This window comes from Rattus norvegicus, chromosome 1 (assembly GCF_021556685.1).
Source record: "Rattus norvegicus strain SHRSP/BbbUtx chromosome 1, alternate assembly SHRSP_T2T, whole genome shotgun sequence".
Classification (NCBI taxonomy): domain Eukaryota; kingdom Metazoa; phylum Chordata; class Mammalia; order Rodentia; family Muridae; genus Rattus; species Rattus norvegicus.
Window position 1 is genome coordinate 247,258,504 of NC_141534.1, and position 62,029 is coordinate 247,320,532.

The following is a 62,029-nucleotide window of genomic DNA, read 5'->3' on the forward strand; positions in this document are numbered from 1 at the left end:
CCACCACTAGATGGCGCTGGCTTCCACTGCGCCCCACATGGAAGGCCAGGATAGCCTCCGCCATTACAAGATGGCGCTGGCCTCCGCCGCACCAGCCGACTTCCTTTCAGGAAGTTAACTGTGTGCGCATGTGCAAGAGTGCCTTCGTGCCAGGTCTTTGCCCATTCCAGGGCATGCCTTATGAGATCATGGGTAAGCGACCAATCAGGTGTGGATGCGCCGCGCTAGGGTGTATATAGCCGCGCCATGCGGGCGTGCGGGGGCTTCTCCTTAAGATATTAATAAAGTGGGGTTGGGGATTTAGCTCAGTGGTAGAGTGCTTGCCTAGGAAGCGTAAGGCCCTGGGTTCAGTCCCCAGCTCCGAAAAAAAGAACCAAAAAAAAAAAAAAAAAAAAGATATTAATGAAGTTTGGTCGCAGCTAGGATTCCTATGTCCCCGCGTGTTTTCTTGCTGGTGAGGTCGCGCGAGGGACAATACATGTGGTTAGCGAAGAATCCTTCACCACGTGTCCTTTCACGTGCTTGCTTTAGCAGAACGTCCTTTCACCTGTCTGCTTCAGGAAAACACTCCTTCACAGTGTTTGTCACAGCAAAACACCATCCCACACAACTGACTTTTCAAAGAACACTTAAGTCTCCTCTTCAGTGTCCTCTAGAGTCATAGAGCTTATGGAATGAATAAGATAGACAGACGGACAGACGGACAGACAGACAGGCAGGCAGACAGACAGACAGACAGACAGACAGACAGACAGACAGACAGAAGGGGCTATAGTCCAACTAATTCAACAATGGCCAGCCATGAACGGGAAATAAATTATCTTGTTCTTATGTTGTCAAGTAATACCTCTACGACACAGATTCTCCAGGTAGGGCTGACATGGCTTAGCAGGCAAGAGCAAAGGACCCAGATTCAGCTTCCAGCACCCACACAGCAGCTCGCAACCATCTATAACTCTAATTCTTTGGGATTCAACACCGTCTTCTGGCCTTGGCAAGTTATGCACAAGCATACGTTCAGACAAAAACATCCATACACATAAAATAAAAGTAAGAAGAAAAACCTTTAAGATTCTACAGACACTCAAACTGGTTGACTAGTACTTCCTGATTGTGGGGAGTTGGAATGTTGTAGATCCTCAGCCAGTATTACCTTTAGTCCCCCTCAGCACCATTTATCATCTACCCTAGTATCTGCTTTAATATCCATCCACTTGACTGTTAGCTATAAATATATAAAGATGGACACTCACTGGGATTTCTAGATTCTTATGTCCCTGAACAAATGTGAGGACAGAGATGTAGATGGCAACATGGGCATGAGATGACAAAGAGAGTTTATTGACATTCATTGGAAAAGAGAAAAGCCAAATCCCAGAGAGAGAGAGATGACACCATTAAGAGGAAGCAGGACCATGAAAGTCAAGAAAATACTTTATCTTATGGGCCATTTGCTCAAAGATTCATATCTAGATAGATAGGCAGGTATCTCACTATCTCATTAAGTAGTAAATAGTATACTACATGTCTTTTTGACACTAGCCATGTAGTCAGGGTGCCACAGGTCCTCGGTAGCTATGCTCCAGATGCTTGTATACAGTAAGTCATGACCTAGTTGATAAAGTGTGGAAATTTTGTTTTCATTCCTGATCTGTCTCTACAAAAACATTCCACTAGTCAAGACAAGTCATGTGGCAAAGCCAGCATCAATGGATCAGGAATACACCATCTCTCATAATGTCAACAAGGCCACATGACAGAATATTGGAGATATAACATAATTGGTAGCCAATCAGGACACGGGGAGGAAATCAGGACCAGCCAAGCTAACCAGATGTAGCACTTCACAGCTTGAATGTGTCACTCAAACCTGTTGATTCTGCTCACATGACGTGTCAGAATCCCAGACAGTACGTAAGTCTAATTTTTACTAATCCCAGACTATGGCTCCATTTCCACAAAATGGACAGGTCATTTCTGTCTAGAAAGGTCTAGAAATATAAAGAAATCAAAACCCCCTATTTTATCTGACCTCTTCCTCAGAGACAGAATATCTTTACTCTAGTCATTTCCTGTTGCCTCCCTTAGAAAAACAATTGCTACTGGTTATTGTGACAAGTGTTTTAAAAATTGAATTGTGTTCATCTGGTTTAAGATTTGACTAATGAGTTTGGAATCTCACTTTGAGCTAACATTGTCCAGGCACTTTAAAAAGTCACCTAGATAACAGATTGCCTAACATAAAGAGCTGTGTTTGGTTTCAAGGTAATTCTAGTTCATCTGGTGGTTTATTAGCTGTGATCAAATCTGGCTGAAAGTGTCCAGAAGGACAGAGAAAGGGCGGAAAATCAAAGGCCTCACCTTGCCTACATCTACACAGCCAAGGCGAGATTTCTATGCTGGTATTTAACATAGTGCTTGCTCCTGCTAAAAATAAGAATGTGTGTTTCTGGAGGGATGGGAAGGAATCTAAAGCAGAGTATTGTGACCCGTTTCCTGATGGGTACATCTCACAGACTTAAGAACTTTGAACTTTTGGTTAGCATGCGCTTGGGCTGTCAACCAAGAGCTAGATTAAGTCCCTGTGGTTTTAAGCCCTTTTTTTTTTTTTTTTTTTTTTTTTGCAGAGTCACCATGTGCATTAGTAGAAGCTCCAGCTGTTAGAGGACACAATTTCATTCTTCTTTTACAAAATTGTACAGAGCTGTGAAATTTCTCAACAGTCTGGTCCTTCCATTCATAATGATACTTACCTTTGCCTGATCCAAAGGATGACAAAAAGCCCTGTCTAAACTAAGAGATCAGAGGGGGTTCTCACAGGGATTCCAGGGAGGAAGAAAAAGAAAATCACCAGCCCCACTCACCTTCTGCGCACTCATACACATGCTCTATTGCTAAGGATTACATCACACTATAGATCTTCTCCAATATGGGACAGTGACCTCTAAAAAGTCATCGTGACCCTTTTCTGTTTTTCTGAGACCTTAGAACACAGCACACTTCTATCCAATGAATTTCTTTTCCCACCTGCTCTTAGAAATCAACCAAGAAAGTACCCTTTATCCTTACAGACTGCCACAAAACAAGAGACAGAGTCTGCATTAAAGCAGACACAAGATATAGACATAAGTTGCCTGTTCTGCACCCATGGAACTTCCTGGACGTCCATTCGCTTTCTGACCTTTCCTGCCCATGCTTCAGACGGAGCAACCCATTCTTCATGGCCTTCCAGGGTTTGTGATTTATATAATGGCTTATCTTCTTGCTTGACCATTAATGTCAGGGCACAACAATCACACATGCAATTGATGAATAAATGTGTGAGACAAATGATCTATTGTTATCCTCCATGACGTTTTCATCTAGCCACGGGGAGGCGGGGGAACAAATGACAAGACTGTAAACGATGGACTCCTCTTAGAGTTCCCAAGAAGAAATGAGCAGTAAGTGACAAAGCGTAAATGCCCTATTTGTCACCACACCTTGGAGCATTTAATATAAGGGACAATTATCTCATGTATCCATGTTTTAATGAGACTAATTACACTAATCACGGAAACTCCAAAGTCCTTCAAATATTCCAGGCCTTCCCCACACACACCCACTCCCCCCACACCCACCCCCTTTCTATCTTTCTATCATGTCTCCTATGATATCATTTGACCCAGCAGTTAGAGGAACAGCCTAGCCTATTTACCAAGTCCATCTTTAATTTCTCCACTTCCACTATGTCCTTACTCCTCAGAATTTTTTCATTGCTTTTGTTCATTGCTTCCTAGCAATTCCAGAGAATTTAAGATTAAGTTGAAAACAAAGAGCTTAAAAACGTCCTGTGAGGGGTTGGGGATTTAGCTCAGTGGTAGAGCGCTTGCCTAGCAAGCGCAAGGCCCTGGGTTCGGTCCCCAGCTCTGAAAAAAAAAAAAAGTCCTGTGACTCTCTAGAATAAAGTGACTACGTAAAAACCGTGTGTACAAAGCTATCCTAGTGAGCTGCCATTAACCACTGTTTTCAATATAACATTTGGTCAAGAAGGCCGTAGTTTGTGAATGGCTCTGGTTTCTATCCTCACGCCGTTCAAGTGACATAGCATTGGGCTATCCCAATCTAAAGTCAAACCGTAGGTCAGTACAGCTCCTTGTTTTTCCCTTGGCATTATTTTCACTGTTTTCTTTGTTTGGACAAAGATTTCAACTGCTCTTTGCTTTTTGTTTGCAAGTAGCTGTCACGTCTGTTGTTCGCCGTCCGTGGACACCAAAGTGGAGAGCTGGCTCTCCTTGAAACAGCTTGAGAAAAATTCCAATGTGGCTCCCGGTTCTGACCTCCCGAGGACTTTCGGACAGAGCAAATACATCTCTGCAAAGTCAGATGTTTAAGGCGAAGGCTAAAACGAAGTCCGAGCTTTTACTTTAGACTTTGCCCGTCAGCCTGCCGTCTTCCCAGGCTTACTTCCCGCCTCCCCTCTGTCTTAACCAGATCACACCAGGCTCTCTCGGTTCCTGCTGCTTTCCCGAATCCTCATCCCTGAAGTCTCAGCGCACCTGTCCTGTCACCTCCATGAAACTCCTGCATCACCCTGTTTGGACGTAATCTGAGCTCGCTGGGCTCTTCCTACCTCACGGGGCTTTTCTTCTGCTCTTGTGATGGTCCGTGTGTGAAGCAAGACCCATACGAAAAGGATCCTGTGTAGGAGGCTTGGCCGTGGTTGAGGGCGCCGTTGAAGATGATTGAATGTTAAGTGTGTTAACCTCTCCTGGCTTTTAGATGAGGCCTATAGGTTGCCGGGAGCATCAATTTGGAAGGTATCTTTTTTTTTCTTTTAACTTTTTATTGATTTTTTTATGAGTTTTACATTATGCACCCCAGTTCTTCTCAGCCCCCTGTCCCTTCATATCCACCCTTCGTCCTTGCAACCCCCCCCAAAAAATAAAAAATGCACAAATAAGCAAACAACAACAACAAAAAATAAGCAAAAAAAACCCAAAGCACAGAAAGCCTCTCATCACGGAAGCTGGAGGGTGTCCCAGAATATATATCCCTCTGTTCGTTGCGCTGAGTCATTGTTCTGGTTAGAGATCTCTGGCTTCTGTGACACCATCAATATTGGATCCTCACCGGGCCTCCTCCCAGTTATCCTGTGTTGGCCTGTGTCATAGAGATCTGGCAGCTTTGGATCAGCAGTCCTGGCCTTTGCATGTGTCCCAACCATCCATAGATAACGGATTTTTGGGTGAGTCAACTCAGAGCTTTGGATCTGGGCCTGGGTGGTAGCTAAGCTGGTCAGAGCCCCCACTCTCCCTTATCAGCACCACCAGGGCGAGTTCTCCAGCACTGTCCCAGCTAGGACACCCAGTACCACCCATGCAGGGTCAGCTCTCACGCCCTCCAGGCCAACTCACCTGCACCCCTGCCTCCAGAGTCGGCTTCGCTGTGCTGCCCAGTCAAGGTGTGAGGCCCACTCTCCCTAGTGCTTCACCCAGTGAGAGAAAGAGCCAACTCACCCTTCCTCATGATCCCAGCCCATGCCACCTCATGGCAGACGAGGGCCAGCTCTCCTTCACTTTTTCCCAGCTCACCTGAGCCACCTCCACTAGGGTGAGCTCTACTGTGCTGCACAGGTGAGGTGTAGGGCCAGCTCACCCACTCTCATGACCCCAGGGTCAGCTCTCCTATACTCATGGGGAGGGGTATTGACTCACACCTCCATCACCAGGGTCAGCTGTGTTGTCTGGGTGAGGTGCAGGGCCCAGTGCCACCTGTGACAGGTAGGCCCAACTCTCCAGAGCACAACAGCCAGTGAGAAGCAGGGCCAGCTCTGCATGGGTCCACCTGGACGTCCACCTGGGCCACAGCAGCTGCCCCAACCGGGGATGTCCCTATGTTCCCTAGTGGTAATATGAACCACGGACATCAACACCAACTTCTGCTTCTGTGTAGCCCCAGACCCAGACATGGCCCTCAGTGGCAACTCAGGCTGGGGCCTCATCATGACCCCAGGTGGTAGGACTGGCCACTTACAACGGGCTGCTCCTCTCTCCCCTCGAGTCTCCATTTTCCTTCCTCTTCCACCTGTCCACCACATATTGCACATTGTGGTGGCTCCCACTGCAGGCTGACCACAAAGCTGACTCCCTGTGGTGAGCCCCCGGGTGACATCCTCTGGCAAGCAGGTATCTACAGCTCTCTGTGCCATGTACTGGAGGGTAGGTCTGTGGGTGGCATGGCCGTCAGCAGGTCTCTGTCTGTCTTCCTCCTCCCATGCTGCACTGCCTGGATTTGACTTGATATTTTTTATATGTCCTAGGCATAAAACAGCTTTGGCCACCTTCCTTGAAATCAAACTATACTAAACAAAGAACTGCCATCCACTCTGCCCCTAACAACACTACTGACAAGGTATCTCTTTGCCCATTTCCAGGGTGATGGAGGGTATCTTGTTTTGAGACTTTTCTGCTTTCTCTGCTTCCTGGTTACCAGGGCATAAGCAATTTCGCTGTACCGGGTCCTTCTATCACCACAGTGTTCTGCCTCGCTCCGGTCCCACCACGATGGAGTCAGCCTTCAATAAACAAAAACCTTCAAGTCATGGGCCCAAATACATCTCTCCCCCACCCCACGACGGCATCCATCTCAGATGCTTTCAGGAGTGATGTAAAGTGACCAACTCGCTGTCTTATTCTACAGGCTCTCATAAAACCCGTCTCCCGGACCGACAATAAATTATCTGTAGTAAGACCTCGCTCCCTGTATCCTCCGCTTCTTATTACACAGTGTTTGGCTGATTAAGTACATATGGTTTCACACTTGCGAGCTACCTGTTACACATTTAGAATTCAACACATGCTGTGAATATCTAGTCTCTATTTTGGATGCCAAGGCAATGGGATAGATAGAAAAATAGTTCATGAGCTAGATCAGGACATAAGAAATTTGGTTTTGTTGTTGTTGTTTTGTTTTATATACATTGGAGAGCTCACCATTTACCTCAGATTTATGACAGGAATATTAATTCTACCCTGAGTCGAGTGATAAACCAAGGTCACAATAGACAGCATCAGCACCTCCTACTGGGAGAAACTGGAAATGCAGGCATTGGTGCACTGAGACATCAATTCCAAAAGGTCAGAGCCACAAACTTCCACTTTGTATTGGTTCGGGTGACTCAATTCACATATACTTGTGAGTTCAGAGCACAGTGACTGAGTGTCCCCATAACAAAATATATGGCTTCGATGCCTGGCTAAGCCTGAAAAAACATTACCCAAGATAGTTCATGACTGTATAACCAAACTTGAGAGCTACAAACACACTCGGGAGAGTATTCTGCACTGGGACTGGGAGAGCCAGGAGCATTCAGGGAACTGGGGTTCGAGACAATAGGAAATGAACAACAACAGAATGGTGACCTTGGGAGCCATAAGCAAACAGAGCAAGGTACAGGTCTGGAAAGATAAGTACTTAAAGAAAGTGAGATCCTCACTCAGGATGATTTTTCTCAAGATCTGTCCACTTCCCTGTAAAATTCATGATGTCCTTGTTTTTTTTTTTTTTTCTTTTTTTTTTTTTATTAACTTGAGTATTTCTTATATACATTTCGAGTGTTATTCCCTTTCCCGGTTTCCGGGCAAACATCCCCCTCCCCCCTCCCCTTCCTTATGGGTGTTCCCCTCCCAACCCTCCCCCCATTGCCGCCCTCCCCCCATACACTAGTTCACTGGGGGTTCAGTCTTAGCAGGACCCAGGGCTTCCCCTTCCACTGGTGCTCTTACTAGGATATTCATTGCTACCTATGGGGTCAGAGTCCAGGGTCAGTCCATGTATAGTCTTTAGGTAGTGGCTTAGTCCCTGGAAGCTCTGGTTGCTTGGCATTGTTGTACATATGGAGTCTCGAGCCCCTTCAAGCTCTTCCAGTTCTTTCTCTGATTCCTTCAACGGGGGTCCTATTCTCAGTTCAGTGGTTTGCTGCTGGCATTCGCCTCTGTATTTGCTGTATTCTGGCTGTGTCTCTCAGGAGCGATCTACATCCGGCTCCTGTCGGTCTGCACTTCTTTGCTTCATCCATCTTGTCTAATTGGGTGGCTGTATATGTATGGGCCACATGTGGGGCAGGCTCTGAATGGGTGTTCCTTCAGTCTCTGTTTTAATCTTTGCCTCTCCCTTCCGTGCCAAGGGTATTCTTTTTCCTCATTTAAAGAAGGAGTGAAGCATTCACATTTTGATCATCCGTCTTGAGTTTCGTTTGTTCTAGGGATCTAGGGTAATTCAAGCATTTGGGCTAATAGCCACTTATCAATGAGTGCATACCATGTATGTCTTTCTGTGATTGGGTTAGCTCACTCAGGATGATATTTTCCAGTTCCAACCATTTGCCTACGAATTTCATAAACTCGTTGTTTTTGATAGCTGAGTAATATTCCATTGTGTAGATGTACCACATTTTCTGTATCCATTCCTCTGTTGAAGGGCATCTGGGTTCTTTCCATTTTCTGGCTATTATAAATAAGGCTGCGATGAACATAGTGGAGCACGTGTCTCTTTTATATGTTGAGGCATCTTTTGGGTATATGCCCAAGAGAGGTATAGCTGGATCCTCAGGCAGTTCAATGTCCAATTTTCTGAGGAACCTCCAGACTGATTTCCAGAATGGTTTTACCAGTCTGCAACCCCACCAACAATGGAGGGGTGTTCCTCTTTCTCCACATCCTCGCCAGCATCTGCTGTCACCTGAGTTTTTGATCTTAGCCAATCGCACTGGTGTGAGGTGAAATCTCAGGGTTGTTTTGATTTGCATTTCCCTTATGACTAAAGATGTTGAACATTTCTTTAGGTGTTTCTCAGCCATTCGGCATTCCTCAGCTGTGAATTCTTTGTTTAGCTCTGAACCCCATTTTTTAATAGGGTTATTTGTTTCCCTGCGGTCTAACTTCTTGAGTTCTTTGTATATTTTGGATATAAGGCCTCTATCTGTTGTAGGATTGGTAAAGATCTTTTCCCAATCTGTTGGTTGCCGTTTTGTCCTAACCACAGTGTCCTTTGCCTTACAGAAGCTTTGCAGTTTTATGAGATCCCATTTGTCAATTCTTGATCTTAGAGCATAAGCCATTGGTGTTTTGTTCAGGAAATTTTTTCCAGTGCCCATGTGTTCCAGATGCTTCCCTAGTTTTTCTTCTATTAGTTTGTGTGTCTGGTTTGATGTGGAGGTCCTTGATCCACTTGGACTTAAGCTTTGTACAGGGTGATAAGCATGGATCGATCTGCATTCTTCTACATGTTGCCCTCCAGTTGAACCAGCACCATTTGCTGAAAATGCTATCTTTTTTCCATTGGATGGTTTTGGCTCCTTTGTCAAAAATCAAGTGACCATAGGTGTGTGGGTTCATTTCTGGGTCTTCAATTCTATTCCATTGGTCTATCTGTCTGTCTCTGTACCAATACCATGCAGTTTTTATCACTATTGCTCTGTAATACTGCTTGAGTTCAGGGATAGTGATTCCCCCTGAAGTCCTTTTATTGTTGAGGATAGCTTTAGCTATCCTGGGTTTTTTGTTATTCCAGATGAATTTGCAAATTGTTCTGTCTAACTCTTTGAAGAATTGGATTGGTATTTTGATGGGGATTGCATTGAATCTGTAGATTGCTTTTGGTAAAATGGCCATTTTTACTATATTAATCCTGCCAATCCATGAGCATGGGAGATCTTTCCATCTTCTGAGGTCTTCTTCAATTTCTTTCCTCAGTGTCTTGAAGTTCTTATTGTACAGATCTTTTACTTGCTTGGTTAAAGTCACACCGAGGTACTTTATATTATTTGGGTCTATTATGAAGGGTGTCGTTTCCCTAATTTCTTTCTCGGCTTGTTTCTCTTTTGTATAGAGGAAGGCAACTGATTTATTTGAGTTAATTTTATACCCAGCCACTTTGCTGAAGTTGTTTATCAGCTTTAGTAGTTCTCTGGTGGAACTTTTGGGATCACTTAAATATACTATCATGTCATCTGCAAATAGTGATATTTTGACCTCTTCTTTTCCGATCTGTATCCCTTTGATCTCCTTTTGTTGTCTGATTGCTCTGGCTAGAACTTCAAGAACTATATTGAATAAGTAGGGAGAGAGTGGGCAGCCTTGTCTAGTCCCTGATTTTAGTGGGATTGCTTCAAGTTTCTCTCCATTTAGTTTAATGTTAGCAACTGGTTTGCTGTATATGGCTTTTACTATGTTTAGGTATGGGCCTTGAATTCCTATTCTTTCCAGGACTTTTATCATGAAGGGGTGTTGAATTTTGTCAAATGCTTTCTCAGCATCTAATGAAATGATCATGTGGTTCTGTTCTTTCAGTTTGTTTATATAATGGATCACGTTGATGGTTTTCCGTATATTAAACCATCCCTGCATGCCTGGGATGAAGCCTACTTGATCATGGTGGATGATTGTTTTGATGTGCTCTTGAATTCGGTTTGCCAGAATTTTATTGAGTATTTTTGCGTCGATATTCATAAGGGAAATTGGTCTGAAGTTCTCTTTCTTTGTTGTGTCTTTGTGTGGTTTAGGTATAAGAGTAATTGTGGCTTCGTAGAAGGAATTCGGTAGTGATCCATCTGTTTCAATTTTGTGGAATAGTTTGGATAATATTGGTATGAGGTCTTCTATGAAGGTTTGATAGAATTCTGCACTAAACCCGTCTGGACCTGGGCTCTTTTTGGTTGGGAGACCTTTAATGACTGCTTCTATTTCCTTAGGAGTTATGGGGTTGTTTAACTGGTTTATCTGTTCCTGATTTAACTTCGATACCTGGTATCTGTCTAGGAAATTGTCCATTTCCTGGAGATTTTCAAATTTTGTTGAATATAGGTTTTTATAGTAAGATCTGATGATTATTTGAATTTCCTCCGAATCTGTAGTTATGTCTCCCTTTTCATTTCTGATTTTGTTAATTTGGACGCACTCTCTGTGTCCTCTCGTTAGTCTGGCTAAGGGTTTATCTATCTTGTTGATTTTCTCAAAGAACCAACTTTTGGTTCTGTTGATTCTTTCTATGGTCCTTTTTGTTTCTACTTGGTTGATTTCAGCTCTGAGTTTGATTATTTCCTGCCTTCTACTCCTCCTGGGTGTATTTGCTTCTTTTTGTTCTAGAGCTTTTAGGTGTGCTGTCAAGCTGCTGACATATGCTCTTTCCTGTTTCTTTCTGCAGGCACTCAGCGCTATGAGTTTTCCTCTTAGCACAGCTTTCATTGTGTCCCATAAGTTTGAGTATGTTGTATCTTCATTTTCATTAAATTCTAAAAAGTTTTTAATTTCTTTCTTTATTTCTTCCTTGACCAGGTTATCATTGAGTAGAGCATTGTTCAATTTCCACGTATATGTGGGCATTCTTCCCTTATTGTTATTGAAGACCAGTTTTAGGCCGTGGTGGTCCGATAGCACGCATGGGATTATTTCTATCTTTCTGTACCTGTTGAGGCCCGTTTTTTGACCAATTATATGGTCAATTTTGGAGAAAGTACCATGAGGAGCTGAGAAGAAGGTATATCCTTTTGCTTTAGGATAGAATGTTCTATAAATATCCGTTAAGTCCATTTGGCTCATGACTTCTCTTAGTCTGTCGACATCACTGTTTAATTTCTGTTTCCATGATCTGTCCATTGATGAGAGTGGGGTGTTGAAATCTCCCACTATTATTGTGTGAGGTGCAATGTGTGTTTTGAGCTTTAGTAAGGTTTCTTTTCCGTATGTAGGTGCCCTTGTATTTGGGGCATAGATATTTAGGATTGAGAGTTCATCTTGGTTGATTTTTCCTTTGATGAATATGAAGTGTCCTTCCTTATCTTTTTTGATGACTTTTAATTGAAAATTGATTTTATTTGATATTAGAATGGCTACTCCAGCTTGCTTCTTCTGACCATTTGCTTGGAAAGTTGTTTTCCAGCCTTTCACTCTGAGGTAGTGTCTGTCTTTGTCTCTGAGGTGTGTTTCCTGTAGGCAGCAGAATGCAGGGTCCTCGTTGCGTATCCAGTTTGTTAATCTATGTCTTTTTATTGGGGAGTTGAGGCCATTGATATTGAGAGATATTAAGGAATAGTGATTATTGCTTCCCGTTATATTCATATTTGGATGTGAGGTTATGTTTGTGTGCTTTCATTCTCTTTGTTTTGTTGCCAAGACGATTAGTTTCTTGCTTCTTCTAGGGTATAGCTTGCCTCCTTATGTTGGGCTTTACCATTTATTATCCTTTGTAGTGCTGGATTTGTAGAAAGATATTGTGTAAATTTGGTTTTGTCATGGAATATCTTGGTTTCTCCATCAATGTTAATTGAGAGTTTTGCTGGATACAGTAACCTGGGCTGGCATTTGTGTTCTCTTAGGGTCTGTATAACATCAGTCCAGGATCTTCTGGCCTTCATAGTTTCTGGCGAGAAGTCTGGTGTGATTCTGATAGGTCTCCCTTTATATGTTACTTGACCTTTTTCCCTTACTGCTTTTAATATTCTTTCTTTATTTTGTGCGTTTGGTGTTTTGACAATTATGTGACGGGAGGTGTTTCTTTTCTGGTCCAATCTATTTGGAGTTCTGTAGGCTTCTTGTATGTCTATGGGTATCTCTTTTTTTAGGTTAGGGAAGTTTTCTTCTATGATTTTGTTGAAGATATTTACTGGTCCTTTGAGCTGGGAGTCTTCACTCTCTTCTATACCTATTATCCTTAGGTTTGATCTTCTCATTGAGTCCTGGATTTCCTGTATGTTTTGGACCAGTAGCTTTTTCTGCTTTACATTATCTTTGACAGTTGAGTCAATGATTTCTATGGAATCTTCTGCTCCTGAGATTCTCTCTTCCATCTCTTGTATTCTGTTGGTGAAGCTTGTATCTACAGCTCCTTGTCTTTTCTTTTGATTTTCTCTGTCCAGGGTTGTTTCCATGTGTTCTTTCTTGATTGCTTCTATTTCCATTTTTAATTCCTTCAACTGTTTGATTGTGTTTTCCTGGAATTCTTTCAGGGATTTTTGTGTCTCCTCTCTATGGGTTTCTACTTGTTTATTTATGTTTTCCTGGAATTCTTTCAGGCATTTTTGCGATTCCTCTCTGTAGGCTTCTACTTGTTCTCTAAGGGAGTTCTCCACGTCTTTCTTGAAGTCCTCCAGCATCATGATCAAATACAATTTTGAAACTAGATCTTGCTTTTCTGGTGTGTTTGGATATTCCATGTTTATTTTGGTGGGAGAATTGGGCTCCGATGATGCCATGTAGTCTTGGTTTCTATTGCTTGGGTTCCTGCGCTTGCCTCTCGCCATCAGATTATCTCTAGTGTTACTTTGTTCTGCTATTTCTGACCGTGGCTAGACTGTCCTATAAGCCTGTGTGTCAGGAGTGCTGTAGACCTGTTTTCCTGTTTTCTTTCAGCCAGTTATGGGGACAGAGTGTTCTGCTTTCGGGCATGTAGTTTTTCCTCTCTACATGTCTTCAGCTGTTCCTGTGGGCCTGTGTCTTGAGTTCACCAGGCAGCTTTCTTGCAGCAGAAAATTTGGTCTTACCTGTGGTCCCGAGGCTCAGGTTCGCTCGTGGGGTGCTGCCCAGGGGCTCTCTGCAGCGGCAGCAACCAGGAAGACCTGTGCCGCCCCTTCCGGGAGCTTCAGTGCACCAGGGTTCCAGATGGTCTTTGGCTTTTTCCTCTGGCGTCCGAGATGTGTGTGCAGGGAGCAGTCTCTTCTGGTTTCCCAGGCTTGTCTGCCTCTCTGAAGGTTTAGCTCTCCCTCCCACGGGATTTGGGTGCAGAGAACTGTTTATCTGGTCTGTTTCCTTCAGGGTCCGGCGGTGTCTCTGGCAGGGGTCCTGCCGCTCCTGGGCCCTCCCCCACGGGAGCCCAGAGGCCTTATACAGTTTCCTCTTGGGCCAGGGATGTGGGCAGGGGTGAGCAGTGTTGGTGGTCTCTTCCGCTCTGCAGCCTCAGGAGTGCCCACCTGACCAGGCGGTTGGGTCTCTCTCTCACCGGGTCTGGGAGCAGAGAGCTGCTGCGGGCCGGGATCCACGGGTCGATGTCCTTGTTTTTAATAGCTGGATAGTATTCCATTGTGCAGATGTACCACATTTTCTTTATCCATTCGCCAGTTGAGGGACATGTAGGTTGTTTCCAGTTTCCGGCTATCATGAAAAAAGCTGCTATGAATATGGTGGAGCATGTGTCCTTGTGGTATGCTGGAGCATCTTTTGGGTATATACCCAGGAGTGGTATAGCTAGGTTTTGAAGTAGAACAATTTCCAATTTTCTAAGAAACCTCCAGATTGATTTCCAAAGCAGTTATACAAATTCACACTCCCACCAGCAATGGAGGAGTGTTCCCCATTGCTCAACATCCTCCCCAGCCTGTGCTGTCACTTGGGTTTTTGATCTTAGCCATTCTGACAGCGGAAGATGGAATCATGTTAGCATGGTTCAGCCACAAGAATTATCACAGCTCAATTAAACAGCCAAAATATGTCCTTATATAAGTTATATACCAATATCTATTTTAACATATTAAAAAGAAATTGGGTCAAATAAATAGGAAGAAATTTTTATTTAATTTTATTTAGAAATATAATAACATTTTATACATATTAAGCCATTTTTAGTGTTATTCTTTTTTTTTTCTTTTTTCCCGGAGCTGGGGACCGAACCCAGGGCCTTGCGCTTGCCTCCCACTGAGCCAAATCCCCAACCCCTTTTAGTGTTATTCTTAAACACATAATAGATTATCTGTTCATGAATTAAGATTCATTACACGGGGGTTGGGGATTTAGCTCAGCGGAAGAGCGCTTGCCTAGCGAGCGCAAGGCCCTGGGTTCGGTCCCCAGCTCCGAAAAAAAGAAAAAAGAAAAAGAAAAAAAAAAAAAGATTCATTACACGGAGCTGGAAAAGTGGATCAGCAATTAAAAACATTTGCTGCTCTTCCAGAGGACCTGAGTTTAGTTCCAAATGCCCATAGTGAATGGCTCATAATCACCTCAACATCAGGCGGTCTGATACTCTCTCCTGGAATTTATAGGCTCCTGTACTCACAAGTTCACAGGTCCACACATGACACACACAGATACACATAATTTAAACCAAAGATAAATCTAAAACTAACTAATAAATACAGGACAACCAAAAAACTATTTGGGTAAAAGTTGACTTAGAATCTTAATTTATGAACAGATAATCTATTATGTATTTAAGAATAACACCAAAAGCGGCTTAATATGTATAAAATGTTATTATATTTCTAGATGGAAGATGGTTTATATAATTTATATAACTAAAACAATAAATGCAAATAAATTATTTACATTTCTATACTTCAAAATCACATCGTTAAAAGAGCTGAGTTAACAAACTGGAAAAATATTTGCAACAATATTCTTAATATACAAAAGCCTAAAAGAAAAGTGTAAAAAAAAGTAAATATAAAAGTCAATATAGGAAGATACAAGTTACAAACAAGCGTGAGAAATATTTAACCCCACTGATAATGAGAGGTAGAATCAAAATATTTGCCAACAGTAAAACCATAGCATTGTTGTAACAGGCATGAGGTAGGTCCTGGAGCTCACAGATAAACACTAGGGAAATCAGGAACATTAAACACGCAGCCTTGTCTTTCAAGGGAAGAGATGTATACCCGTTTCTGCCCAGAAAGCTGGGGATATTCGTAGTTTACAGCCTGATAATCTGTGCTATCTGCAGGGCCAGGACAAACCCAAATACCTCAGACTATTATTATTACGTTTATCTCAGGTTCTTCTTCCCTGAGCCTTTTTATCCTGAGCACTGCTTCTCAGTCAATAAAATTCATCCTTAGGGGAGATGTCACATGACCAGATCCTCCCCAGGCACTGAAGCTGTAAAACCCTTTTTTTTTCTGAGTTCCTGTAAAAGCCATTGTGGTGGTTTGACTAGGAACGGACTCTACTGACCGTTTGAATGCATGGCCCATAGAGAGTGGCACTATTAGAAGGTATGGCCTCTTGGAGTAGGTATGGTCTCGTTGGAGGAAGTGAGTCACTGTGGGGGTAGACCTTGAAGTCTTCGATGCTCAAGCTACGTCCAGTGACACAGTATCCTTCTACATGCGAATCGATATGTAGAACGCTTGGCTCCTCCAGCACCATGGCTGCCTGCACACGGCCATGTCTCCCACCATGATGACAATGGGCTAAACCTCTGAAACTGTAAGCCAGTTAAAGGTTTTCCTTTCTAAGAGTTGTCATGGTCACGGCGTCTCTTCACAGCAATGAAACGCCGACTAAGACAGCGGTTATGCACAAGATAGCCCAAGACAATCGACCCAAAAAAGAGGGTTGGGGAGCAGAGCCAGAGTACATCTCTACCAGGGCGTGTAGTGCGATGGTGAAGACCAGGAGATACCCTGGTGCCCCTGGACAGTAACTTGTGCCACCCTGTGCCTCAGTTTTCTCTCCTTTAAAATGGAGCATCCTGCTGCAGAATGCTAAGTATAAGAAGCCCCGCTGCTAAATGTTCTCTTTCTAGTTCTAGAGGCTATTCGACCTCCGCAGGCTGTCATGGTGTGGGCAGACAGAGAGGCCAAAGCTAGACTGCTGTCGGTGCTCTCCACAAGGGTCTCCTCCCACTCATATCCTCGGAGATAAAACTTTCTAAAGCCTCGGGCCAAAAAGTTTCCTAATGCTTCAGAAATAAATTCATATGAGTAACCTGGGACCCAAGCCATGTCTGCAGGCCACTTAGGGCCAGAAAACTCAGCATTTGAGTGGGAGACCGGAAGCAAAGAGCTGCCAACCTCGTTTCCCACCAGAGACTGCAGGATCCATGCCAGCCCGTTTCAGAAGCCTCTGTAAAGTGCTCCCAGAACTGGAGAGTGGATGATTTTGCTCGAACCGAGTCCCATGCTGTGGGTTAGACTCAAGCACCCGGGTGGAATTTGGTTGGGCTGAGACCAGCATCAGCTATGCTCAGTGGGGAAGACATATTTGGCTGGCTGTCCCTCGTAGCTTTTACCTGCGTGGGGTCCCTGCAGGAGAGGAACAATATCCAACTTCCTGTCTCTATAGATGAGGATGCTAAATATTCTCACCTCGGGCCAAAGGCCCACATGGATTTCTGGCTCTCACAGGGAGTCTTGATGCAGCTAAGCTACAAAGGCAGCCTGACCCAGTACAAAATGTCAGTTCTAGAAGCTTTCACTGCCTCAGCGAGCAGACTGTTCTGAAGCAGTTATTTATCCTCAGGCAAAGGATTCACTGATTCGGGTTCTGTTCATGTTACCCTTCTTGCTACTCAGATACCTCTGGGGTCATAAACAATAAAGAGAATGCCCAGCTAGCTCAGCCCATTTGCTCCCCAAGGCCAGAGAGAAAACAAGACCTCCAAACCTGGGATTGATTCTTGGTTCTTAGGACCTGTTGTTGTTGTTGTTGTTGTTGTTGTTGTTTTGTAAGATAGCCATTTTTTCTTTTCTTTTATTGGATATTTTCTTTACATTTCAAATGTTAACCCCTTTCATGGTTCCCCCTTCAGAAACTCCCTATCCTATTCTCCCTCCCCTGCTTCTATGAATGTGTTCCTCCACCCACCTACTACCTCCTGCCTCCCCGCCCTTTGGCATTCCCCTACACTGGGGCATCAAGCCTTCACAGGACCGAAGGCCTCTCCTCCCATTGGTGCCCGACAAGGCCATCCTCTGCTACATATGCAGCTGGAGCCATGGTCCCCCCATGTGTACTCTTTGGTTGGTGGTTTAGTCCCTGGGAGCTCTGGTTCATTAGTATTGTTGTTCTTATGGGGCTGTAAGCCCCTTCAGCTCCTTCAATTCTTTCTCTAACTCCTCTAATGGGGACCCCATTCTCAGTTCAATGGTTGGCTGGGAGCATTCACCTCTGTATTTGTCATGCTTTGTCAGATCCTCTCAGGAGACAGCTATATCAGGCTCCTGTCAGGATGCACTTCTTGGCATCTGCAATGGTCTCTGGGTTTGGTGACTGTATATAGGATGGATCTGCAGGTGGGGCAGTCTCTGGATGGCCTTTCCTTCAGTCTCTCTCCTCCACTCTTTGTCCCTGTATTTCCCCCTGTGAGTAATTTGTTTCCCCTTCTAAGAAGGACTGAAACATCCACACTTCGGTCTTCCTTCTTCTTGAGCTTCATGTGGTCTGTGAATTGTATCTTGGGTATTCCAAGCTTTTCAGCTTATAGCCAGTTATCACTCAGTGCACACCATGTGTGTTCTTTTGTGACTGGGTTACCTCACTCAGGATATTTTCTAGTTCCATCCGTTTGCCTACGAATTTCATAAAGTCGTTGTTTTTGATAGCTGAGTAATATTCCATTGTGTAGATGTACCACATTTTCTGTATCCATTCCTCTGTTGAAGGGCCTCTGGGTTCTTTCCAGCTTCTGGCTATTATAAATAAGGCTGCTTTGAACATAGTGGAGCACGTGTCTTTGTTATATGTTGGAGCATCTTTTGGGTATATGCCCAGGAGTGGTATAGCTGGGTCCTCAGGTACTTCAATGTCCAATTTTCTGAGGATCCTCCAGACTGATTTCCAGAGTAGTTGTACCAGTTTGCAATCCCACCAACTATGGAGGAGTGTTCCTCCCTCCACATCCTCACCAGCATCTGCTGCAACCTGAGTTTTTGGTCTTAGCCATTCTGACTGGTGTGAGGTGGAATCTCAGGGTTGTTTTGATTTGCATTTCCCTGATGACTTAATGATGTTGAACATTTCTTTAGGTGCTTCTCAGTCATTCAATATTCCTCAGTTGAGAATTCTTTGTTTAGCTCTGTACCCCATTTTTAATGGGGTTATTTGATCTCTGGAGTCCGGTTCTTAGGGCTTATGATATTTAACTGGGTATGAGACATACAGTGGTTAAAAAAGAGTCCCAAGGAAACAGGCAACCAACTTTATGGCCTGTGTTATAGCTTGAACTCCGAATTTATGTGGAAACTTTAACCTCAATGTAGTTTTTAGAAATGGAGCGTTTGAGGGGCCAGTAGGGTTAGAGCAGTGGTTCTCAACCTTCCTCTTAGTGCTGTGACCCTTTAATACAGTTCCTCACGGTGTGATGACACCTAACCATAAAATTATCTTCATTGCTAGTTCATAACTATAATTTTGCTACTGTTATGAATCATAATCAGATATGACATGCAGGATATCTGATAAACGACCCCTGTAAAAAAATCATTTGACATACACCCCCACCAAGCAGTCATGACCCATAGGCTAAGAACCCCTGGGCTAGAGGATTTCATGAAGGTGGGTACCCCATGATGACATTAGTGCTCTCACCAGAAAGAACACCAGAGAACTCATTTTCTCCCTCTATATGAGGACTATTGGTCAAGAAGACTCCCCCCCTTACCTACTCTTAGGCAAACAGCATTCAACACTCAATTAACATAGGGCCAGTATCTCCCAGAAACTATGAGATGCTAGGGTCCAGCTATCAATGACGCCAATTAATCTGCTCCCCACACACCAGGGATTATAGTGACCATAGCATGAACTACAGACAACACTGGATGGACATTACAGAAGAGCCCCTCAATAGAGAAAAGAAAGGTTTCTCCTGCTTCCCCACTTAATTCTCTGGTGAAGAGAATCTGAGTAGGAACCAGACTTTGGCACTATCCAGCTCATTCTCCTGAGTGGGCTAGCCCATTGTGCTGAGTGGGTTTATTTCGGAAGAACTCAGAAAACACTGCTCACCCCGGGGTGGTGGTTTACTCCAAATGTCCTCAAAGCTGCTCAAAAACCATCAGGGCTGAAGAGACGGCTCCATTGGTAAATCACTTGTTTGGGGATACACGGACCTGATTTGTATCCCCAGAACCCATTTGAAGAAGCTAGGTGTGGATGCATTTACCTCACACCAGAGAGGTAAAGACAAGACCCTTTGGACTCCTGGGCATTGCCAGCCTAGACTACTTGGTGTCTTCCAAGACACCGAGAAACACTGTCTCAAAACAACAACAAAACCCTGGTGTCCTCTGGCCTCCACATGCACACACATACATGGGCACTAACAAATGCTCACACAAATATGTACATAAAAGTAAGCAACCCAAAGATTAAAACAGAGACAGAAGGAACACCCATTCAGAGCCTGCCCCACATGTGGCCCCATACATATACAGCCACCCAATTGGACAGGATGGATGAAGCAGGGAAGTGCAGGCAGACGGGAGCCGGATGTGGATCTCTCCTGAGAGACACAGCCAGAATACAGCAAATACAGAGGCGAATGCCAGCAGCAAACCACTGAACTGAGAACGGGACCCCCGTTGAAGGAATCAGAGAAAGCACTGGAAGAGCTTGAAGGGGCTCGAGACCTCATATGTACAACAATGCCAAGCAACCAGAGCTTCCAGGGACTAAGTCACTACCTAAAGACTATACATGGACTGACCCTGGACTCTGACCTCATAGGTAGCAATGCATATCCTAGTAAGAGCACAAGTGTAAGGGGAAGCCCTGGGTCCTGCTAAGACTGAATCTCCAGTGAACTAGACTGTTGGGGGGAGGGCGGCAATGGGGGGAGGGTTGGGAGGGGAACACCCATAGAGAAGGGGAGGGGGAGGGGTTAGGGGGATGTTGGCCCGGAAACCAGGAAAGGCAATAACACTCGAAATGTAAATAAGATATACTCAAGTTAATAAAAAAAAAAAAAAGTAAGCAACCCGCTTCAGCATCCCAGTCCACGCGCATCCACTTCCTTTCACTTGGTGTACATATTACTCCATCCTGCCTTGCCAGTCGTTGGTTTGAACATCGTCTTCTGAACTCATTCACCGCCTCTGCTGTTCTCTCCTCTTTGGTGTCTTCGTTCTCAGAGCTCCCTCCCTTCACCACTTAGCTCCCCTGGAGCGCTTCCAGCCTCCTTAGATCATTCTGAGGATATCTTTACCTGAATCTGCCCACCTCCTCCCTCTGTCCGGGAGCAACCCTTCCCTGCCTGCCACGACAGGCCCAAGAAAGGCCACATTCCCAGTGTTCACCCTTGCAGGGCGGACCCTTCTCACCAACACATGCCTTGTGCTCAGACCTCGTGGTGTTCAAAGCTCTTTCATAGATGTTCTCCTCATTTGACAGGCCTTTGAGAGGTGGGCAAGGCAGATTCTAGCATCCCTGGGATACAGGAAACACAGATCCAGACTTAACTAAGGCAGTACGTCAGTTGCACGGTGACATAAACTGTTCATAGGTAAGAGAATTAAAATCTGGTTCCTAAGTTATACCAGTCCCATGGTCCCCCTCCTACTGGCTGCATCAGAGCAATGGCCGTATCCTTCTCGTGGGTTCAGAGTAAAATCCATGCCCTCTACGGTCTACGTGCCTCACTCACCTCACGCCTACGTGGATGACCTTCTTCCCCAAGTTCCCCGATTCCCGGTGGTGAGTCACTTCTGCCCTTGTTGCTACTGCACAGATTATTAATGTCTCTGCCTCGGACCGAGCTTCTGGCAAGCACTAAGCTATAATAATGTTCGATGCACTTTGAAAACCTGTTAGAGACAAAAACCAGCTTGTTTTCTGTCTGGTGGTTTTCTGACACACTGCCTTTCACTGTTCTGGTACTCACATATCCTATACTTTTTATTACTGCCACTGCTACTGCTGCTCCTGCTAATTCGACACTAGGTTCCCCAGGCTGGTTTCAAACTCCTGACCTCAAGCAATTTCCCCACTTTGAGGAGCTTCCTTGAGGAACTGGGACTACATTTGCTTGTCACTAAACCCCACTAAAATACCCTAGAAGACCCAATGTTAGGGGCCAACGAGATGGGTTAGCATATAAAGTTGCTTGCCAACAAGCCAGATAACATGAGCTCTATCCCTTGGACCAAACAAATCTCTTAAGTCATCCTCTGATCTTCACAAACATACCGTGGCTCATGTACACCCACGCATAATAAATAAATAAGTAAATAAATAAATAAATAAATGTGATTTTTAAGCATTTAAAACCAATTGAACAGAGTGTTTTAATCACAGCCGTCTGTGAGTGTGAGGCTAGCCTGCTCTATGTACCAAGTTCGAAACCAGCCAGGGCAACATAGTGAGACTGTGTCTCAAAATTTTTTTATTGAAAAAAAAAGTTTCAGGCACGATTTTTAAGTCAAATTCCTTATAAACAATCTTAGCCATTCCAACTCAGAGGCAAGGCCCCTGCTTCCTACCATTGTTTTCAAAGGCTACTTTGTGTATACACAAAATACAGAGTTTCCCATTGTCCAAGAGTGTGATCTCATCTATTATGACAGAGCTCCACAGACCCAGCAGCACTTAACCCAAAAGAGACTGAGGGTGTGAGAAACGTGGGGTAGGTAAGCCTTTTGGGAGAAAAGTGGCTGGGCCAGTCTTCAAAACTGAGTGGGAGGGCTGGAAAGATGGCTCAGCAGTAAAAAACATTGGCTGTTCTCCCGGAGGACCTCAGTTCAATTTCCAGCATCCTCATGGTAATCCACAGCTGTCTGTAACTCCAGCTCCAGGGGCTCCTATGGCCTCTCTTGGCCTCCAAAGGCATCAGGCATATTCATGCACATAGCCGAAACACCCAAACACATAAAATAAACTGAGTCAGGCCAACCCAAAGGGTAAAGAAGGGAAGGCAGTCTATGCACAAAAAAGCAGTGTGCATGCTTATACACTGTGTGAGAAGCTGAGAGGCGATGAGAAACTCAGTGCGGCACAAGGCAGGTTGGGTGGGACAGCACTAGGACACGAGCTTGCAGAAGAACCTGTGCCAGAGCAGGAAGGACTTGAGTGGCCCGCAGAGGCCATGACTGCGTACTCAAGGACACAGCCATCCTTGAAGAATTCTCACATGATACGGTCACATTTGTGGGAACATTCTAGATGCATAAAAGAACTTCTGGCACTGAAAGGGAGCAAAACCAAGTTTTGGGATTTAGAACTACATACAATAGCATTTAATCTGTCTGAAGTCCAGTACTATTTCGTTCACTAGTTAGGAACCAGGTAGCTTATGTCTTTGGTATCAAAGCATGCATTAATCAGGTTCATTAAAGAAAATGTAGCCTCTGTCCAGTGGTCAAATGCATATGAGTTTGTGTAGGGAACCAGTCTTAAAGGGTTGGGCAAGTTGGGATAAATCCGGGATACTGAGATACTGGATACCGAGGGTGAACAGGGTCACAAGTTGCTAGCCAGCCAAAAGCCAGGGTATCAGAGTGGGGCTGGAAACTCAAGATACCACCTATAGCAGAGACACTGGAGACAAAATATCAACCTCCCTCCTGGGCACCTGCAAAAGTTAGGTCTGGTTCTTCCTCCCAGCCCCATGCTCCCAGAAATAAAACTCAGACTGAGAACATATTTACAAATGCCTTGGCCATATAGCTCGGCTCTTCTCTAACTAGATCATAATTTAAAATAACCCATTTATTTTCGTCTGCATTCTGCCACACGCTGATTACCTGTCTCAGGTACTATGTGTCTGCCTCTGAGCGAATCCACTGTGCCTCGATCTATCCCAGAATCCTTTCTGCCTCCCAGATGTCCCACTTTTGATTCTACCCTTTCCTATAGGCCATGGTTTCATTTTGTTTTTTACACAAGATACTCTTTCCCCATGCACCCCAGAGATGAAATGAGTCTAGGAGCCAGATAGATCATGCCAATTTCATCATCTCTGCCCAGGAAGGCTGATCTAGACAAATCAGCTTTAAACTCTGAACCTTTCAAAACCTCCAGACTTCTAACCTTTGCCCGGCCCCGTGATCTGCCTGCACTTCCTGGTTCCAGCAACTCTTACTTCGCAAAATTGATAGACCCAGAAACAAAAGTCTCACCGTGGTAAATATATACTGCTTAGCTGGTGCCGTGACTAAAACTCATGTGTAACAGACACTGGGAGGAATAGGGAAAAGAGGCACAACGTGTTAGCTTGGTCCTTATCTGACACAGGAGATTGACAGGCTCCATGTACATCAGATGAATCAAGATGGGGCTGCCTGACTCTGTCAGTTAGAGACCTGAAGGAACTGAGTGGCCAAATCTTTTTAAGTTCAGACTCCATTTTAGAGACCCTGACCTAAGTTTGAACTCAGGTAAACTAACAGGCTGGTACCTAGCATTAGTTTCCAAGTTGCCCCCCAACAAAACCTGAGTCTAGCTCCAGTCTCTAGGTTAATCCCCAACAAGACCAGAGTTTCCAGGTTATTCCCCCAACAAACCTGCACGCCCAGATTCCAAGCCCAACCCTTGCCTAACGACCACCAATGCAGAGGGAAACAGAAATTAATTATGATATGACTTCCAGTACCAGCCAATTATGTTAAAGGCCACAGTAGCTCTCCAATCAGATGCTTGCACACTCACTCCTGCTTGCTGCTCACTCTAAAGCCTCGCCCCGATAGACATCTGGGGCTCCCCCACCACCAAAACCATCCTGTGTGACAGTGGCACATTGCAGGGGCCTAAGCTAGCTCAAATAAAGACCCTGCTGTGAGTTGTATCAGATTGACTCCTTCCTGTCTGTGTTTTCGGAGATCACTAACATTTCCCTGGCACAACAGAACCAGCAGAACTGAGCACAGAAATGACTGAGAGGAGATGGGGAGGTCACCTTGGGCAGTGGGCTGCAGGAGGGAAGGGTAGAGTTCTTCTGTAGTCTCTGGCGTTCTTTGAGGAAGGCACCAGAGATTTCCTGTACCTGGATCTTGTCCTGTGTGGTTCTGTCTGGAATATGCTTTGCTCAGACACTCATTGCCTTGTTTCCTCACCTCTATAGGGCCTGCCATGAGCATCCTACTTAAAACAGCAACTTCCACATCCTTTTTCCTTCTTCTCCACTCATACCACTTCATACCGTTAATACTTACATGTTTTCTTGGTCACATCAAGTCTTTTCTATCTGGACCGGTCACAGTACAATCTGCGTGGGATCTGGACCACGAGGGCACAGCCGACGGACCTCCATGAACGAATCACAGGTGTCACCGAGGGAAAAATACTTTCATGACTGACAAATGTTTCTGATAAGCTCACTTTTCCCCCCAGTTTGTTATTTTGTTATGGCCCATGCTGAGGTAGCTCTTGTCCTGTTCACTAGGCCTGAAGTTTTCCAAGAAGATTATTTTGTATTCTTCTTCAGAGAGCCCCTGGAGTTCTACCTGGAAAAGTGTGAAACTCACCAAATGCAAGGAGCTGATCCCATTAGACAAAAGGAACACAGTCTCTCCAGGATCATACCCAAACCTCTGAGGACAAGGTTGCTTATGGTGATAACAAAAAAACCCAAAAACAAACAAACAAACGAAAACTTTCAAAGTCAAGCTTCATAGGGATTGACATTCTGCATGTGGGAATTTGCCTAAACATTTCAATTCGAGTCAAAAGCACTGAACAATTGTGGTTTAGACAGTATTGCTGTCTATTAGATAAAGATGGCCTTTTCAGAGAGCTTAAATTGTAGTCATGTGCCCTCCTTCAAAGTCTTTTGAAAAGGCAAGTGATCCCTTGTGAAGGAATCTGTAAATATTAACAGCCTCTCTCTCTGTCTCTCTGTCTGTCTCTCTCTGTCTCTCTCTGTCTCTGTCTCTGTCTCTCTCTGTCTGTCTCTCTCTCTGTCTCTCTGTCTGTCTCTCTCTGTCTCTCTCTGTCTCTGTCTCTGTCTCTCTCTGTCTCTCTCTGTCTCTGTCTCTCTCTGTCTCTCTGTCTCTGTCTCTCTGTCTCTCTGTCTCTCTGTCTCTCTGTCTCTCTCTGTCTGTCTCTCTCTGTCTGTCTCTCTCTCTCTCTGTCTCTCTCTCTCTCTCTCTCTCTCTCTCTCTCTCTCTCTCTCTCTCTCATCTCTCTCTCTCCCCTGCACCTTCAGCTCCACTTTATCGAGTCGGCACTCAGACTGAACAAGTGACTCCAGTCACGTGGGCAAGGCTTGCCCTCCCAGGAAGGCAGCCCACCTGGGCGCAAGGCTGTGATGGTTGCTTTGATGTTCCGCGCCCGCCCAAGTGGCCACAGGGCTCCCTTTTATCTTCTTGATCATGGTAAACATGCTTTAGAATCTTTCGGCTTGCTGACCTCGAATTTGTGGATTAATCATTCCTCATCTGCTCTGCTCACTCTCCCTGAAGAAGCATTGCCCACCCCCTCCCTTACTTGGGAATGTCACATGCCCTGTGTCCCAGAAGAGCCACTACAGAGAGTTTGATATTAGCTAAGTGGTTACTCCTTTTTTTTTTCACTATTTTTTTATTTTTTATTAACTTGAGTATTTCTTATATACATTTCGAGTGTTATTCCCTTTCCCGGTTTCCGGGCAAACATCCCCCCCTCCCCTTCCTTATGGGTGTTCCCCTCCCAACCCTCCCCCCATTGCCGCCCTCCCCCCATAGACTAGTTCACTGGGGGTTCAGTCTTAGCAGGACCCAGGGCTTCCCCTTCCACTGGTGCTCTTATTAGGATATTCATTGCTACCTATGAGGTCATAGTCCAGGGTCAGTCCATGTATAGTCTTTGGGTAGTGGCTTAGTCCCTGGAAGCTCTGGTTGCTTGACATTGTTGTACATATGGGGTCTCGAGCCCCTTCAAGCTCTTTCAGTTCTTTCTCTGATTCCTTCAACGGGGGTCCTGTTCTCAGTTCAGTGGTTTGCTGCTGGCATTCGCCTCTGTATTTGCTGTATTCTGGCTGTGTCTCTCAGGAGCGATCTACATCCGGCTCCTGCCGGCCTGCACTTCTTTGCTTCATCCATCTTGTCTAATTGGGTGGCTGTATATGCATGGGCCACATGTGGGGCAGGCTCTGAATGGGTGTTCCTTCAGTCTCTGTTTTAATCTTTGCCTCTCTATTCCCTGCCAAGGGTATTCTTGTTCCCCCTTTTTTTTTTTTTTTTTTGGTTCTTTTTTTCGGAGCTGGGGACCGAACCCAGGGCCTTGCGCTTCCTAGGTAAGCGCTCTACCACTGAGCTAAATCCCCAGCCCCTCTTGTTCCCCTTTTAAAGAAGGAGTGAAGCATTCACATTTTGATCATCCGTCTTGAGTTTCATTTGTTCTAGGCATCTAGGGTAATTCAAGCATTTAGGCTAATAGCCACTTATCAATGAGTGCATACCATGTGTGTCTTTCTGTGATTGGGTTAGCTCACTCAGGATGATATTTTCCAGTTCCAACTATTTGCCTACGAATTTCATAAAGTCATTGTTTTTGACAGCTGAGTAATATTCCATTGTGTAGATGTACCACATTTTCTGTATCCATTCCTCTGTTGAAGGGCATCTGGGTTCTTTCCAGCTTCTGGCTATTATAAATAAGGCTGCGATGAACATAGTGGAGCCTTTTTTATATGTTGGGGCATCTTCTGGGTATATGCCCAAGAGAGGTATAGCTGGATCCTCAGGCAGTTCAATGTCCAATTTTCTGAGGAACCTCCAGACTGATTTCCAGAATGGTTGTACCAGTCTGCAATCCCACCAACAATGGAGGAGTGTTCCTCTTTCTCCGCATCCTCTCCAGCATCTGCTGTCACCTGAGTTTTTGATCTTAGCCATTCTCACTGGTGTGAGGTGAAATCTCAGGGTTATATTGATTTGCATTTCCCTTATGACTAAAGATGTTGAACATTTCTTTAGGTGTTTCTCAGCCATTCGGCATTCCTCAGCTGTGAATTCTTTGTTTAGCTCTGAACCCCATTTTTTAATAGGGTTATTTGTCTCCCTGCAGTCTAACTTCTTGAGTTCTTTGTATATTTTGGATATAAGGCTTAGGATTGGTAAAGATCTTTTCCCAATCTGTTGGTTGCCGTTTTGTCCTAACCACAGTGTCCTTTGCCTTACAGAAGCTTTGCAGTTTTATGAGATCCCATTTGTCGATTCTTGATCTTAGAGCGTAAGCCATTGGTCTTTTGTTCAGGAAATTTTTTCCAGTGCCCATGTATTCCAGATGCTTCCCTAGTTTTTCTTCTATTAGTTTGAGTGTGTCTGGTTTGATGTGGAGGTCCTTGATCCACTAGGACTTAAGCTTTGTACAGGGTGATAAGCATGGATCGATCTGCATTCTTCTACATGTTGACCTCCAGTTGAACCAGCACCATTTGCTGAAAATGCTATCTTTTTTCCATTGGATGGTTTTGGCTCCTTTGTCAAAAATCAAGTGCCCATAGGTGTATGGGTTCATTTCTGGGTCTTCAATTCTATTCCATTGGTCTATCTGTCTGTCTCTGTACCAATACCATGCAGTTTTTATCACTATTGCTCTGTAATACTGCTTGAGTTCAGGAATAGTGATTCCCCCTGAAGTCCTTTTATTGTTGAGGATAGTTTTAGCTATCCTGGGTTTTTTGTTATTCCAGATGAATTTGCAAATTATTCTGTCTAACTCTTTGAAGAATTGGATTGGTATTTTGATGGGGATTGCATTGAATCTGTAGATAGCTTTTGGTAGAATGGCCATTTTTACTATATTAATCCTGCCAATCCGTGGTTACTCCTTTCAATGTTATCTCTTGGCACGAGCTTTTGGGAGTTGTATGGGTAAATATGAACCTGAAATCCACTTGCAAGATGGTTGGATATGTAATGAAGATTTACATGGTGGGGACTTTAGGCTTTGCATATTCTGTTTGAACTACTCAGACTTGCTACTGTTTCACACGAATAGTCAGACAGATGAATTTATTGGGGGTACTGAGACGAGCACAGGCCAGTCACAGACAGCTATACCACTGGGAAGTCCTATGGGCAACCTGTGGGTGACTACACCACCAAGAAATCCAGATCCCAGTGAGCCTTCTCCTCCTCACATTCTAGCATCCTTGCAAACCGTGCCAACAGTCTCACTGTCACTACTGCCACTGGCCTGGCCACTGGTGTCACTGTACATCTCAGTTCACTGCCGTGGCTAAGACTGAGGGTCTTCTGCAGGCCACCACAACTTCTCCGCCACACCCAAAGGAACAGATACACTATGACACAGATGTGTTTCCAATAAAACGTTATTTACAAAAGAGACCCAGAAATTAGATCTGGCCTCAGGACTGTGGTCTGCCAACATCTGGTGTAAATGGGCAATACATAAATGTTTATTATACAACTCTTTTAGCACTTTTTAAAGCAGAGTTGAAAGGTACTGAGAGACTCGAGCCGATTCTTTTAGCTTTTTTGTATACTTTTTTAAAGCCCTCATAGTAAAATATTAAAAATAACGTTTATCATATAAATGTTTAAATATTAAACATTTATAAATTGACAAGTGTTGTGGTGTATTGCCTGTAACCCCAGCACTCAGGATTATGAAGAGTTTGTGGTCATCTGAATAAAGAGTTAATAGAGAGACAAATAAAGAATTCAAGGCCAGTCTGGGCCAGATTGTGAGGCAATGTCTTAAAATAATAATAAAAAAAAAAGCTCAAGTTCATTATCAAATTATCTTCAATTTATCAAATTATCATTTTTTTGTTTTATGTGTGCTCTTTGACATCAGGTCCCAGATGATAAAAACTGTGTATCAATTTTTCTAACGAGCTCTTCATTTTGGGCATTCGAATTATCCAGGAAAAGGATAGTTAACCCAACTGTAGTCCTTGGCAATGGTAGGATGAAAATTTCCTTCCTGCTTTTCCCAGCCAAAAATATTCAGTGACTTTCCACTTGATTGTGACCTTTCTATTCCTGATAAGAAAGGGGATATATATGGCATATGTTCCCCCTTTCGGGAACTTCTTTAAAATGCCGTTATTTAAGTTAACATTCTCTAAAACTGACAGCTGTGCCTTTCCATATTGTTTTCCTTTCAATAATTCTGTTACCTGATGCTTAATATAATTTGCCAGATTTTTCACTTCCTTTCACTGTGTGGATTTTTAAACTGTGACTTACGGAAGTTGTGACAAACTACTTGAAATGTTAAAAGGGTTCCAAATCTGTCTGATCTACAACAGTCACTGATGCTGAGCAGACCAAGACAAGGGCCAGAGCACAGGACAGACACCCTTGGCCTTCTTGAAAGAAAGTGGGGGTGGGGGGCAGGGTGACAGGAGAGCCAGGGAGCCAGGGGTCTATTTTAAATCATAATACAAAGTAGGTTAGAGGAGAAACTAGTTGTGTCTTTGTCCCTCTCAGATTTTTTTTTCTCCAGTCCCATCTAGCTACCCTTAGAGCCAATTGTTCTTTATAGAAAACAAAAATATGGGAACAGAAAGAAAAAAATCTACGCTGTGAGACCATTTTAGCCACCACGGTGACAAGGTGCCTCTGTAATGACACTCAACACCCTCAATGCTAAATGCTGCCCTCGTGGAACATCCCTACCTAGCCACTGTAACTTGGCTCTTTTTTTTTTTCTTTTTTTCAGAGTTGGGGACCAAACCCAGGGCCTTGCGCTTGCTAAACAAGCGCTCTACCGCAGAGCTAAATCCCCAACCCATCACTTGGCTCTTTTAAAAACACCTAGGAAACCTCCCTAGAGGGCTTTGTGTCCTCCTTGGTCGCCTGTATTCAACAATCAGGTCTTTGTGCCGGAGTTTTAGTTGGGTGAAGAAATTAAACAGAGTTAAACCATGCAGCCTTCCCTCCTGCTTGGTGAGTTCCACATCTTAACCCTGCCTCCTTGCTGACAGGGGAGCCAACTCACAAAAGACTTTGAGGACAAATGGAGAGTCAAGCCATGGGGGGTCAGCTCTGACACTTTGTGCCATTGACGGTGACGCATTTCAAGTTGCTGAACATTGCTGAGTTACACTAGCAATGGTTCCACGGATGTATCCAAGTCTTAAGGAAGGACCTTGAAGCGAGGAAATAACCCTTATTTTTCCACATGGTTCTAATGCCATCGCCAATGCCCTTAGAACAGTGGGTGAGTCAACTCCACGAACATCAAGGAGGAGCCGTGAGAGAGCGTGTGTGTGTGTGTGTGTGTGTGTGTGTGTGTGTGTGTGTGTGTGTGTGTGTAGTGGGCACCTAAGAGCTGCTTTGCCAAGGAGTAACGACACTCACGAGGGAATTGCAAGCAGAAAGAAATCCCGGCATCTGCCCTCATCTCACGACTTTCTCCAGTTCTTTGGTCAGACCTCTGCTTGGCTTAATCACCCAAGGAGTGTCTGCCCAAACTGCCTCATTCTCCTCCAGGCTGAAGGCAGAGACTCGTTATAAACAGCTACACTTCACAGGACAGACCACAGCCCATCCCCAGAAGACAAGTAATTTTCCATGCTGGTCATGGCACCGAAGAGATGCTCTTGTAGGAAGTGCGTTGGTCCCTCCAAACTATGACAGCAGTCGGGACTTCTGACACTGACCGCTTTGCTGAGGCTGACTGGCACAGTGATCAAGCAAACTACACTTTGACCAGGGTTGCTTAATCATGCAAACCCCTCGCTTTGTGCCTTAATTCCTTCTCTACCTAAACCTAAAGCTAATGCCAGGAACCCCAAACAGACTTGTGGTCGCTGAACTCCCTGATCTGTTCTTCCCTGGCTCCCATAATCAAGGCTGAACCTGGGGCCTCATACGGGGCTGCACGCGTGCTAGACAAGGCCTCATCGCTCCTCTCATTAATTGGCATGTTGTGGTGATTGGCCAAGCCTTGCCTGTGGGCACTGCCACGGTTAGGACTTTCACTATACGTGCTGGATGCAGATAAATTCAGACTGGAGTGGTTCCGCCACAAACTAACGCAATATCCCCCATGCCGGAAGGGGAACCTCCAAAAAAATCAGCCCTCCTGACAGCCTGATTTTGGATTTCCGGTGTCTAGGCTGTGGTTGTGGTCATTTGCTAATAGCAGCCAAAGGGAAGCTAAAAATGTCCGCTAAAATTAGTTTTTCGCTTGTTAGGCAAACGGGTTGCTAGGCTATCAAATCCCACGAACACGAAATACTAACCCAGTGTCCAGCACAGTAGACACAGAGCACAGAGCACACACCTACAGCTGTCGTTGTTGCCTTCATTGTTATGGACTGCGGAAGGAGAAATGTTGGCTAAGTATAGGGTCAGACTAGTTCTCAGCGGCATCGTCTTTGTCTGGGGGGAGAAAATGCCGTGTATAATTTGTTCCAAAGGAGTGACTTTCATAAAGAAGCCAGCTCCGTGGCCTGTTCTGTCGGTGTTCTGCAGATTCCCTTGCCAATAATTAGATAAGCCATGCTTCCGATGTTCGCTTCTAGTGTGTCTAAAGACAGCTACACTGTACTTGTGTACGTAAAATAAATAAATATTAGATACACCGTGATACTGCTTCCCATGTATTTAACTGTACATTTACTACAATCGATATGTTCAAAATAGAAAGTAAACATTTCCAGGTGTTTCGAAGGTCCCTAATCTAATTTTGAACCGCTGAACTCTCGAAAAACCACGGAGATTTTAAGCATGCTGCAAGTGGTTTGAGCCACGAGCACCACTTACTCACTCGAAAGCTAGATATTCACCAGGGCAGTTAGGGAAACGGTAAGAGTCACTCCTCAGATCCGGACTGAGGTGTGGTACGTTGGGAGAATAATCAATTATACCTGGTTTTGGAAAATTTAAAAGTGGAGAAGATGAAGTTTCTACCTTGGAGGGACACACAGGGCTATGGAGGAGATAGAAGCAAATAGATTTAAACTTAGATAATAATGGCGAAATATAACATCGCAAAGATCATGTTCCAGAAACTGTATGACACTGTGTTAACTCGTTTAATCTTCACAGTGGGATTTTAGCAAGGTGAACTTGCCCAAGATAAAACAGTATAAGGACAAGGGCATAAAAAGTAGAAAAGCACCCGAGTAGTCTACAGAGTGAGTTCTCAGGAGAAAAGAAAACAAAGTTGAAAAGCCATATGGGGAGCTACACACCTGTAACCCCAGCACCACGGTGGATGGGGTAGACAGATCGCATTTGAGGACATCTTAGACTATATGGTGACTTCAAGGCCAGAATTGCTACCTAGAGCTCCGATCAATTTTTAAGATTGACTTACTTTTATTGTATGGGTATGGGTGTTTTCCTGGCATGTGCCTCCGAGCACTATGTGCCTGCAGTACCCATAGCTGCCAGAAGAGGTCAGAAGATTCCCCTGGATCTGGAGTTACAGAGCGTGGACGGTCAGGTGGGTGCTGGGAATGGAACCCAGGTTCTCTGAAAGAGTAGCCAATGTTCTTAATTGCGGGGCCATCTTTCCAGTTATCTGATGAGTTTTTTTTAAAGATTCCTTTTATAAAGTTTCTTTAACAAAGAAACGTTTTGGTCTGCTCTCTCCCTTCAAGCCTGTTGCCATCTTGGAAAGTTCAGCAGATGACACCTCTATTCGACAAGTTACACAAACCAGAAACCTGGAAATAAACACTTACGGCCCCCACTTCCTGCCTCGCAGATCTAACTCAGCACCGGTGTTTGCCAATTCTGCCTCCAAAACATATCTCAAACTCACAATATTCTTTCCTCTGAGGTTTTGGCCCCATCCGAAGTAGCTTTATTTCCTCTTCTCAACATTGGTGATAAATAGCTCTTACCTTGATCTCACCTTGACTCCTCATTCCTCCCAATCCATCCCACAGGAGCCAGAGAGAATTAGTCTTCCAAAGTATATCTGGTCACCACTGTCCAGCAGTGTCCCATTGAAACTGACGTAAAGCCAGCCGTGGAAGTACACGGCTGTATTCCCAGCACTCAGGAAGCTCGAAACAGAAGTGCTACAAACTCAAGACCAGCCTGGGCTATAAAACCAATAATAATAATAATAATAATAATAATAATAATAATAATAATAATAATAAAGCAAAAGTAAAATTAGAATTAAAAACCCAGGCTCTTTATCACTATCGTACAAGACCTAGCTTCTCAACCGATTCAACCTCCCTCCCATCTCTCATTGACTTCCCAATTCCCTCCAGCAACTAGCTAGCCTTTAAAATCTTCAAAAATATCAAACCCCTCCCATTTCGAGGAGTTTGTATGTTTTTCTCTCTAGCAAGTCACTACTGTCTACACTTTTCCCTGCGGCAAACACAGTTGGAAATTGTAAAATGGCCGTGTACTGGTTTTATGGACGCACTTTGCTCCTGAAGACATAAGTAATTTAATTCCTTCTCCCACCAAGGTACAGAGACATGTCTCAAAGCTTCCCACACAAGAACATCCAGAAATTGATTGATTAGGCAATGGGTTTAAATAACCAAGGGAAAGAAACCAAGTGAGGCTTTCGTGAGCACTGTTCAAACAGACGGAGATCAGAGTCTATCTGGTGGGAAGGACCCAACAGATGCTGGCAGAACTCAGTCACCAGCGGTGTGGCAAGCACCACTGTTTCGCAATCAGATACTCTTGTCTTTCTTGCTGCCATGTTCTACCACAGATGCAAAGAAGCCAAGTAGTCGTACCCCATCTCTCCTGGAGGTACGAGTACTTAAAAGTGTAGTTGGCGCTCAAGAAGAAAACGTGGAAAGTGTTACCTGACAAAGCCGGTGTTGTAACGTGCAACATCCTTCTGTCTTTCAGGCCGCACTGTGCATGTGGTGGCTGGATCAGTAGTAGCCATCTTGTTGCCATGAGTCCAGAAGACCTATAGATAATGGTCTAACCTGCACTGCTGGCTTGATCTTTCTGTTACATAGGAAAACTCAACCCTCCCTGAGCAAGCCACTATTGTCAGAGCAGAAATATTTCTCCTTCTACATTAACATTGTGTGTCTGCAGTAGGCGTACTAAAATACTGTCCAAAGCCGGAAGCCTGGCCCTAGTATGAAGGGGGAGGGGCTGCTGGAGATGGGAGTTGGGGATTATTTTCGTTCCCCGACCTGCAGCCCCCATCTGCACAGGTTCTAGTCCCTGCCTTCCGACCTTTACTGTCTGCTCAGTTTTTGTGATTTCACCTCTTGGATACTTCTCGAACCTTCTTACTTCCCTGTATTTTGCTTCTTCAAGCTACTAGGACTCAGGAGAGACGTTTTATACGTAGATGAAATTCTGGTGGTGAAAATAAGGGGATAGAAAGAAAATTGTGAAGCTAGAGCCTCGTCTCAGCCTGGGAAGGCGCCTGCCACCAAGCCTGAAGACCTGAGTGGATCTCTGAAGTCCCCAGATGAGAGATGAGTTATCCTTTGAATTATCCTCTGACCTCCACATCTGTACTGTAGCACATACATGGTCACAGAGAGGGGGAGAGAGGGAGGAGGAGGGAGAGGGGAAGGTGAGGGGGAGGGAGAGAGAACAAATGTAATTTAAAGAACTTTGTGGCCATTGATATATATATATAATCAAGACTGCATTTCAAAGTTTAAAAGCACAAAACCACTTGATTTTTCTCTCCCAAACAGTTTGTTCCTGGTGTTAGTTTTAATTAATGGCATTTCCATTCTCCTGTTTATGTCATTCAAAAACAATTATTCTTGACTCCTTTTCTTTTTTTTTTTTTTTTTTTTTTTTTTTCCGGAGCTGGGGACCGAACCCAGGGCCTTGCGCTTCCTAGGTAAGCGCTCTACCACTGAGCTAAATCCCCAGCCCCTTGACTCCTTTTCTTTTTCTCCCGCATGCCACATTTGGTCCATTAGCAAACGCTACTTGCTCCAACCTCTTTATATTCCAAACCCTGTTATGTCCCTTGTAGCTTGGTCCCAGCCAGCGTTCTGTGTGCCTGAGCCATCGCAATAATTACCCGTTTGCCTCATCTTTTCCTTCCTAGATCTAATTTTCAAGGAACAGCTGGGAAGTTCGCATATGACTTTTTCTCAAATATTCCAATGTTGTTTGGTTTGGCTTGGTTTTGAGACTGGATCTTCCTATACAACCTGGAACTTTCTATGTAGCCCAGGCTAGCTTCAAACCCACAACCTTGCTGCCTCGGTGTCCTGGGTTTGCAGGTGTCACCACATCTGGCTCCCAGTTCTTCGTTAGGGGTTCGGGAGCTAGTTTGTTGTGCTTTTTATTTTTGGTTGTGAGCCTAGCCTTTAACGGCTGAGCCATCTCTCCAGCCCTGTTGTGCTTTTTAAAGATTTTTATTTAATTTGTGTGTGTGGTTTTTTTTTGCCTGTGTGTATGTATGTGTATCAGATGCATGGCTGGTGACCAAGGGGCTCAGAAGAGGTCATTGGATCCTCTGGAGTTGGAGTCAGAGGTAGTTGTAAGCTGCTGTGTGGATGCTGGGAACATAACCCTGGTCCTCTGTAAGAGGAGAGAGTGCTCTTAGCTACAGTCAGCTCTCCAGCTTCACCAGTGGTTTTTATTACAATTAAATCCAAAGCCTTTAACAACTTACGGAGCTGTGCATGCTCTGGCCTCATCCACATGGGTGTCTACCTCCTGTCTTTTACCCACCCTCCATTATTGCTGGCCTTTTGGTCGCCACTCAGGCATGTCAGACACATCAACACCAGGGCCTCCCTCTTCCTGGGTTGCCTCTCCCTCAGACACATTTCCCTTACTTACTTGTATCTCTGTGAGAATACCACACTGCTGGAGAATACTGCTCCGGATACTTCCTGTAAGATTGAACCACACTATCATCACTGCCTCTCACCAGCCCTTCACGGCACACTCCATAATTAGACCTTACATTAACGATGCACTTGCTAAGTTATCATTCTGACACAGGTGCCAAGAAAGCACAAGATTTTATTTACCTCTACTTCCTTTTTTAAATGCCTGATGTGAAGTGTGGGTTTAATAATCGTATTTGTTGAATTAATGAGCTTCATGGAGAGCTATCCTGAATTAAAATTATACTCTCCTGCCATCCATTCTTCATGGCTTCCCCTACCTTTTCTAAGTTAATAGTGGTGGTAAACTTCAGCCCCTGCCTACCCAGGAGCCTCTTATCTTCTATTTATAATAATAAAATCCTGAAGGATTGAAGGTCTTGACAGGGATGGGAACCCCACAAGAAGACCAACAGTCAATTAACCTGGACCCTCGGGGTTCTCAGAGACTGAGCCACCAGCCAAAAGGCATGCACAGGCTAGACAGAAGCCTCCAGAATACATATGGCAGATGTGTAGTTCTCCCTCATGTGGGTCCAGAGGCTCTCCCTAAAGCTTCAGAGAGCTGTGGTATCCATTCCCTAACAGGGCTGCCTTGTCTGAACTCAGGATTAGAATGTGCCTAATCCTGCAGAGACTTGATGAGCCAGGGTGGGGAGATATCCAGGGGAGTCCCACCCTCCCAGAGGAGAAGGGGAGGAGGACCAGGAGAGGGGCCAGCTTTTAGGATGCTAAATAATAATAGTAGTAGTAGCAGCAGTAGCAGCAGCAGCAGCAGCAGTAGTAATAATGATCCCATTACTCATGTGAGACTAGAACCACTGATTCACACAGTCCCAGGGATGAGTCTAACCCAGTCATGACAGTACTGATCTATTTTACCATGCATCATCATGCAGTAGGTACACAATTTCATTCTGTAGATGAGAAATAAGAAAGCGCATGATTTAAGATGGGGCAGCTTAATAAGAACGATCCATTCTTAAATAAAAAGACAGAGTCCTGGAAGAGAATGAGAGCTTCATAGTAATCCTGTCCCCCCTCTTGGATTACCGATGGGAAGAACTGGGTTTGCTTTTCTCTCTGCAGCCCTAATGGTTGGCTCCCTGTCTCAGTGACAAAACTTGGAAGCCGGAAGAGTTCTTCCTGTTCAGCATTGGTAAACTAGGTCTATTACTCCCTCCCTACCAAGAACTCTGGGCCAGAGAGGCCAAGAGCAGCCTGCAGCTTGCTGAAGGAAAGTGGTAGGAACTGTGGCTTCCTGGTATATGACGTAAGGGAAGACATGTTTTTCTCCTAACATGGACAGTGACTGCTGACTGTTTCCCTTTTTTCTTTCTTTTCTTTTCTTTCTTTCTTCCTTTTTTTTTTTTGGTTTTTGGTTTTTTTGGTTTTTGTTGTTGTTGTTGTTTTGTAGTCATTAGCTGATTTTTCTTGGCAAAGAATGTGTAACATACCCTTTCTCAGAATGGGTTTGTAGCCTCAGAAAAGCATTAACCAAAATGAAAGGCAAAGGTCCTCATTGTTCCTCACTTTACATCCACACACACACCAAGGCACCTCACTGAAACAAAAATAAAAGGCCACATTCAAACTGCCTTCTGTCCCTGCCCAGTATCTCTCTCTCTCTCTCTCTCTCTCTCTCTCTCTCTCTCTCTCTCTCTCTCTCTGTCTCTCTCTCTCCCTCCTGTTCTCTTTCCCTCCTACTGAATTGAAAGAATGTTTTTATCACCCACAACCATTGGTTTTCTCATATGCATTTTCTTGCCTTCTGCCTAAGTAAGAGTTTTAAAAATGAATCTAAATTGAGGGTGATTTAAAATTGAATTTTAAGTTAACTATATAAAAATAACATGAGCAAAATGTGATTTGCTGGGTAACTTATTTCTTACAAACCCGGATGCACGTGTGCTTAGTGGTCAGTGTAAAATGATTTTAAGGAGAAATTCAGTTTCTTCCATAAGGAGGCTTCCTTAGCGGTTATTGCATTCTGTCACTATTACACTTTAATAAGCAATGAAGATGATCACTGCTGTAAGCTCCCCTACCACAGTCAATGGCAGGAGTTTCCTAGGAATGCAGGGTTCCCGCTTCAATCCATCCCAGTGTCAGCTCTCCGCAGCCATTCCACGTGATAAGCAACCAGCTGACGAGACAGATCCACGTTTGATCGAAGTGATAGGCACCGCCCGGACCACTAGGTTTTCTACTTTTAACACAGTTAAAGAGTAACCGATAAGATTTTCGTCCAAGGCTGTGGAAAACCTCCACATGGCTGGAAGAATTATAAAAGGAAATGCTTTAGTTGCTGGTTACCTCCTTTCAGATTCTGCGTTTGACATTTTTTTTCCTTAATTGCTGCAGGGGACCCAGTGAAATTCTGAGTTCCCGACACTTGCACAAAAGGCTGGAGTATTTAAGTTTTGGACGTCGGATATGAGGACTAGATCAAGCAGGGTCAAGCACACCCCAAGACTTTTTTTCTAACCTTTCTCTAGTCTGCATGCAATATTTCATTCGATGTCTAAAATCTACTGGATTTCTTTCACATTCATTTACAAGGTGTTGGATTTAAACGTGTTCTTCAGACACACCAGAAGAGGGCATCAGATCTCATTACAGATCGTTGTGAATCACTATGTGGCTGCTGGGAATTGAACTCAGGACCTCTGAAAGAACAGTCAGTGCTCTTAACCACTGAGCCATCTCCCCAGCCCAAAATATATTGTTTTAAAGACAGTAAAAATGTCTCACAGACCTTCCTATTCTGTTTTGCTTTGTTTTGTTTTTAGAGACATGGTATCATATAGCCCAGGCTAGCCTTAAACTCAATATATAATGAAGATTATCTTCAACTCTTGATCTTCCTGCCTTCATCTCCCAAGTGCTGTCTGTTATTGTTGTTCTTGTTGTCTGTCTATCTGTCTGTCTGTCTGTTTCTCTGGGATTGGCTTTTTTTTTCTTCTTGTGGCTTGGAAAGACTATAAAGTCAGCCATAAGGCCTTCACAGCTCCTGAACAAGGCAAAATCAAAAGTGAGATTTTTGTAAGTCAGGTAGGTATTGCCAAACTTGTTTGAAACACTTTTACCTAAAGAGATTAGATATAACTGCCAAGTGAACCATGATGAAAGAGGTCAGAAGCCCGCTTGTGTGCGAGCCTTGGGGGGTGGGGGGGCGTGGAGGGGGTGGGGAGGGGGCAGAGTTCCAGGTCCATGGGGCTGGGTCAATCATCACTTCAACCTGTGCCAGGCCTCATTCATATCGTATTTATTCACCCTTTAAATACCATTCCCCACTTCTTCCTCTGCCCTCCCCCAGCCACCCTCCCACAGGAATACTTGCTTGTACATGTTCTTGTAAAATGTATTATTTTTGCATAAAGATAATTTTTTCATCCCACACTATGCTTGTACGTTCATTTATAGCCCATGTATATAAATCTACTTAGCTGCTTCTAACTCTTGTCTTGTTTCCATGGAAACCAACCTCCACATTTTACCTAGCCTCTTTCCAAGAGAAGGACACCCAAGACACCATCCAGACAGGGACCACCATCGATAATGCAAAAAATTCTTGTGTGACTTTCTTCCACACAAACAACCGATTTTAAGAGAAAACCTGTCAGTACACGGCTCCTTCCTCTGAGACTGTGGTTCTGCCTGCTATGAACAGACCCAGAGATTCTAGATATGGAATCAGAAGAATTAGAAGAACAATCTTAGAGATCACAATCTATACATTTTGTTTTTTCTTCAAAATCTAAATTAATGCAATAGGAATTAGACATAACTAGACAACAGGAACGTTTGTCGTTTTGACCCATGTTGTATTAGAAAAATTAGAAAAAGTAATGCTTTGTTCTGTTTTTTGAAGCAGAGTCTCTTTATGTAGACAGTCCTGACAGTCCTGATACTATGTAGACCAGGCTGGCCTTGAACTCACAGAGATCCTCCTGCTATGCCTCCCAAGTGCTGGGATTAAAGGCATGGGCCACCTTTAATTAATCTGCTAGAACAGATCATTTTTTAAGATAGGTCTTGGGGTTCAGGGAGAGGTTTGTAACCTGAAAGGTTTCCTTTCTGTTTAAATCTAGGGACAGGAGAGATGGCTCAGCAGTTAAGAGAACACATTGCTCTTGCAAAGAGCCCTGAGTTCTGTTCCCAAAACCCACACTGAGTGGTTCAATTCCTGGGCCCCACATGGTCAAAACAGAGAACTGAGAACAGGAACCCCTTGGGGGGAATTAGAGGAAGGATTAAAAGAGTTGAAGGAGCTTGCAACCCCATAAAAACAACAATGCCAACCAACCAGAGCTCCCAGGGACTAAACCACTACGGAAAGACCATACATGGACTGATCCAGGGCTCAAACTGCATACGTAGCAGAGAAGAGCCTTGTTGGGGCACCAGTGGAAGGGGGAGCCCTTGATCCTGCCAAAGCTGGACCCCCAGTGCAGGGGAATATGGGGGGGGCAGTAAGGGGGAATACCCATATGGGGGGTGGGGGAGGGGATGGTGGCTTATAGTCAGGAAATCGGGAAGGAGAATAACATTTGAAATGTAAATAAAGAAATAAATCTAATAAAAAATGTATTAGAGAGAGAGAGAGAGAGAGAGAGAGAGAGAGAGAAACTGGCTTGAAAATTTGCCCTCTGGCCTCTGCATGCACCCCATGGCACATGATTCCTATCCCGACAAATACATTCTATATTATTTTAAAGGTGGAAGTGATTGAGAAAGACAATCAATGTCAACCTCTGACTTCCACATGCACACATACACACATACATACACACACATATACATATGTACAAACAGGTACATATGTACAAACAGGTACACATGCACATGTACACGTGTACAAACAGAAACATACACACATTCAGATACATATATACACACATACACACACATATACACAAACAGGCACACATACACACATATATACACATACAGACATATACACACACATACACAAACAGATGCACACACATATACATGCACAAACAGGTACACACATACACACGCAGGTACACACACACGGGGGTGGGGGTGGAGGTGTTGGAGTGTTAGAGTTACATTTATCCTTTAGGGTAAATGTCCTAGTTATAACTAAAGAATATGAGTTTGTATCTTAAGCCAATATTAAGTTCCAAGAACCATGAGGCTATTACATCTGTATAAACAGGGCACAATTTAAAACTAATGCACAAACAATAATACAAAGCAGCATTAAAAATAAATGCAGTTTGTGGATCCTGTGAATGTGTAATGTATTCACAGGAATGGCAAATACATATAAAATTTTGGAGAAAGGGCAGACCCTCTGAAAGTCATAAACACACGGTACAAACACTATGAACAACTGGCAGATCCTCATAACATTGACCACGTGTACTCTATGGTCCGGGAAGCTTATTTCTGGCATCTACGGAGAGAGACGAAAATACACATCCAAAGACTTGAACCCAAAATAATGGTCAAAGCAATTTTATACATAACAGACAAAAATGTTGAAAACAACCACATTTCCATCGAGAGAACAAAAAACAAGAAAGAAAAACAAAAACAAAAACAAAGCTGTGGTTCTGTGTGATGCAATACTACTCAGGAAGAAAAAAGTAAAACACAGATGTTCACACTAACGCACAGACAAACTCAGCAAGACACAGAAAGCACACGCGGTACAGAATATGAGAAGTGGCTAGACCAGCCCGTGCTGACTCTCACTTTCCACAAAGATTGACTGAGGAGCGTGCTCTGTCCCCAGCCTGGGTTCTGGGGCTTGAACTCTGGTCGGCAGCAAGCACCTATGCCCGCTATGCAATCTTGACATTTTTGCGTACATGTATGTGCCTGTCTTGTGTGTATGTGCACCCCATGGATGCAGGGACCGTGAAGGCCAGAAGAGGATGTCAGATTCCCTGGAACTAAGTACAGTTAGTTGTAAACTGCCCAGGGTCAGTGCTGGGAGTGGAACTTGGGTCCCCCGCAAGAACAGCAGTGCTCTTAACCACTGAGCCATTTCTCCAGGCTCCAAGATTCATGTATTTTACTGTATGTAAATTGTGTGTGTGTGTGTGTGTGTGTGTGTGTGTGTGTGTGTGGTGTGCATACGTGCTGCTAGGCATTGCACCAAGGCCTTGTACAAACCGGACAAGTGCTGTACCGCTGAACCAGGTCCACAGAGCCATTTTAAGGTTTATAATGTGCACATCAATAAAAACAGAAAAGAAGAAATGTAAGCATTCCAGTTATATATAGCTACACCTGTACATACATGCAACTACACATATCCATTCTTAGAAGTGCTTTTTAACTATTGGTGTGAATTTTGAGAATCATTCTCAATTTTCCGTTTAAAGGAAAAGTAACACTTGGGCTTCCAAGTTATCACCTGGGTTGACTAATCTGTTTCCAGAAAAAAAATAAAATAAACAGAGACAAAAACAAAAATTGACCAAAAGCCCTACAGTTAGTATCACAGAGTCTCAATTACAGTGTTTTCTTTCTGTCTTCAACAGTGGATGTCATTTACTTTCTACTGTTTTGAATTGGGGTTTTTGTTTTGTTTTTGTTTTGAGAGTGTTCAGAGTTTTCCAGTGCAGCTGGGACTGACCTCAAATCTCCCTGATTTAGCCTCTCTAGTACTGGAGATAGAAGAAAGAATCATCGTGACACACTCTCATTCTCTCTCTCTCTCTCTCTCTCTCTCTCTCTCTCTCTCTCTCTCTCTCTCGTTTGTTTTTAAAGGTAAAGGAAAAGGGTAAGATTCTGCCTAAGAAGTCTCTTTGTTAAACAATTATCTCTAGGTGAGCAGATCACACACACTGGTCCTCTAGGCCGTTCTGTTAGTATGGCCTTTCCCTTGTGGGCAGCAGCTGCAGCTCTCAGAATTAGCTCTGCCTGAGCGGCCCTTGCTCACAGACCCAGCAGATGGGAATGAGGACTGCCTGGACCATGAGGAACAAGTCAGGAAGCAGTACTCCTCCATGGGCTCTGCATCAGCTCCTGCACACACTCACACACACAAACACACACACACACATAAACACAAACAGACACACACTCACACACACACAAACACACACACTCACACACAACATACACACACACTCACACACAAACATACACACACACTCACACACAACATACACACACTCACACACAAACATACACACACACAAACACACACACACAAACACACACACACACAAACACATACACACACAAACAGACACACACACACTCACACACACAAACACACACACACAAACACACACACTCACACACAACATACACACACTCACACACAAACACACATACACACACACACACACCAAGAGCTCTGAGAGGCAGAAACTTAACTGTGAGCCTTCCATTAAAATGTCGATGGGGTGGCTTACAAAAGATACGTGGCCTGCCAAAGGTGGTCAACTGCAGTCAGATGGGGCCCAAGGCATGGAGGGCACTCATGAGCAGAAGCCAGACACTCAATTCCTCACAGGCTATTAAGGAGCTCAGACTTGCCAAAGTCTATAGCAATGACTCTCAGGCTCATATCTCAGGAATCCAGATGGAGCTCAGAGGAAAAACTATTAAGAGGGCTTTTTTCACACACACTGAACAAATGTAGCCAGCAACCAATGTATCATTGCAGTGTGAGAAATGGGGAAAAGAAAACTGTGACAATAATCAAGATGCACCCAATCCATACACTAAGCTTAGGATAAGAAGACATTTTCAAAGAGCTCGAAGCAAGCTGGGCATGGTAAGCATGTCTGTGTAGCCGGCTACTTGAAAGGTTGAGGCAGGAGGGTCTTCAGTCCAGAAGGCCAGCCTGCAGAGCATGGCAGAAGCCATGTCCAAAGACGAGACAATGTGAGGCTATGTCATTTGATCACACACTTTTTAATATGAAGAAAAAGAAAGTTACTCTAGAGTCCGATGATGCTGGGAAAGGCCATCTGAAAAACTTCAAGTGACTGCCTTAGTTGCTGCTCTATATCTAACACTGACTAGCTGAAATGTCTTGTTTTAAAGTGTTTATTGTATCTTATTTTATATATTAATGTATTTTAAGTATTTTAAGGTATTTATTGGAATGACTTGAAGTGTTGATTTTATAAGAGAAAAAAATTGCTGTAGAAGTTAAGTCCTGGTTCTTCCTCCCAGCTCCATGCTCCTAGAAATAAGACTCAGACTCAACAAATACACCCAGGCTCTTCTCTGGCTAGATCATAACTTAAGATACCCAATTATTTTAATCTGCATTGCCACGTGGCTGGTTACCTGTGCTCATTACCATGCACTCGTCTCTGCATCTTCCTGGGAGAATCTCCCATGCCTGGCTCTATCCCAGGATTCTTTATACCTCCTGGAGGTCCTACCTTCTATTCTACCCTGTCCCATAGGCCATAGTTTGTTTGTTTTCTTTTAATTGAGAAGTGATGCAATTGATTACAAAACTTTTCAAGAGACAAATGCTTCATTCTGTCAAGAAAGAAATCCACGGTACATGAGGCATATTTTAAAACTATGACCAGGGCCACTGAGATGTCCTGAGTTCAAGCTCAGAGACCCTTGCAAAGGCAGAAACCCTCTACGAAGTTCTCGTCCGGCTCCACAAATGGGCCTGAGGATATTTTGCATATGCCAAAATGAACACATTGTACGTGATCATAATAAGAATGCTAATAAACTAAAAACGCAATCAAACTCTGTAGCATAGCATCAAACTTCTCTCTTGGAGCTACACAGACAGATGTTTAAAGCGTCAGCATCTGCCCTGACAGAGCCAGATGTTCTGCTGGGGGGATCTCTCCCAGATTCCTGGATTTGCATTCAATTCAAAAGCCCCAAACTATCAAAGTTTGTCAAAACCTGTGCCCCTCTTTAGTATGAGGAAGAAAACCCAGGATTTTGTGCATTCAAGGTGTGGGCTCTACCACTGAAAACCGCAGCCCCTCCCCCATTTCTGATGACTCATAATTGTGAATTAGTTCTAATTTAGAAGGAAATTTTAAAAAACTGCATATAAAATCTAACGTAGCTCAAGCACCCGTAACCGAACCTACTGCCACACTATTTATAATTTCAGTAGCCTTTGTTATTAAATTGTTACTAAAGTGTTAAGTCTAAATTGAAGAATTCATCCATTCTAAAAATCCAGTGATCGGCGAATAGACCGCAGCAGTTAAACGTTAATGGTGGCTGGGAATGTACCTTGCAGTCAGAGCATCTGCCTAAAACAGCACTTCTCAACCTGTGGGTCTCCACCCCTCGGGGGTCAGAATCGCGCCCTCTCACTGGGGTCACCTGGGACCATCGGAAAACACAGATATTTACGTTATGATTCACAGCAGTAGCAAAATTACAGTTAATGAAGTAGCAACAAAAATAACGTTATGGCTGGGGATCGCCACAGCATGAGGAAGTGTATTAAAGGGTCTAAAGGGTCGTAGCATTAGGAAGGTTGAGGACCACTGGTAGAATATGCAACACCATGGGTTCAACCTCTACCACTATAGATGGTGAGAACAAACTGCTCGTAAAGACGCACCGACACACACCCATCTACCTCAAGGCAAACTCAGTCCAGTGCTTGTGAGTTTCCTATTCTCTAATCTAAAGGCTGGCTCTATTTCCAGAACCAGGGAATAAAGGCCAATGCTCACCCGACTCGGCCCCGCCCAGCCCAGCCCCGCCCCGTCGCGCCCCGCTCCACCCCACCCCACCGTACCCGCTCCTCTCACCACTTTCAGATCCACTTAAGTAGTATCTGAATGTGGATTTTGTCTTGTTTTGGTTTCGGGGTTTTGTTTACTGCTTTGGGGGCTGAGGTTTATTATTTAGTACTAGAGACTGAACCAAAGGCCTCGTACATGCTAAGCAACCACTCTTCTGCTAAGCTACATCCCCAAGCCCTTCTTTTTTATTGTTTTGTTTTGTCGAGACAAGGTACATAGATCTGTCTGGCCTGGCGCTCACTATATCGGCCAGGCTGGCCCTGAACTCACAGAGACCTCCTTCCTCTGCCTCCCGAGTGCTGGGTAAAGTTTTACACATGCCAACATAACCAGCCTAGCCATTTTCTTTAACACCCTTAAATCAACACTGCAGTTTTCGGTTGGGCTGAGCACTCGGATTCCTTTTATTTGCTGATCCTCAAATATTTGCGGAACTATTTCCACTAGGTGGCTGTCTTCCCCAAGAAGTGTCAGAGCTATGCTGGCTTCTGGTAGTTTGAAACAGTCAAACCTTACATTTTACAGAGGTAGGCATAGAAGCAGTCATTTAATAGACATTCTCATGCAAGTATCAACCTGTGCCTCTCTCTTATGCCTTCACACTGGGAGGGAAAGGCAATATGTTTAAACGTGCCTTCAAAACAGGAAAGAGGAATTTTTGTTTGCGATTGAAAATATTTTTAAATGTACTTTTTTATTAATGTGTATGTGTGTTTGTGAGTGTATATTTGTATGTGTGTATTTGTGTATGTGGTGTGTGTGTGTGTGTGTGTGTGTGTGTGTGTGTGTGCAGGTAGATAAGTGCCCACATGCATGTCTGGTACCCATGGAGGTCAGGAAAAGATATGAATCACCTTATAAAACATGTGAATTCTGGGAACCAAACCTAAGTCAACAAGTTCTCTCAAACACCAAACCATCTTTCCAGTCCCCTGATTTTTTTTAAGGCTGTGTAAAGTAGGGGCTGAAGGGGTTGGAGAATGGCTCAGCAATTAAAGGCTGCTTGCTGGTCTTGCACCCATCAGGAGGCTCCCCAACTGCCTATAACCCCAGCTCTGTGGGATCTGACACCCTCTTCTAGCCTCTGTGGGCACACGTGTGCATGCATTATACACATACATGCACACACAGAGAATAAATGAATGAATAAGTAAATAATTTAAAGTGAATCTTTAATTTTTTTAAAAAGAAGGTTGAAGAGATGACTCAGAGGTTAAGAGCACTGACTGCTCTTCCAGAGGTCCTGAGTTCAATTCCCAGCAACCACATGGTGGCTCACAACCATCTGTAATGGGATCCGATGCCCTCTTCTGGTGTGTCTGAAGACAGCTACAGTGTACTCACATACACAAAATAAATAAATAGATTTTTTTAAAAGAAGGAAATGTGAAGTGTCCATCTATCCCACTCTTTGACAGATTCCCAAAGGATGCTAAGTCCACACACCACAAGATACTTGGACACCGTGTGTACAGTGGTACTCTTCATGACATCCAGGGAGTGGACAAGGTAGGGCAACAATACATCTGCAGAGAATCTCACAGAGCTGGAAGAAAATTGAAATTATGTCATCTGAAAAAAAAAAAAGATGCAGCTGACAATGATCATGCTCAGTAAAATATGACAGACTCAGAAAAAGCATCCCATTTTCTGTCATATATGGGACCTAAGTTTATGCTTGCACGTCACAAAACTAGAAAGCGGATGAGAAGAGGGGAAGAAGAGATCTTAAGAAAGATGATGGCAAGCCAAAAGGGTGACTGACTGGAAGGCAGGCAGGCAGGCGGCTGCACGGGGAGGGAGAACAAGAAAGGCAGTAGAGGAAGAAAAAAGTGAAAACAGTGGATAATGACACGTATGTGCGAAGTCGCCGTCACCCGTGTTCTTTGTATTATTCTATGATGGCTAGTGTCAATGTGACAACATCTATTACCACCCAGAAAGGCTGGGACAGTGAGGATGTCTGTGGGAAGTGCTTACCGTTAGCTGATGTGGGAAGACCCATCTTCATTGTGGGAGGGACTTCCTGGACTTTAGGAAGAGAGAACAGGAGCTGAGTAGCAGTCAAACTGCTTGCTGATCTGGCTCCCTGTCAGAAGGCTCCCTGGTTGTCTCTTACTACAGCTCCAGGGGATCTAAAAGCCTCTTCCAGCCACGGTGGACACTGGATATGTTCTACACGCACGCCCGCACGCACAGCCACGATGGACTTCTTTTGAACCATGAGTCAGAACAAGCCCTCTCTCCCTTAAGTTGTTCTTGACAGATACTTCATCATGGCTAAGACCCTAACTTTAAAAACTTAAAAACAGGCCTATAGCCACAGCCGCCGCTGTCACTGCAGCTAGAAGAGACCCGGTCGGAGAGACCCTGGAGTCTGACGGAGATGTTTCCTGAGAGGGGCTGGTAAGTCGCTGGAGCCACAGGTGACCACCTTTGATCTCTGCTCTTTGAGGCTCAGAAGATGCACAGATTTTCCAGGGCAACTTTGTGGATTGGGACCACTTCCTCCATGATCCTGGTTCTTCCTGTTGTCCTTGGGAGAGAAAGTTGCTAATGGAGCAACAACAGCAAGTGCAGCAATGGCAGATTCTTCTAGAGCGTAACACAGGACTGTCAGGAAGAACGCTCGGGGCTCTATCTCCCTTTCCTGGAAAGATCTAGATTGTTACCGCGATATTTGTTCTGATAGAACTTTGAAATTCATTTGTGTTTGAACTGCTGATTGTTTGAACTTTTTATTCTTCTTCTTCTTCTTTTTTTAACCATGGCACATGGATCTATTTGAACGTGGTGGGAATTTTCTCCGTTTGTCACAGAGAGACCCCAGGTACATCTGTGCCCTCATTTACTTCCTGTTCTCACTCCGATGCTGGAGTACAGCCCTCTGGAGGTCATTCCACTCTGTTCTTTTAGTAAATTGCTCCTAAGGAAATTCTTACATGCCCATTGTGGGAAGGAAGTAAACACCCCTGATCGTTAAGGACTGTTTTTTAAAGAATGGAAATGCCAGGACAAGTAAATAGTGTAGGACTGATGAAAATCCATTACAGCTACAGTACAAAACGGCCACCAAGAATCCCTGTGTAGCTGGCTGTAACTTTAGCCATATGGGGACTGTGGGCAGAGCAGACACTCTTTCCTCTGCTCATTTCGGCGCTTAGACCTGCACCTGTGTAAAAAAAAAAAAAAAAAAAAAAAAAAAAAAAAAAAAAAAGTCAGCGCTCACTTTTTGTACTTAAACATCAAAAGAACTCCGACTGGAAATAACTGCAAATAGAAACTGAAGTGTGACGTTATACCCAGAAGGTCAGTGAAAGGCAGCTAGTATTTAAAAACCATCTTTGGGCAATGGTTTATGTTGTCAAATCAAAAAGCACTTGTTCTTGGAGCTCGAAGAGATGGTTCGGAAGTTAAAGATGCCCACTGATCTTCCAGGGGTCAGGCTCAGTTTCAGCAGCCCCATGATGCACAGCCACCTGCACCTCCAGTTCCAGGCTCCAGTGACCTCTTCTGACCTCTGCTGGCACCTGCACACACATGGCACACATGCATGCACACAAGTACATACAAGCACATAAAGTTTTTTAAAAAATTAAAGCATATATATCATATATATACCTATAATTTTTGATGGATATATATCATTCATGACATATATGTATATAATGGCATCATGGAGCTAGATTAAGGTAGCCACTCAAACACTTCTATAAAGTTAGAATGAAGTCACTTACAGTTTACACTTTCACTATAGATTATACTTCTATACATTTATCCACCCCAAAAGAAAAACAAAGTAGAAAAGGAAAGAAAGAAAAACACATGGGATGGATGCAGGGCACTGACTCAGCAGTTAAGTGCACTGGCTGCTCTTCCAGAGGACCTGGGTTTCATTCCCAGCACCCACCTGGTGATTCACAATAGACAATGCTCTGTGTTCCTGAGGCTCCAATGCCCTCTTCTGGCCTCCGTGGGCACTGTACACACATGGTGTGCAGACATGCATGCAAGCAAAACGCTCAGACACATAAAATGAAAATAAATACCTTTAAAAGGAAAGCAAAGGATAGTTGACCTGCCACCTGTCCCTTTTCACTGCTCATGTGCTCTTTGGCCTGCATTCCATTCTTCCTCATCATCCAATATTATCCTTTTTTGGTCTCCTTTGTAAATGTTTTACTATGCCCACATTTACAGCCACACATACATGTATGTATTCATTATAAGCTAGGATCTACATAGGAGGAAAAACATGGTTGTTTCTTTTTTTCCTAATTTTGGGTGACCTTATTTAATATCATTCTTTCTAAGAACATACATTTCCCTGCAAGTTTGGAGGATTTCATTTTTCTTTAGAGCTGAACACTATGTACTATTTTTTTCATTTTTCATTCATCTGTTGATGGACATATATGTTCCATCTCCTAAATGTACTAAAGAGAACAGTAATAAGCAGGGGGGGGCAGAAGTACTCATTAATAAAAAATGTTTTAATACTTAGAAGAGATTGGCTACTGTCACTCATAGTTGGTATTTTGTTTTTATCTTATCTCCAACAGCAAAGGTACGTAAAGATAAAAATCTATTAAATGGAACTTTCCAGGTGATACAATTGCTTCTTCCCAGTCTGATGTTTTGTTACTTAGTGTCTAATGCCTTGATCTTGGAAGAAAAAACTTAGTCATCTTGTTTAGAAAGAATTGTTTACTTGCTTTCTTGTCAGTTAAATGTAAAAATTTTATCAGTTACCTGTGTTACTAAGGATTAGGGGTCAGTGGCAGCTATTAAATATTACATTGATATGATATTGGCAGAGGATGTGACCTAAAATTAATCTGAAACAGAGTCCTGCATTTTTGGGAGCTTGATGTGGGACTGTAGCACTTTTTTTTTTTTTAAGATTTATTTATTTATTTTATGCATGTGAGTACACTGTAGCTGTCTTCAGTCACACCAGAAGAGGGCATCAGATCCCATTACAGATGGTTGTGAGCCACTAGGTGGTTACTGGAAATTGAATTCAGTACCTCTGGAAGAACAGCCAGTGCTCTTAACCACTGAGCCATCTCTCCAGTCCTGTAGCACTCTTCTTAAGATGGGAGCATTCGATAAGTGGTGCTAGGAGATTTTCTATTATTATGACGGAAAAGTAAAGAAAATTAATACTTTTTTCATATTATACTCCAAAATCAAGTCCATAATGATTAATAATGTAAGTATAAAAGGGAACATTTTAATGTCTAGAGAAAAAATTAGAGTTCTTAACAATATTTTCAAATCTTTTAAAGCATTTATTTATTTGTTTGCATGCATGTGCGCCACAGTGCAGGTGTGGAAGTCAGAGGCTAACTTGTGGGAGTTGGTTCTCTCCTTCCATTTGAGGATTAATCTCAAGCTCTCAGGCTTGCCTGGAAAAGCCTTTACCAATGGAGCGGTTTTGCCAGAACAGAGGAAATGATATCATTATGACCTTGGAGTTCCAGTCCAAAAGAATCTTATCTTTATGACCTTGGAGTAATGGAGCTGCCTTCTCAGAGGTACGAGTTCTACATGAAAATATTATAAACCTAAGTACACTAAAATGAGATATCTTCTCTTTGGGAAAGTGGGAAAAGAATAAATGAAAAATTTAGAAAATAGATTTTTCTGCAAACAGAACTGATGAAGGATTAGTATCCAAAATTGATGGAGATTTTCTACAAAGAGCAAACACTATGGTCAGGATACAAATAGGCAATCTACTGAAGAATAGCTATACAGAGGTGGTAGATATTTGAAGAGATGCCGCTGTGATCTGAATGATGACCTCACCTCGAAAACTGAAGCTCAATCTCCACTACAACGACAATGAAATGAGTCCTGTAGTTACTTTTCCCGTTGCTGTGATAAAATATATGACAAGAAGCAATTTAAGGGAATGTCCCAGAGAAACCCCTTTCCCCCCCCCAAATTACACAGCTGTTGCCGTTGGCGTTGACATGACGGTATGACCCTATTTGAAGACACCAAAGACACCATACACTTCGGTCACAGGATATGAAGAAATCAAGTTGGTACTGACCGAGAAGCTTCCTTCCTGCTTTCATCATGCTGGATGGTGCTATGCCAGATGCTGGGGGCGGGGTGAGGGGAATCAACAGTCAGATATGCCCATGGGTGCAGCAGTGGCGTGGATGTCATAGGAGCAACCCATGAACCAATAGTTGGGGAGCTCATAGGCCCCAGGGTTGAACCTACTATTGTTATTTTGTTAAGTGGACACAGTATCGGGGTTGGGGATTTAGCTCAGTGGTAGAGCGCTTGCCTAGGAAGCGCAAGGCCCTGGGTTCGGTCCCCAGCTCCGAAAAGAAGAACCAAAAAAAAAAAAAAAAGTGGACACAGTATCACACTGCCCTCTAAATTTGTATCCCTGGTCCCATAGTTTAGTGCAGCTATCTGACCTCATCAGAAAATTTTCTTTTTGTGGTGGATGGCGGTAAATTTAGAAACTTACAACTGGTCAAAGTACAGGCAAAAGAGTCTGTGGAGGATAGGGGGAAGGGGATACAGAAGAACCTTGTGAGGGGAGATGGGGAAGGGGGTGGCAACATTTGGGATGTATATAAGTAAAATAATTAATTTTAAAAGACACAACATATGCAGACAAGTAATAGTATACAGAGAGGATGTTATTTATGTATTTATGAACACACACACAGACACACACACACACACACACACACACACACAAAGAAATATAACAAAGAAATAAAGACCATGAATTTGAGGGGAAGCAAGGCAGGAGCTAATGGGAGGGTTTAGAGGGAGGAAAGGAAAGGGGGGAAATGATGTAATTATATTATAACCTAAAACTATTTTTAAAACTTAAAAAAAAAGCAAAAGAGAACATAAGGTTGGATTGGTTTGGTGGGGACCTTCAGGAGGATTTAGGATTGAAGGGTAAGTACATCAAAGTCATTGTATGCATGTATAAAATTCTCAAAAACTTAATAAAAATATAAATTTTTAAAAAGAAATAATCTAAGGAAGCCAGGGTTGTTTTTGCCTACAGTTTAAAGGGATATAGTCCACTGAGATGGCGAAGGCATGACAGCCACAACCAGAGGCAGCCGGTCACACAGCACACACAGTCAGGAAGCATAGAAAAGCCGGGAATTAGGGCCGCTAAATGACCCCAAGGCCACCCTCAGTGACTCACCTCCACCATTAGCATCAACCATTAGCAGGATACCAAATGTTTAAATTCATAAACCTTTGAGAGACATTTCACACTCAAATCATAACTCCCTGGTACCCATACCCTTATGACCATTTCATGGTGAAAGATGTAGTCAACCTCAGAAGTCCCTACCGGGGACTTTAACAGTCCTAACACTATTCAAAAGTTCTAAGACCAGTGTCTTCTGACACTCGGTGCAATTTCCTAACTTCGAGCCCCGCCCCTGTAACATTAAAAAGTAAGTCGCAAAGTTCCAATACACAATACTGTACAATAAGCATGCCTGTTCTAAAATGGAGAAACGGGACGTAACAAGGACAAGCTAGGTAAGACAAGAACAAAAGCCAGCAGAGCAAACTCCAAGGTCTGTAGCTCTACACCCAACCCAGCCTGGGTTTAATGATCACCTGAGCTCCGAAGGGCTGGGAGGCTTCTTTCCCCCAGCTCTGCCAGCCACAGCCTCTCTCAGACAAACGTCACTCTGCCTACAGCTTTCCTTAACTGATGACCAAGATGCTGGCATCTGTCCCACCCTGGCATCTCTGTTGCAATCTACTTGTCCTTTCCAGCTTTATCCAATTGGTCCTGGGGCCTCCTTTAAGGAGCCCTAATACTGGCATACGGTGCATGGCCACGATACCCTCAGGAGCCTTGGAAGAAGCCACCACTATGTCCCCAATCATCCATGCCTGAAAAACCAGTGCCACAGTTCTTTCTAGCTTGGGGTAGAGCCTAGCCCTTTGGACCACTGCTGTAGGGGTCTCTGTATGCCTTGTTGGCTGAATCTTCAATCTTTAAGGATGCTTTCTTAGGCGGTCGATTTTGAGCAGGGAACCCTTCATTCTCAGTTCAGGCTCTGTCCTTTCCAATAAATTTGAATTCTCACAAGTTAAGGGGTCACTTACAGAATGACTCATTAAGCTCTGCTCACAGACTTCTAGGTCCTTTCTTACCAAGTTCCACATTCCTCCAATTCCTTCAGCAAACCAGTTGCAAACGCCCAGGAACCACATGGTCAGGTTCATCACAGCACTGGCCCCATTTCTTGGTTCCAGACCTCTGCATTAGTTACTTTTCTTGCAAGAAAAACAAGAAAGCAAAAGAAAGAAAGAATCTATTGTGGTTTGATTCAAGGGGATTAAATCCCTCAAGGAGGGCATGTCAGTAGAAGCAGGAAGCAGCCAGTCACATTTTAGCCACAACCAGGTTGCACAGAGACCAGGAAATGGGGTCAGGCTTGGAAACCTTAAGATCCACTTCCGGTGATCTACTTTTTCTAGAAAGGCACACCTGTCCCTACCAAGGTCCATGACTTTTCCAAACAATGTCACCAGCTCCAGACCAAGTGTTCAAACACATCAGCCTGTGGGTGACACTTTGTATTCAAACCGCACAGATGACTTGAGTCTGAAGAGAGCATTCTCTTACCTTCCCAACCTTTCTCTCTTCTTTTCATTTAAAAAATTATTTGGGAATCTCACATCATGCACCCCATCATGCTCACCTCCCAGTCTTCCCACATCTGCTCCCCCACCAGAGAAAAGCGGGGAGGATAGAAGTCCATTCTGTATGGTTCATATACTCACTGGGCATAGTCAAATTCCTAGTGGTCAGCCCCGAATGCAGAGGATGAGTCTTTCTCTGTCTGCATCCCCACCGGAAACCATCAATGGAGGAAAGTCAGGAAATAGCTTGAGAGGACCAGGACCAGCTCTCCCATGCCCACGTACACTAACAGGGTTTCTGTTTGCAGCCCAGACCAGGGACGTTCACATGGGCTCCAGTGGTAACACAGGACACAGACATCAACATGGACCCTAGCCATATCAGGACCACCAACCCACTCATGGCCCTTAGTGGCTGCACAGACCATCACCCCACCATGACCTCACATGGCCACACAAGCCATTCACATCAGCATGGGCCTGGAGGCAGGAAAGCCCAAAGACATCACCAAGGCACCAGGCACCAGTACCAGTACCGACTGCATAAGCCCACATGGACCTCAAGCTTCATGGAAGCATTGGAGCACAGACACCAAGGCCTCCAGGAGCATCAAGGACTGCAGTGGCCCCTTGAGGAGATCCAATCCAAAAAGTGAACCTTTCCTTATCGTGGACCTCCATCATTGCCCAGAGCTAGGGGGATCCTGAGGATTGGTGGCAGGTTCAGGGGCTAAGTCTGAGTCTGCATAAGCTCCAGGCTGCTATACAACATCCCACCTTCTGTTCTCTCTCTCTCTCTCTTTCTCTCTCTTTCTCTCTCTCTCCCTCTCTCTCTGTCTTTCTCTCTCTCTGTCTGTCTTTCTCTCTCTCTCTTTCTGTGTCTCTCTGTCTTTCTTTTGCTATCTCTGTCTTTCTCTGTGTCTGTCTGTCTCTCTCTCTCTTTCTGCCCCTCTCTCTTTGTCTGTCTCTCTTTCCTTCTCTCTGTCTCTGTCTTTCTCTGTCTCTTTCTGTCTCTGTCTTTCTCTCTCTATCTCTCTGTACCCCCTCTCTGTCTCTCTCTCTGTCTCTGTCTCTCTCTCTCTCTCTCTCTCTCTCTCTCTCTCTCTCTCTCTCTCTGTGTGTCTCTCTCTCACCTGTCACCATCACCTCTCCAATTCTGTCTCTCCCCATAGTACACGCACCAGCCATTTTTCTATCTCTCCCACCTTCCCACCACATCTTTGTTCATAGAGGCTGAGATGGCCTTGCAACCCTTCTTTCTAATGAGCTTATTGTAGCTTGGTATTGCTCCTCTCTAGATTACATAACAAGATGACATGACAGAAATAGAGAACAGACCTCACAGGATAGACACCATGTCTCCCAGTATCCTCGTCTGAGACTTCCTACTGTCCAGAACTGTAAGCTTCAAGGAATCAATGTTTATGAAGCGTGGGATGTAAAACCTTGCCAGGAAGTTTGGTAAGATAGAGCAAGTCGATACCTGGAGACTCCGTGGGCACACACCTGAGGCTGAGGTGACTCCTGGCCCTGCCAGACTCCTGACTTGGAACATGTGCCTTGCTTCTCACATAAAGGAAACGTGTCCTATGGTCCTGTAGGCTCAAAACAGAATTCTCCATGCTAAAGGCCCAGATGGCTCAGCCAATATGCTTCCCTTCCCAGACATTCCTCCCTGCAAAAGGTATTTAACCTCGGACCCACCCTGAGAAGTGGGGCATGGTCTTACACATGCACTTTCTGCCATGACAATAAACTGTTTAGAACCATGGACTGCCTCTTTTCACCAAGATCCACTGTGCAGAGTCATGAAGAAGGTGTTCACTTACAGAGCCACAGCCTAATCTCCCAAAGAAGGCCTCTCTGTATTTCCAGCCACGGACCACCACCAAGCCTGCCCCTGCCAAGCTAAGGACAGTCATCCCTGTGGGACAAGCCTGAGTTCCCCTTTTCCCCAGGGCCCTGGCTAGATGCTGTCCCCAGCCCACAGGCCCCAGACTCCATTCTCTGCTCTTCTGAGACTCCTAGAGGTGCCTGGATGTCCAAGAGTCTGAGAACCCCATGGTCCAACTTTGTCACGGGCCCAGGGACCCCCAAACCAGTTCCAGCTTTTCCACACCAAAGACACCCCCAGAGTCTCTGAGCTTCTCTACAGCCCAGCACCTGCCCTGGTGGCGGCCTGCATTCTGCCAACCCAAGGAGCAGACGCGGGCCTAGAATGAAGTACCAAATCTTTAATATATTCTCATTCTCTGTCTTTCTCTTTCTCCTCCCCCCACTCCTCTCCCTTCCTACCTCCCCCATACCCTTCCTCTTCTAGGGATCAAAATCAGAGCCTCACACTAGGGTATATGTATTATAAATAGACTGATGTATTCAACTTTATTGTCCCATCTTCACCAAATTATATAACATACTTTAATAGTATCGTTATGCAATCTGTTGATCTCCAGAAACTTTCCATCTTTTAAAATTGAAACCCTTATGCACTAGCTTGTTTTGTGTACCAACTTAACACAAGCTAGAATCATGAGCGAGGAAGGAAGAAGCCTCAGTTGAGGAAATGCCTCCATAAGATCCAGTTGTAAGGCGTTTTCTCAACTAGTGACCAATGGGGAAGGGCCCAGCCTATTTTGGGTGGTGCCATCCCTGGGCTGGTGGCCCTGGGTTCTATAGGAAAGCAAGCTGAGCAAGCCAGGTAAAGCAAGTCAGTAAGTATCACCCCAATATGGCCTCTACAACAGCTCCTGCCTTCAGGAGTCTGCCCTGTTTGAGTTCCTGACCTGACTTCCTTTTGTGATTGAGCAGCACTGTGGGAAGTATAAGCTGAATAAACCCTTTCCTCCCCAGCTTGCTTTTTGGTCATGGTATGTTGTCAAAGCAATAGGAAACCTAAGTAAAACACTCCATGACCATTAAATATTCCCATTTCAATCCTTCCCTAGTGCCTAACAATTATTCTGTCAATTTGGATACTTCATAATCTTACGCTATGAATCACACTCTGTAACAGGACTTTCTGAACCCGCCATCCATTAAGTAATGACGCACAGACTTATGACTTATTAATATTTATAAAAAGCCTAGGTCTTTAGCTTGGGCTACCTCCCAACTAGCTCAGCTAACTTAATTTTACTATCCTAGCCCACCACCCACACTGTCTCTCAGTCCTGGTACATTTGACCGCCTTCGTATCTGCTGGCAAAATACCGGCTCCTTGATTCTTCCTCCAGAGACCTTCTCTCAGCCTAGAAGTCCTGCCTTCCCTTCCCTGCCTAGCTGTCGGCTGTCAGATCTTTATTAAGTCAATAAAGGTCAATAAACAGGTAAAGGAAGAAGAGTGTTTACAAAATACTGAGGCAGGTGACAATCCATAGGATATCAATACCAAAATCCAGCCAGTACTCAGCTCTCGAAGGTGTGGCAATCAACAATTGACTATACAGAGACAACCTTCACAGAGTACACCCCAACAATGTTTCATCTATGCTGAAACCCTCACCTCTGGTGCTCCAGAATGTGACTATATTTGAAGAAAGGCCTTTAAGGAGATAAAGTTATTTCTTTGTTGTTTTTTAGATGTCACAGGGTGCATTGAGGCTAGCACCCAACTTGTGGTGGAGTTACAGAAAACCTTGAACCTCTGCATTTTTTTTTTTGGTTCTTTTTTTGGAGCTGGGACCGAACCCAGGACCTTGTGCTTCCTAGGCAAGCGCTCTACCACCGAGCTAAATCCCCAACCCCAACCTCTGCATTCCTTATTTGATGTTAGCCAGATAATGTCACACTTTAATTATTTAGTGCTAGACTTTGAGCGCAGGGCTCCATGCATGCTGGACAAACACACTTACCAATGGAACTACTATGGTGTGATGTCATTCGCAGAAAGATGTGAACACACAGACCAAAATAAGGGTCCTACCAAAACCAAACTTGGCAAGCCAACGAGGAAGAGTTACTCATAGGAATGTGGGTTTGAGGTTATTTACTGGAGAAGAAACAAATCAAAGATGGTTACTTCACCAAAATCCCACCCAAGTATGGGTGACAGCTCATGAAAGCCAGAGGTCTGAAGCTCACTATACAACGTTCAGGCTGCTCAACTGGTTGGAAAGTATCTTTCAGACAACCCCAGTGGCCTGAGACTCTCCCAGGCAACATGTCTGTCTTGTCAGCGTTCTATTGTTGGGAAGAGACACCATGACCATGGCAACTATTATCAAAGAAAGCATTTAATTGGCACTGGCTTACAGTTTCAGAGGTTTGGTCCATTTTCATCATGGTGGACAGCATGACAGCATGCAGGCAGACGTGCTAAAGAATCACTCTACATCTGGATCCACAGGAAGATGGAAAAGAGGACACCAGGCCAGTTATGGGCTTTTGAAACCTCAAAGCCCACTCCCAGTGACACTCTTCCTTCATCAAGGTCACATCTACTCCAATAACGTCAGACCTCCTAACTCTTCAGGTAGTGCCACTCTCTGATGATGAAGCATTCAAACATATGAGCCTATTGGGGCTATTCTTACTCAAACCACCACATTGTCTCTACAGCTTTTACACAGTCAGAGAAACTTCTCTAGTAACAAACTATAGAAATGACCCCTGAAAGTGTAGTATTCTCTATAGCTTTTATATGTTTGGGGGAAGGGAGGAGCCTAGTGAATCTAATCAGTTTCAGACACTTCCTGAAGATAACCAGTTGTATGTCCTGAGCTTCCTGAGCTTAAGGAGGTTTCCTAAAGGATGGAATGTTTTATATCCTGCATCTTGAGGAGCATCCTTCCAAGATGGGATGTTTTATTTCTGAGGAAATTGCTACACAACAGCTACTTCTGTTATTTCTAACTGCTGATAGCCAGGACGACTATAAAAGTCATACAAGGTGAGCTACAGTCCAAGCTGACTGGGATCCTTTTTTTTTTCTTTTTTCTTTTTTTCGGAGCGGGGGACCGAACCCAGGGCCTTGCACTTGCTAGGCAAGCGCTCTACCACTGAGCTAAATCCCCAACCCCCTGATTGGGATCCTTAAACAACAAAGAAGCTTCAATATGCTAAAGAATCTTGATGTGCATGTAGTGAAAAGATCATGTGAGGTACAGTGAGGAGGTAGCCATCTATATCCAAGGAAAAGGGTTTTGAGGAAACCGAAATAAACCAACCAACATCTTGATCTAACTTTTAAAAAAGGGGGGGATTTAAACCATCTATTTTGTGGTTCTTTACTAAGGCAGCTCTGTGTACAAATACAAGTGAACCTGTTTTCTCTTTGTCAACTGGCTTATCTTACTTACATTATGTCCTCAGAAATCACCTACATCGGGGCCCATGATCAGATTCCTTTTTTCTGAAGGTTGAATGTTATTCCATGATATGCATTTATCACATTCATAGTTATAGTCATGGAACAGTTGTGTAGATTTTTGTCTGTATGCAGGTGAGGGCAGGCACAAGATAAGGCAAGGCCTGTGGTTGGGCAGTGAAAAAGTAGGGTGGGCACAGAGTTTTGGAGAGAGGAGAGGGAGAAGAGAAAGAAGAACCAAATTGGAGGAGGAGAAAGATGACCCAGACCTGTGTGACCTTAAAGGGCCACAGGTAGCTATGAATATTTCATAAGGGATGGATTTTTATAAGACAATTTGTTTTATCTAGGTGGACAGTTTTTAATCAATATTAATTGGCTCTGAGTTTATTGTGTGGATGCTTTGTGGAGTGAGAATTTACTGATAGAAATCTGATTGATATATTACAAGCTTATTGAGTTTTGATTTTTACAGGTCACTTGGAGTTGTGACTGTAACCACAGGGGGCAGATGCTGGGACTGTGAACAGAGTTCACAGCAGAGTTGCAAGAGGGTGGCTGCTGCTGGGGCCAGAGAATAGCCAGCAGCAGTGTAGGATGGAGATTTGGAGTTTGAAATGCTTTGCTGATTGAGATGAAAATACCCCACAGATGCCATGTGGCCCACGGTGCCAGCAGTAGTGTGGGTTGGTGTAATTTTTTTTTTTAATATTTACCTCTACACAGTTGGATTGTTTATTTCTCTTTGCTTTTGTGAGAATGATATTATGAACATAATTGTAGAATGGCTTAAGATCCTGGTTTCAAATTGTTTCTCTGTGTGTATATATACAGATATACATATATACAGTGTATATATAGATAGATAAGATGGTAGGTTTATCTTGGATTTTTTTTTTTTTTTTTTGAGCTGAGGACTGAACCCAGGGCCTTGCGCTTGCTAGGCAAGCGCTCTAAATCCCCAACCCCTATCTCGGATTTTTTAATTAATTAATTTTTAATTAATTTTATGTTGGGTGTTTTGTCCTTACCATGTTTGTACCTGGTGAGGGCGACAGATACCAGGACTGGAACTATATGACTGTCCTTGTGGTTGCTGGGAATTGAACTCAGGTCCTAAGAGGAGTAGATAGTGCTCTTAACCACTGGGCAATCTCTCCAGTCCCGATATATTTAGTTTTGTGAGAAACTACCAAATGTTTCCTATGATAAATACACAATTTATGATCCCATCAAGAATACAAAATGATTCAAATTTGTGCTGTCTCACCAACATTTATTGTTTGCTGTTTGCTTTAGAATAGCCATCCTAATGTGGTTTTTAACTGCATTTCTCTAGTAATCATGGGTTTGTTTTTTTTTTAAGTTAGAGTTAGGGAGATGGATCAGTGAGCAAATTTTTGCTGTATGATATTGTTTAGATAGACATATTGGAAGGAAATATATAAGCAGCAATCACTAAATAAAAAAATAATAAAAATTGGAAATATATTTAGCAAGTTGATGAAATGAAAAATGAGACAATCATATTAGTAATGTTCTAAACCTTAGCTATGTTCACGAATAGTTATTTATAAATATACATCAATTTAAATTTACACCAAGTAGTCTAAGAACATAGTAAACATGTAAGAATGTTCATTTACTAAAATGCTCAAAGAGTCCCTGCTTTTCTCCCACAGAAGTGAGTCAACACTCCCTAACAAAAACTGGATTTCCTGAAAAACAGGTTAAGTCAATTCACAGGGGAAATGGCTTGTCAGAGTGCCAAAAGCCAGCGCTTGCTTTTTCTTGAAAGCAAAATCTCTATATTCTTTTCTTTCGGGTTCCTGAAACAAGATCAAACACAAAGATGTACTACTACCTTAAACAATGTTAGCATTCCTCCTAGGCTCCGCCCAACAGTTACCTG

General features: G+C 43.9%; 2 long non-coding RNA genes and 1 pseudogene across 2 annotated transcripts; 1 reads left to right on the plus strand and 2 right to left on the minus strand.

Moving 5' to 3' along the window:
* The first annotated feature begins 2,297 nt into the window (after nt 1-2,297).
* LOC102553702 (uncharacterized) lies at nt 2,298-6,745 on the plus strand. Its single transcript, XR_015653257.1, has 6 exons — nt 2,298-2,385; nt 3,072-3,233; nt 4,474-4,799; nt 5,071-5,227; nt 6,302-6,393; nt 6,518-6,745. It is a non-coding gene; the product is annotated as an uncharacterized LOC102553702 (long non-coding RNA).
* A 25,853-nt stretch (nt 6,746-32,598) lies between these two features.
* LOC134485232 (uncharacterized) lies at nt 32,599-52,028 on the minus strand. Its single transcript, XR_015653258.1, has 4 exons — nt 51,960-52,028; nt 48,126-49,317; nt 36,347-36,399; nt 32,599-35,052 (listed from the first exon to the last, which is right to left on the minus strand). It is a non-coding gene; the product is annotated as an uncharacterized LOC134485232 (long non-coding RNA).
* Nucleotides 52,029-59,348: 7,320 nt separating this feature from the next.
* U3l9 (small nucleolar RNA U3 like 9) lies at nt 59,349-59,436 on the minus strand (annotated as a pseudogene).
* Between the last annotated feature and the right edge of the window lie 2,593 nt (nt 59,437-62,029).